The sequence below is a fragment of the Pinus tabuliformis genome, chromosome 1_1 (assembly GCF_031772625.1).
Source record: "Pinus tabuliformis cultivar Carrire ecotype Pingquan chromosome 1_1, CPIR1, whole genome shotgun sequence".
NCBI lineage: Eukaryota > Viridiplantae > Streptophyta > Pinopsida > Pinales > Pinaceae > Pinus > Pinus tabuliformis.
In genome coordinates this window covers 430,520,024-430,592,112 of record NC_142297.1, presented here as the reverse complement: position 1 = coordinate 430,592,112, position 72,089 = coordinate 430,520,024, and the positions used below count along the sequence as shown (strand labels likewise).

Here is a 72,089-nt window from a genome sequence, read left to right as displayed (position 1 = left end):
TTATGGTGAGGGTGTGGAATGAGTTGAGCAGGAAATTGTGTAGGGCATGGAGCATTTTGATGATGTAGTTGATTGGGTTGTGTAGATGATTTTGATAGGAAAGCAATATGTTGTTGAAAATCAGGAAAATAATATGGATGATGTGTTTATGCTACAAGATGTGGGAGGGTATCCATGTAATCATAACTTGTAGACAAGATTGGTGGGGTTATATTGATATTGACATGGCTACCCTGGACATGAGTATTCCATAATGGATTATGCAAATAAGAAAATGGAGAGGAAGTGTTTTGAACCATATATGTAGGCCATGATTTCCATGGTTGTGAAATTATAGCAGCTTCTCCATCTATTTGATATGATGCTTCCATCTTAGACGAGAAAGAACAACTATCTATGGGATGCTCCTTTTGGCAATGAAAGAAAAACACTTCTTCAATTTCTTGATTTTTTTTAACTTGCAAAACATCCAATTGTGAATTTAAAGAGCTAATAAAATCAATTTTAAAATGTTCAAATAAATCATTGTTTTCAACTCCTATATCTCTTGTTCTTGCAGTAGATTTGGAAAATAAAGAAGAAACTTCTCTAGAATTATTACCGACCTTGGAGATTCCTCTTGAATACCTTATGCATAATTTACAAACATCATCATATGAAAACTGAAAAACATCACCTTTTCCCATTAGATTTAATAGTTCTAAAAATTCATCTTTGATTCCTTTAAGGAGTATTTTTAAGATTTCTTTTTCCAAATACTTATGCTTTGATTTTTTAAGGTTGTAATGAAATTGCTCTACATAGTCCTCCAAGCTTTCATCTTCCCCTTATATCATATTGAAAATATCTTCACTAGCCTTGCAATAATCTTGGTACTTTTTTCAAGAATGCATTCTTCATGTCCTCCCATGTTTGGATGCAATTCCCACCAAGGTTCATGAACCATCGAAGAGCTGCTCCTTTTAGAGTAAGAGGAAACACTTTCAACCTTTGATCATTAGTACAATAATCATATCCTCTACAAAGTACTTCAAAATCAAATAAGAATGTATCTGTATCTTCATTTGCCAAACCATGAAAATTTGGTAGAGAAGATGGGGGAATGATGTGCATTTTTTTCACTCCTAGATCTATGATAGGGAATTCAAAAGTAGAAATGTGAGTCATTTCTTACCAAAACAGAAGATGTTTGTCATGTGCTACTTTGAGGCTCCTCCTTCAAATGTTCCTGTCAATTGGTTAGTGAAATGGGTGGTGCTTACATCACGACCTAGTGGAATCTGAGGTTTTCTTCTTTCAAAATTCTACCTCTAAAATTTCTACTTCTATCAGTGCATGCTATATGACTTAAGCCTCACTACTAAGGGTAGACCCATCATTGGTTCCCTATGATGCACACGTAGGTTCTTACCTTCTGTCTTCAATATCCAGCTATCATGAAGTCAGGTATGCATCTACAACCAGATATTAGTGTGGTAGTAAAACTTGACTGTCTCATGGACAACGACGCCAAAATTTTGGGTGAAATTAATTGCTTGATAAATAAATAAAACAACTAATTACCTAGACATTAATTACCTTTTTTTATCACGTCATTTATCATAATTTATCATATAATTCCATTTTATAATTATTTATGCTCTTATGGATAAATATTATTTCTTCTCCTTTATTTTTAATAAATTGATTATTATTATGCATGATCTTACCAATGATGGTTTATTAATGAATTTGTTATAACATCACTCACTATTTTAGCCTCCAAGGTCTTTTCCAGATTGCAAATTTGATCTCCAACTCATAATTAAATATTCCAACTCAGAAATTCGCTTGAATAAGAAGTAACATTTTTGCATTGGACATTTCGGACAAATGAAGGAGAATCTAGAAAATCTGAAACATAGGTTTTGTCCATAATGGAATGAATTAGTTTTGTATTGTAAATTTTTCCAAAATTCGATCTGCATTAAGAGAAACGGAAGGTTCTTCGAAGACAATTTTCTTAGATTTGTTTTTGTAACCGTTTTACAAATTCTTCCAATTGCAATATCAAATTCGACTTGTTCCAGCTAAATGTTGATGGAAAGATCTTTCATTATGATTTTGCTGATCAATTTTTTTGTACAATCCAAATTTGTAATGGAAATCAGTTTGTAATCAACTTTTTTGTAACTTCCCTTTGCTCTCTGTGTATTTGAATGAAAAACAGAGATCAAAGAATAAGAGGATAATAGGGTGATAATTAGAAGATAATTAGGAGATAGGGTGAGGTTCTTTTCTTTCAAAATTCTACCTCTAAAATTTCTACTTCTATCAGTGCATGCTATATGACTTAAGCCTCACTACTAAGGGTACTGGTTCCCTATGATGCACACGTAGGTTCTTACCTTCTGTCTTCAATATCCAGCTCTCATGAAGTCAGGTATGCATCTACAACCAGATATTAGTGTGGTAGTAAAACTTGACTATCTCTTGGACAACGATGCCAAAATGTTAGTTGAAATTAATTGCTTGATAAATAAATAAAACAACTAATTACCTAGACATTACGGACCTTATTGTTTGTGAATGCGGTGTGGGCAATATGCAATTGCGATAAATGTCGGACTTGAAAGAGCTATTAACTGAAACCCATAATCTTATCGCATCCAAGATCCACCACAAATTGCAATTAGTGCAGTTAGGGGGTAACACATATACGGGACTCTGCACTATACAGTCTGCGATTTTGATCATCGCATCGCAACCCGATATGTTGGGGATTTATTTCTGTAGTACTTCCCTTCTGCGATGTGCGATTACAGTTATCGCATCACACCCTGGCTTGTTTTGAGGTCGATTCTTTAACGCTGACCCACCTGCAATATGTGATTTGCAAAATGCGGGGCCAATGGAAACTTTCCACTTGGCACTTCCCCATTTTTTGAAGAGTCCTGCCACGTCATATTCTCCTGCCATTTTTCACTCGCATCGTTGGAATCAGGATGATGAGAACTTCTATGTGAAGCTAAGTTTATAGAGATGCTTCCACTTTGAGTTTTGAGCCTAATTTTGAGCACCTAATTAGATGATTAGGAGACAAAAGGTTGATCGAGCATCCATATCAGGTAGAAGAGGGTCAAGTTCATTTAGAAAGAAAATATCTTGGAATATCATACCTATCATATTAGGACCTTGGAAAGCAAAGGACCTTAAATCCAATATCTATTATGGTTAGCCCTCGGTCATCACTCTTGTCACATAGATCCAGCAAGGTTTTTCTAAGGGATAAGAACCTATCAAATCCTAGAGTACCGACATTGCTCACCGAATCAAATGTTTAATAAATCCCAACATTCGATATTTGTTAGATGACACAAAATCTTGCAATCAACATTGTCAATTAATGACTCATCATATTGAGCCTCAGGTTGTTAGGACTTGGCATATCGACCATTTCTCAATGCTAAAGCTCTGATATTTCTCCAATATCTAGTATCCTAAAATCACATGGCATGCTAGGGGGTAGTGTTGATGTGAGGTGTTGGGTGCTAGATATGATGATGTGGTAGCAATAGTGGACAACATGTGGCATGTATTTATAATTTTTTTTGAATGTTGACTGGACCAATGGTGAGTGGCACATGGAAAGTACACATAAGTGTTTAAACACGTGGTAAATCATGATTGGCTTCAATAGATGATTTGGAAAGCATAGTAGCAAGTAATATGGCAAGGTGGGGGCCATATTGGGCCATACACTATCAAATTATTTTAATAGGTTGCCTTCAGTCTACAGGTTCTACTGACATTCAATAGAGTCTAGCTTTAGGTCACAACCTCTGGTCATGAGGTGCTAAGTGGTAACACTTAATATATTTAAGTCTGAGTATATCACCAAATCAATAAATATCACTCGCTCAAAATCTATCGATATCTGATGAGATTTAGTTCCTGGTCATGGAACGAAGTCACAAGTCACTAATGGATAACACCTAAGGGCTTAATGGCCTCAATTTATTATTGTATTGGTGTTTTGGTAAGGAATGCGTAAACTCAATCCAATGATACCCAATGAAGAATATCTTGAGGTCAGGACAAGAGGTCACGTTAGAATAAGGTGTGGAACCAAAAAGGGTTAAAGGACCTTGATCTACCAGTATATTGGGAAAATAACTGAATTTTAAGCCTTTTGTTGTTCGACATGTTGAACTATTGGTTGTAACAAGTGGTCATAGAGATAATAAGATTATCCCTAAGAGATATTAGTCTATCGGATCACTGGTGTATTAGGAAAGAATTGTAAGTGAAATTATCCGATGTCCAATATGCTTAGCTAGTGGTCAAACATTGTGGTCATGGAAAGAAAGAGCTCATCCTCAAGAGCTAATGGCATATCACCATGACAATTCACTAGTGGATATGAGGTTCTGGTATGGTAAAACCATAGTCATGTACATGAGTGAATGTAAAGGCAACAATGATGGAAAAAGAGTAAACTCCAACAAAAGAGAAAGATGTTGTGTGCGAAAGGAGATTTCTCACTAGGCTAGCAAGCTATGAATGTTAAATCTTAGTCAAAGTAAAATTCCATGGGTAGGCACATGGAAGAGTTCATTCTATATAAAGACATGGTTAAACAATTGGTAAAGTTGTTTATACTCTCGAGAAGTAAAATAAGTGTAACCAAGATATCAAGAGAGTGAGAAATGAGTATGAGTACATTGAAATATCTGTCAATGTGTAAGAGAAATATTAAGGGTGAGAGGTAAAAAAAATAAATTTTCTGAGTGATAGTAGAAGATAGTGTGAGTATAGTGTTATAGACATTTTTGTGCCTTACAGCTCTAAGCATGAAATGTCCATAAACCAAGGGCTCCTAAGTCCCTAAAAGTGTTGTTCTAACTCCTAAAGGAACAAGGTCAACAAATTACAGCTTCTCCCAGAAGTTCTCCACCAGAAACTGCTCAGAACTAGTCAAATCAGGATCATTTCAGCTACTCCACTAGCTAGCTGCGTTGCAAAACACCCAAGTACACTAGCTAGGTGCGTTGCAACGCACCTAAATGCACTACTAGGGTGCGTTGAGCGGGAAATAACAAGTGGTAGAGTCATTCCATGAGGTGGACAGACAATGGAAGCTTCCAGAATCTTCTCCAATGACACTTGCCTCACTGAATTCGACCAGGGATGAGTAAGAGGCTCTCAGTCTCCAAGTGGAAGCAAGAACTGACAAAGAGAAGCCACTAATCAATTCATGAGCTGACTCATCCTCTTTTCATACATCTATATATGGATCCCTCACCAAGAGATCCAGAGGCTGGAATATTGTACATTGCAGAGAATTTCTGTTGGTTTTGAGATAGATATCATAGTATTGGGTGATTTATGCTTTGTTGGAGGTGAAGAAGGGGCTTCTCTGCTGGGAGGTTGATGTTGGATTAGGAATCATCGGTTGTAACTCCTCCTAGATCTTCTTGTTATATCAATAAAACTATTTGAGTTTCTCCTACATGCTTGTGTATCATTGATGTTTGTTACATTTGTATGTTTAGCTTAAATCTGATCCTAAGCTTTTTATGAGTATGAACCCATGTCTTTGTATAGTTTCCTTCTTCTGTGATCTTGCAGGTACTTGGTGAAGCTGGGCAAGTAAGGGAGCAGGTAGCTGGGAGCTGTCAAAGAGAAGAGAGATTGGATCAAAGGACTAGCGCAAGACACAGGTTGGTTCATCCTATTTCTCTTTGTTTATAGTTCATAAAGGAGAATACAAAAAGTAGTTTTCTCTATTTGTTTCTAAGGTCACTGTCACACCTTAGTGGGATAGGGTCGTTCTGAATAGACACTTTTCCCGTTAACAAAATGGCGACTCCATTGGGGACGATCATCTAGTTGGTTTGTTTGTGTTTCTCTTGTTGTTTGTTTCATAAACTTAGAAGTAGCGAATCGAATTGCAATTTCCATTAACAAATGCAAAGTAGACATCTGCTGCTTCAATCCATTCATTGGATCTATTTATGATTTGAACAGCTGATTCACAAATGATCTGATTGCCCTTTGTGATAGCTCTTAGACCTTCATTAAATCTACCCTCTGATTGTGCATTACTGATTGCTTTTACTCGGCCAAAAACCATAGATTAAACTGCAAACTGTGACCCAGAACCCGGATAGAACTCTCGTTTCTGCCCCAGTGCAGGCTCTGTGAAGAGGTTCTGCATTTCAGCGTAGTTCCTGAGAGGGCAACCTGCGTTGCAATCCAGTTTCTCTGTGTAACAGGTGCGTTGATCAGCCTAGCCCTGTGCTGCTGAGGTTCTTTGCTTCATTTTTTCAGTTTTTGTCTCTGATTTTTGCAGCCTGTGATCAGTGTATGTGTCTGATTAAAAACCCCTTTTCTTTGCTGTAATTCCGCCTTAGTTTTATAAAAGAAACTGTAGATGTTTTTTGTGTGTTTGTTACGTCATTTACAGTTTTCCATTGCAAAAGTATAATAGTCGTACTGTCGTCCTTTGATTTAGATCTGTCGCAAGTGTCGATTTTGATCATAGGAGAAAGTTTATTTTCTGTCGATAGTCGATTATGCTTTTACTTTTTCCTTTGGCTTGAATTTGTCACTTTCTAGTGTCGAAATGAGTATTTATTTCAAAAGCATAAAGTGTCGTAATCATCTCTACCTTTTGATTTCAAAAAGAAGCTTGTTTGTGTTTTCCACTTGAAAGCGAATTCAGATTTGTACAACAACTTTCTTTTTAGGCATCAATATTAAGAAAGTGAAAAACAAAACACATGCATGTGCATTTGCATATTGGCAGTCTGTTTGGATTGATTTAGGAAAAGTGCATTTACAGTGTGCTCTTTGCTCTTTGCGAAAAGATTGTGTCTTTCTTTTCCCTTAGTAGCTAGGATTTTCATTGCTGAAAAGAGATAAAAGCTTGTTTATCATCTTTAGATTTCATTTTAGGAATTAAATATACATCTCGTGGTGATCCCAAAAGGAAAACTTCATAAGAAATATCAACCTAAAATAAATTCAATGAACTTAACAACGCTTTGTAACTTAACGCACAACATTTAGAGGTCTAGGCTAGAGACGTATTCCGGCGTCGTAAAGCCTGGTAACTGTTGTCCTCACTGATGGTTGGGTGATTCCTCCACTTTGAGACGATAAGTGCCAGTACGGACTTGTGCTCCCACATACCATCGAGTATATATTGGGAGACCCCTATAGGCATAAAACCTTTATCCATAGGAAGCCGTGTCGGCCGCCCTACTGATCGCAATGCACCGAACACAGCATTCGGGAAGATTGACTACCGTACCGTAAAAAGTATTCTGCAGTTTTACGATTTGTTCGGTAATCCCTCTACCTAGACCTCCAGAGCAGTCCCTTTCGTTCCTTTTCAGACTCCTTAATGGAAAAGGTCCATCTGAGCACTTGTCACTTCAGGCTCATTAAAAATCGAAGGAGACTAGAGTCATCTTTTGTTTTTCTCGACTCTTTAAAACTGAAAAAAACAAGTTGTGTCAAAGCGTGTTAAAATTTATTTTAAATGGAATATTCATACCCTTTTCCTACGTTGATCTTTGGGTTGAGAAAATGGAGCCTACCAACCAAGGAATTCCCCTTGGTGGAAATCCTAGTCCCTTCTCCTCTTGGGGAGATGTTGGTGCGCCCCATATGGCCACATTGTCGCTTCCAGGACTGACAATTGGCTTGCCAGTATGGCTCTTCTCAACCAATGTCATTTAGAACACCACTATTCCTGAACAATCGAATCAGCAATTAGACGAGTCCAGAGTTACCCACCAGCCTTCTACTTCCTCTAATTCTTCCTCTCCTCCTTCCTCTTCGCTTGATGGAACTGGTAAAGCTAACAGCCAAGTTCCTAAGGAGAAGAAGGGAAAGAAGAAGAAAGAGAAAAAGAAGAAGGAGCCAAAGGTGAATGGGGGAAAACGAGTGTCGTCTAACGAAAACCCACACACAGCACCGACCAGGCCTAAATCGCCATGTGTCATTTGCAAAGGAGACCACTTTCACAGAGATTGTCCTTGCATCCCCCGGATACTAAGGGACTGGTCTCCTCGTTTGCACAATCCGGTGTCATCAACCTCTGGAGATCATGTTGAAAGCACACCGTCAACTAGTGAAAGTGAAGCCCCAGGACAAAAAGGGAAAGCTAGGTTTCCTTGTAAACTGTGCGAAGGCGACCATGCCCTCCACCGTTGTCCCTTCTTAGATGAAGCTAAAAGATTTTTGGATGATTGTCCGGTTTCACCGTTACGACTTCCTCCTGGATATAAAAAACTCTTGTCGAGTCCGACACTAGTTGAGAATCCAGCTGGCCCGCTCAAGTGGTCAGCTGAAGCATCTATCATTGAGGATAAACCAACTAAATCCATACCAGACGAAAGTCAAAAGGCAGAGGCGGCAGTTGACCCGGTCTTGCCTTCAGAGGTTTTATCTTCGGATGATACAGTCACTGAAGAGAACAAGGATGACACCATCCAAATTCCCTTCATCAACACAGACTCCGACGAACATGGGGGCAATCCACCCGTTCCTTTACCGCAGGAAGGAAGTTCGTCAGAGCCATACCTGGCCGTCTACTCGGTCCCACCTCCAAGCAACCTAGTTGTCTCCTTCGATTGGAATCAACTAGGCAGACCCTGCCTACCAGCAAGTGTACCATTCCGAATTATCGTTCAAATATATAGAATGGTCATGGCTGGTACCATCATTGATGAGGGGGCTTCTGTGAGTATCCTTTCCTCTATTGCTTGGAAAGCGCTTGGTTCGCCATCGCTTTTGCCTGAGATGAGAAATCTGACAGGCTTTGATAAAGGAACCAGTCGACCTTTAGCGATCCTTCCCGATGTGCCCATAACATTGAGAGGGAAGACAGTTCGCATGAACGTCATGGTAGTTCAAGGACCCTTGGATTATAACCTACTCCTTGGACGAGACTATATTTATTGCATGGGAGCCATCGTCTCCTCACTCTTTAGAGTAATGTGTTTTCCGCACGAAGGAAGAGTGGTCAAGCTCGTGGACCAGCTTTCATTTCCCGGATCACGCATAGCAAATAGTCATATACCGTCCCTAAATGGTCTCTTCACGCAAGAAATGTCTCAATTCCCAGTCCGTCCTCCCGATGAGCGCGAGTAATTCGGAGGGATATGACTGAAACTCAGGGGGCATGCGTCCTAGTCTGCTTCGGCAGGAAAACTTCGAGTATAGGGTAGGTTTCCGCAAGAGAATATGACTAGTCTGTACCCATCCGTCGGTGGAAGAGGGGTTAGTCTAGAATAAGATTCTCTTGTCAAAGTTATGTGAGTTGGCGGACGTCATCACTCACCTTTGTTTATCTCGGTAGACATCGCCGAAGAATTGTTTTGTTTGCACCGAAAATAGAGCAATCTTTGGGTAACCTGTAAGAGGTAGGCCTCTCCTGATAGAACAAATGTTTTGTCTGCAAATTGAGGGGTAACTTTGAAACTTTGTTTTATACCTGGGGGCATGCAAACCTTTTGGAGTGCAAGCGAAGGGCGACTATTTATTTTTTAAATTTTTAGGTCCTCCCTTTAAACCTGTAGGCTAACCCTTTAAACTTGTAGGATTAGTCGTCACCTAACTTGCATAAAGAAAGGATGTGGGGCAAAAATCTAAAAGTTGTCGTTTTTATATGAGACATTCTTATCATATAACTGGATTAATCGAGCAATTTTAGCACATAGTTCAAGCTCGTTAAAAAATAAACATAAGACATGAGCAAATGTTTCCACCCGCGTTTAAGCTCGTTAAAAAATGAACTATCCCCGGTAAATAACCACCGTGAATGAAACATTTCAGCCATTAAAGCCTTGGTCGTGTTTGCACCGTCACCTCCACTTTTCCATTGGCCGATCATTCACCTCCATTTGATTGTTTACCCATTTTGAGGAACAGCTGCGAAGAGTGATTTCAATAGCCATCCTTGTGACACTGCCATGATTGGAAAATTCCAAACCTTACCTGGAATCAGCTGCTACCCATTTTATCACTCGTTCCTCAAAAGACGAGTCTTCTTTAAGCTCTTTTCAACTGACTCGTAAAATATGAAAAGATTGCCGAGTTTTGGCCTTCTAGCTTGTTAAAGCGACCGGAAGTGCTATCCCTCCTCTAGATTTTAATCTTTTTGGACCTGAGGGATTATTGCACAAAAAGATCGAGCGCTTGTTTTGTTCGGCTCGTTAAAACGATTGAAAATCCATCCCTTCTGTATTGTTTTATACTTTTTCGGACTCAAGGGATTAGATGACGAAAAAGGAATTTAGGAGTTACCTTTACGTACCTTTTCAGACTCTCTAAAAATGAAAAGGACCGAGTTATCTTTGTCGTTAGACTCGTTAAAAAGATCAATAGCGACAAACTTGTCTTTAGACGAGAACGAGTTTCACTATCGCTAGGCTCGTTAAACATAGCGATGGGTTTTCCCGAAGGGAAAATTATAGAACAAGCATATGTTATCCTCCTCAAGCTTGACAAAAATAAAGAGGTACTGGTCAGAAATGACTGGGGAAAAATTGGGAAGAAAACTCAAAGAAACTTTATTGGTAGCAAGTCGCTCTTGAACATGACACTTCCACTCCGTGCCTGAGTCGGGTTGGGTTGTTTCATTCACCGGTCACATCACCATGGTCTCGCCGTACCATCCACATTTGGGGTAAATGCTACCAATCCATCACATAAGTGTCGCCGACATGTTCAAGAGAAGTCACCTGTGTCCCGTCCACTACCATACATCATACTTCATTCTTTCATGACCGCCACCCTGAACCATATATCATCAGATCGTTTTCACCTCCATCAAAATCATTTGCTCTGTTTCGTGTCATTGATGTGGGATTCATTAAGGCCCTCCTTTGATGGATCGCTTCTTGTCGACATCATCTCATTATCCAAGAAGTTGATCTAGGAACACCCCATTCAGTACTTTGAAGCTTGCATGCCTCAATGGCAAGTTTCTCACTTCCGATGACAGGTATACATCAATGACCTTCGACCGAAAGATTTTGCGTGGTGTTCGACGCCAAGTCCTTTATTTACACCACGTGAATTGTCATTACCTTGAGGGTCATTATCATTATCGGTGATTCCTCTCGCGCTTGTTAACAGTTTACATCATTGACTGGTAATCAAGCGATGCCTTTCCATGTTCGACTTCAAAACATTTCTCACATGGATCGACTTGTACTTCGAGTGAAGATCAGACGAGATTGAAGACCCTAGATCTAGTTTCATCCATCCGGGCTGCGATATATATTCAGGAAAATAAAGACATTGAAATGTACAACATTGCAGCACAGATAATCATCCTACCAAAAGGATGATGGCTCTATCAGAACCATCAGACGATTGTCTGTCCTATGTACATGAAAATGAATTTATAAAAGCTGAGCATTGGAATGCCCGCCTCAGCTAGATCATGAAAACAGTATGAAGATAATGTATTGTATTGTATCTTATTACAGGTCTCCTCCCAGCATTGAAAGAACTTCGAATCCTCCTAATAAATCATTTCACCCGATAAACGGCCTCATACTTTAGGGGGCAACTGTTATAGACATTTTTGTGCCTTACAGCTCTAAGCATGAAATGTCCATAAACCAAGGGCTCCTAAGTCCCTAAAAGTGTTGTTCTAACTCCTAAAGGAACAAGGTCAACAAATTACAGCTTCTCCCAGAAGTTCTCCACCAGAAACTGCTCAGAACTAGTCAAATCAGGATCATTTCAGCTACTCCACTAGCTAGCTGCGTTGCAAAGCACCCAAGTACACTAGCTAGGTGCATTGCAACGCACCTAAATGCACTACCAGGGTGCGTTGAGCGGGAAATGACAAGTGGCAGAGTCATTCCACGAGGTGGACAGACAATGGAAGCTTCCAGAATCTTTTCCAATGACACTTGCCTCACTGAATTCGACCAGGGATGAGTAAGAGGCTCTCAGTCTCCAAGTGGAAGCAAGAACTGACAGAGAGAAGCCACTAATCAATTCATGAGCTGACTCATCCTCTTTGCATACATCTATATATGGATCCCTCACCAAGAGATCCAGAGGTTGGAATATTGTACATTGCAGAGAATTGCTGTTGGTTTTGAGATAGATATCAGAGTATTGGGTGATTTATGCTTTGTTGGAGGTGAAGAAGGGACTTCTCTGTTGGGAGGTTGATGCTGGATCAGGAATCATCGGTTGTAACTCCTCCTGGATCTTCTTGTTATATCAATAGAACTATTTGAGTTTCTCCTACATGCTTGTGTATCATTGATGTTTGTTACATTTGTATGTTTAGCTTAAATCTGATCCTAAGCTTTTTATGAGTATGAACCCATGTCTTTGTATAGTTTCCTTCTTCTGTGATCTTGCAGGTACTTGGTGAAGCTGGGCAAGTAAGGGAGCAGGTAGCTGGGAGCTGTCAAAGAGAAGAGAGATTGGATCAAAGGACTAGCGCAAGACACAGGTTGGTTCATCCTATTTCTCTTTGTTTATAGTTCATAAAGGAGAATACAAAAGTAGTTTTCTCTGTTTGTTTCTAAGGTCACTGTCACACCTTAGTGGGATAGGGTCGTTCTGAATAGACACTTTTCCCGTTAACATATAGAATGAGTAAAGAAATAGTAGAGCAGAGAGAAGATTAGTTAGCAACACACAAAATATAAATCAAAGATTAAGAGGGGATTGGTGTACCTGTAGGTGGGTGCCTATAAAAAATTGGGGATCGATTTATCTAGTAGATTGGGGCCCACAAATTTGAAAGGGCATAAGTCTCTCCTGTAAGTGGGTGCTTGCAAATGTTGTAGCTGTAGCGTGTTTCTTACAATAATCATATAAAGAAGAAACTATTTTGTTTTTTTCTCATTTATGTCCAGTCAAGATTGTTCTTCTTCACTTAGACCCCCTTTGTTTAATGGGACACAATTTATGTTTTGGAAATTCATAAAAAGAGCCTATCTAATGTATCTTGGTATAGATATTTGGAAGATTTTGGTTGATGGTTACAACTCAAAGTCAACCTCTCCAACTAATGAGGTTGATAAGAAGGTGTTTCTAGTTAATGCTAAGGAAATGAATGTTATCTTATGTTGGCTTTCATAATTATAATTTGTTAAATTTATGCATTCTAACAAAGCAAAAGGAATGTGGGATAAGATTTTAAGTAGCTATGAATGTTAGGACATCATCAAGTGTGCAAAAATACAAACACATATGATGCAATTTGAAAGACTGAGAATGAATGAGGATGGGAATATAGCTATTTTCTTTCTCAGAGAAGATGAGATTGTTAACACCATTAAGGGGTTTGGATAAAAGGTTTATGAAGATAATGTGGTATAGAAGGTGTTGAGCTCTCTTACCTCTAGACTTGATGCAAATTTCTTTGCCATATAAGAATTGCATGACCTAGACAAATTAATTATGGATGGTTTTCATGGGATTCTAATTGCCTATGAAATGAGGACACAGAATGCATGACCAAAACTAAAAGAAAAAACGTTCAAAGCATTAAATCAATCAAAAGGAAATGGAGATTATGATTGCTCCAAACATTATTGAAATGAAGAGGAAATAAAATTTGTGGGAAAAGTGAAAAGAGGATCTAGGAAATATAAAGGTAAGTTACCATTTAAATGCTTCAAATGTGGTAGAATAGGTAATTTTGAAACTAAGTATCCATATAAAGATAACATTAAAGAATAAAAAGAAAAACAAGAAAATAATAAATATAGGAGGAATATTAAAGGGAAATATCTTAAAAAGAAGAGGTTATGTTCAAAAGAAGATAATAGTTCATCAAAGGATGGTGAAGACTATGAACTTGACCTTGAATAAAGTCAATACGAAAAGAATATCACGGTCCTTGATAATCTAAAGTCACATCAAGAAAGGACTAATCTAGAAGATGAAGAATGTGAGGTAGAGGTAAACGTGGAAGTAGAACTGCTAAGTTCTTTAGATGAGATAGATGAACTAAGAAGAAGAAAAAAACACAGAAAGAATGATTACAATCCAATGAGAACAAAGATAATTTTGTTGATGATGGAATAATTATCTTGACTCAATGAGCTAGAAGATGCCAAGAGAATAGAGGACATCATAAAATAAAAAGAAAAGGATTGTGAATGATTAGAAGTAGAGGTTTTTTCTCTAAGGAAATATATAAAGAAAACAAAGGCTCAAATGGATCTGAATCTAACTTTTTTAGGGATTTGAAACATTAGATGATATCCTTAATAATTATATATCACCAACCATTAAAATAGGATTGGGATATAAAGAAACTCATGAAGCAACCAAAGCTGAATTGAGCTCTAATAAAACTAAACTAGAGGAAACCTAAAGTTATTCCAATGTACTTAAATGTCCAAGGAATCAATATAATCAATCAAGGAATGAAGTCAAAGGGAAACCTAAACAGGCTTAGATTAACCACATGAAAAATTGCAGAGAAATTATGCAGCAAAAATCTGAACCTCCTCAAGTTCCCAAGCAAAGAAAGTCTCAAAGGTCAAACCCCCCAAGGAAATTATTCACATCAAGGTACCCATATATATTTTATGGCTATTTATTTTCATGTCATGATTTTGTTTATAAGGCTGTAAATTTTAGAGCATGTACATATATCAGGAATGTAAATGTTATATCTCATCAATTCTTAAAATCTTGATCTAGGATTCCCTATGTGAATAGTGATGATAAAAACAATTCATTTTCTCCTCTCTTGAATGAAATTGAGTGCTACATATGCAACAATTTTGGACATAAAGAAAATGATTGTAAAAGTAAATTGACTAGTCCTTATAAACATGACAAAGAATAATTCCCTAGACTATGGAGGGAGAAGCCTAAGTATGTAGAAGAATGTAGATTTTCCCTCTATGTTCAAAATCAAAGAAACTAGTGACACATTAACAGTGGTTATTCAAAGCACATGGAAGGTGAGAAAATAAATTTTATATATCTCAATGAAGATAAAGCTGGTAATATTACCTTTGGTTATAATGCACCAACCAGAATAATGGGTAAAGGGACAATAGTCTTGGAAAAGGGAAAGACCAAGGCTCAAAATGTGTTATATGTAGACAGTCTTAAGCATAGCATATAAGTGTCAGTCAAAGGTGTGATCAAGGACACAAATTTATATTAAGGTAATATTGTTGTGTAGTAAAGAAGGAAGACTCAGGGAAAAACTATAGAGAAACTAGTTAGGGATCCAAGCAATGGTTATGTGATGGAGGGGTAGCAAAGAAAACTGTCATACGACAAAGGAAAATGAAATTTGGTTATGGAATCAGTGGTTGAGACACATCAAATTTTATCATTTAGTAAAACTTAATAAAAGGGAGGAAATAAGAAATTTTCCCGGAATCTTAAAACCACATAACGACATTTTTAAGTCATGCAAATTTGGGAGGCAAATTCGGGTGTAGTTCAAAACAAAGGAGTATTCCACAACAAGGCCCCTGAAACTAATTCATACAGATATTTGTGGTTCCACTAGAAAATAATCCCCACAAGGTGAGACATACTTCATGCTATTAATTGATGATTTTAATAAGATGACTAGGGTTGGTTTACTTAAAGAAAAAAATGAAGCGCCAGTGAGAAATTTAAAATATTTAAGGCATAAGTAGAGAATGAGATGGATATGAAGCTCAAGTGCTTGAGATCAAACCAAGGAGGAGAATTTACCTCATATGAATTCTATGATTTCTATGAGAAGCATGGGTTAAATAGGAACTTCTTAGTTGCAAGGACCCCACAAGAAAATGGTGTTTTAGAGAGGATGAACATGACAGTCCAAGAAATGGCCAAGGAAATGCTTGACAAGGCAAAAGTGTCACATACCTTTTGAGCAGAAGATCTGAAAACAATAATCAATATTCTAAATAAGACACATTTAAGAGAAAATAGTAATAAAACCCCCTATGTGTTAATATATGGCTTAACAACTTCCATAAAGCATTTCAAAAATTTTGGGAGAAAATGTTATATTATGAAAAATGAAGATAATCTTAGAAAGTTTGATTCATGAGCAGATGAAGGAATAATACTTGGTTATTATTCTATAAGTAAAGGATAAAAATTCTACAATAAATGATTGAATAAGATAGTTGAATGCATTGATGTAAGGGTTGATGATGCTTCAATACACAGAGAACAACAACAACCCCGAAATGTTCCAATTAGCTATAAGCTTGTAGATGAAGAAGATGATGAACAAGGAGAGCATGAGTACCATGAAGAAGAAGATAGATATGATTCAAATCTTGCTAAAACTCCATCAATATATTTACAAGAACATCATCCTGAAAGTCAAATTTTAGGAAATAAAGAAGTAGGAGTTCAAACAAGAAGGGAGATTTTAGGCTCCCCTAGCCATGCCAATTTTGCTTTATTGTCCACAATAGAACCTAAAGAATTTGATCAAGATAGTCAAGATCAACAATGGATTAAGGCCATGGATGAGGAAATAGATCAAATTGAAAAGAACCAAACTTGGAAGTTGGTACCAAGACCTAAGGATAAGAATGTGATAAGTACCAACTGGATTTTTAAGAACAAACTAAATAGGGATGGTCAAGTCATTAGGAAAAAATAAAGACTTGTCTACAAATAATTTTGCTCCATTTTCCATACTTGAGGCAATGAAAATTTCCTTGGATATTGCATGCTATAAAAAATTCAAAGTATATCAAATGGATGTGAAATCAACTTTTCTTAACGAAGCGCTCAAAGAAAAAGTCTATGTTGAACAACCTAAAGGTTCATAATTAATTGATAAAGAAAATTTGATCCAAGTGGACATTGGTGGTCACCCACCTATTCCACTTGGACCCCCAGTATTATTTCCTATTTTCCAACATAATTTCCTATTTCAACAATTTCCTCTTTTTGGCAGTTTTTGGATCCTAAACTTCCAAAGTTGTTTTGAGGGCCTAAACGACGTTTTTTGGGGAAACGTGAGTTGAACAAAAATATTTGTTTCACAAGTTATTTTACTCAGATATACCTTTATAATGGGCTATTGTGCATGTGAAACAAATATCATATGCCAAAGTTATGACCCTGAGAAGTTGATGCTCCAACTAACCCCATTGGGGCCCATACGCTTTTAGCACTTCAACTCCTAGGGATATATTTTTGGATGTTTATGATTTATAATTGTTTATTCATGATAAAAAGGACTAAAAGCCTCTTTGTAAAAAATTTCATAAGGCATGCATCCATCACATCTCTTCTTAGATATAAGCTACCATCGCCCGAGCTAGTTTTCTTTCACTTTGCCTCTAAATAGTTTTCAACATTTGCTATTTATTAGTTGAAGTTTATTTTCTTTGCATATTTTTGTTTTTGTTTAAATATATATTTCATTTCATTCCTTCATAAATTCAAATTAGTGATATCAAATATGTCTACTATTTCTTTGTTTTTCTGTGCTTGTCTCCAATGAGCTTAAGGTATAAGAATTTGGGACTTAAACTACTTGAACCCTTGCAAGACTGTCCTCGCCTACCCCAAGGGCCTCCCAAGGTGGAAGATAAGAAATACAAGGGTGTATGAGATCGTATCAAATTATTGCTCTAAGAAGACCTCGAGTGATAGAGGAACAAAATGATGGAATTTCCCATATCCTTTGGTGGTTACCACTGGGTGACACATCTCCATCCATTAGTCACTTAGAAGGCACCAATCCCTTTAAGGTACAAGTTAAATTTGATATCCCTGTATTCAATGGCTAGATAGATGCATATTCTCTAGACAAATAGTTAAATATACTAAAAGGATGTTTTTCAGCCCATAGTTTTCTCAATAGAGAAAAGATTACGTGTGCCCTTCATAAATCTGCCCCCCACAATAGGGACTAGTGGGAAACATACTATGAGGAAAGGGCCATGGATGAGTCTTCACTATTTTCAGTTGCATACTCTTGGAACTCTTTAAAGTATGATGTTAAGGAATAATATTACCCAATTGGAAGCTATGAAGATAAATATATAAATTGGACCACATGATGATAGGAAAGGGACCAAGACATGCCAAACTTCATGAATATATTTCATACTTTGCATATGAAGTTGGGTGTCAAGGACTTTGAGTGACATTTGTTGCTCAAGTATCAGGGATGTATTGACAAATATATGCAAATGGAGCTAGAGTTACTAGACATATCCTTTCTTGGTGAAACATACTGATATGCTATCTGAATCAAGAAAAAAATTAAATAGATGAAGCGAGACTTTGGTTCTATGAATCCAAAGCAAGGAAAGGGAACCCCAAAACCATAGAACAAAGGAAAAGGGCAAGGTGGAATAATACAATACAACCAATCATATCCACAAGAATATAATAGTAATGAGAATATGAATAAGGACACATGAAAGTGGCGTGATTTCCATAAGAGCGCCACTCATAACACAAATGAGTGTCGCGCAAAGTAGTCACTAGTGGCTGAGATGAAAGATTTAGAGTCAAATGTAGGTTCCAACTCCGAAAAAAACCCCAACAAGGGAAACAAATCATTGATGTAGAACCTAGTGCCATTATTGCTACCATCAAGGTCCAACACAAGGAGCCCAAAGATCTAGAGGAAGGTGAGCATCCCTTCCACTCATAAATGTGGGTAAAGGGGGCTCTGTTGTGTTTCATTATCAATAATGAGAGTGAAAAGAAACTTATCTTAGTAGAGGTCATCAAGTGGTTAGGATTTCCTTCAACACCACACCCATAACCATCACCATTGTGTGGCTCCACCAAGGGTGATATCTCTGTGTCAGTCAATAGTGCTACTTTCCCTACAACATTAAGCCTTACATGGATGAGGCATTGTGTGATGTTTCTCCCCTTGAAGTTTGTGATTAATTTTTTTGGTCCAACCATACTTTTCGAAGCATCATGTTGTGTATGAGTCTAGAACTCATACTCTTATTATTACTTTGGGTAGAAAACTATATAGGATACCTGAGGTAACCTTGCATATTTCTATTTCTATGATCTATGCTAAGAAATGCAGTAATATCATCTCTCAGATTGGGAAAAATTTCTTCTTCATCAACCACTGTCAAAGTAAGGGGAAGGTCACGAACACATCCATGGGCTCCACACAAGGCTCCTCTGCGCCAAAAAGACAAATGGATAAGTCATGGAAAAGTATAGAGACATATTCTCATCACCCACAGGTGTAGCTTTGTACTTCCAGGTCAAACATTCCATCGATTTAACCCTCAACTAACCTCTACCCAGTGGGACAATATACCACTACTCTCTTTTTGAAAATGAGGAAATGAAGTGGTAGATCTAGGAACTGATACAAAAAGGGCACATCCAACCAAGTTACTCACCCTATGGCAGTTCATTTGTACTCATGCAGAAGAAGGATAGGACCTAGAAGCTCTGAATTGATTATTGAGCCCTACACAAAATAAATGTCAAGTAAACGTAGTTGATTCCAAAGATTAAAAACCTTCTTGATCAGCTCAAGGGGGTGAAATACTTCAACAAGATTGATTTGAAGTCCAACTATCACCAAGTTCCAATAGAACCCACGAATGTATGAAATATTTCTTTCAAATATAAGCAACGTCTTTTCAAGTGGTTGGTCATGCCCTTCGGTTTGATGAAATACCCTGCAACATTCATGAGGATGATGGATGACATTTTGTAGCCTTTTACCAACTCATTTGTGGTTTTATATCTCAATTGTATGTTCATATTCAACAAGAGTTGGAAGAACACTTACAACATATTCTATAGGTATTGGATACTCTGCGACAACAAAGGCTATGTGCGAAGTTGGAAAAATGCTCCTTTGGCATGGACAAGGTCTAATATTTGGGTTGAATTATTGAAGAGAAAGGTTTGCATGTGGATCCAACTAATATCTACATCATTCAGGATTGGATGACCTTGGAAAGTATCATAGAGCTTCACAGCTTCTTAAGCATTGCTAATTTCTACCACAAATTCATGTTGAGATTCTCACATATCACTTGGCCCTTAAGTCAATTTACCAAGGGTGGAGTGAAAGTTTTTTTTTTTTTTTTTGGTTCATTTCACAATGGAAGGCATTCGTTAAGCTAAAAACCCACCTTTTCTCTACATTGATTCTCACATTTCCATACTTATAATATCCTTTGATATTGAGACGAATGCCTTTGACTATGCTATTGGTGTAGTTCTCACTTACTAAGAGCTTCCAATGAATTATCACGGTGAGAAACTCTCTAATACTATTTATATATACCCACCTATTATAAGGAGATGTATTTCATTGTTCATGCTTTCCATTAGTGGAGACATTACATTCTGGGGAAGTAGATGGTCATCCACATAAATCACCAACCTATTCAATATATGCAAACACAAGGAAATATATAAAATATCACCATAAAAAATGATCGACATATCTAAAGCAATTCCACTTAAACATTAAATACAAGAAGGGTAGCACGAATCACATTGCATATTCCCTTAGTAGGCCCTTGGTTGTGACATTGACCAATGTTCTCAACTCTTGTGGGTATGGTACTTCTATTTGGCCATAAATATAAAAAAATGATCCATAATTTTCCATCACATAGCTAATTCTAGTGGAAAATAAGCAAGTTTCAAACTTCCACCTCTAGGATGCACTATTGCACTACCCATGACACCTTTTTGTTCCTTCAAGCGAGTGTGCCAAGCTAATTTGGGAGGTGTATTACAACTGGATAGTAGGGAAATTTGGCATGGAGAAGACATTTGTAGTACTGCATAAGTATTTTTATTGGACGAAACTTTGACATGATGCTTGAAAATATATTAGATCATGCACTGCTTGTGCTATCACCAAGATAACCATTAATAAACAAGGCCTATACACCCCTATACCTAATCCTTGGCTGGTCTTGGGAATCCATCTCCATGGACTATGTTATCACTTATTGCAAAATTGTTCGAATGGTGCCAAATGGTGTCAAAAGAGTGAAAAAGAGAAGAGAATGCTGTAGTCATATTCCAAGCCACATAAGGAATCAAAGCCTACAACAGACCCTTTCCATTAGAAAGTGCTCTAAACAATCTTTCCAAGGATAGGTGGAAGTCTGAAAATAGACTCTTGGATCAATAGATATGGTCTGCTGAAGTTTCAAGGATTTGAAGCCTTATGAGAGAAGGAATATTAGAGATCGCAATATCGAAGATCCAAAAAATGAGAGATTGCACATCAGAGCATCATTGCATATCAGTGTATCACATATTGGAGGTCCAGAGACATCAAAGACTAGCAGTCGCAACATCGGAGCTTGGTGGAGATTAGCACATTAGAGCATAGATACATCAGACATATCAGTAATCAGAGAATTGAAACTTCTTCAAGTGACAACCTTTAAAAAGTCGCAATATGGGTGAAGCGCCGATAATGTAAAAAATCGACAGGAATGCCAATAAGGAATTAACAAAGGATTCGTCACAAAACCAAAGATGGGCGTGCTCTTTTCTCTCTCCTCTAGCAGGACGTGTGGCAGCATAAGTGTTGGGATGGGTCCCGAGGGGTAGAATTGGATTAAGTTAGTCATTTTTTGTAAAGAATGTGAAGTCTCCACGGAATGTGGATGCAGAGCGCACAAATAGATAGGAGTCAAAGGGGTGTTAGCCCCATGTTTTGGTCAGTTTTTAGATTCTCTCATGGTCTGTAGACCATGGTATTGTATGAAGGAAAGCTATAAATAGTCGAGTCATAGAAAGTCTTAAAATAGTTGAAGATAATAATAAAAGAATGAATGAATGAATGAATGATGTGGTAAGGGTTTGATAGACAAGAAGGTCTGTTCCTGTCAATAAGCAAAGGAAAGGCTCCACAACTGAGTGAGCAGAAGCCTGGAAGAGTACACAACTGAGTGCGTGGACCCTTGCAGCTAAGTGCGCAGGGTAGTTGAAGTATGTACCAGAAAGATTCTAATTAATAAAGATTGATTTTGGGTTGGAAATACTTGCATCTATCTATTTAATTATTATGTCATTTTCACTGTTGTTTCTGTAATTCAATGTGTTTTCTCCATGTGAATTAGGTTAATTGAACACATTTATGCTTAACAAGATGATTGAATGATATTTGCGAAGTTCTAAATCTATGTTGGGTTAGTTTCAGATAAGGAAGATAGCTCTACGCAACGGCATATCTAGATCTCAGAAGCCCGAGCAGACCTGTTAAGTTGTGTGAGAGTAGTAGACACATCTTTTTAGGGCTTGATTAACGCAATTGGCTGGTCCCACTAAGAATTGAAGGTATCTAGGACCGAATTAGGAGTTCTAACTCTATCAGATGAATAGATCAATGCGGAAGTATATCTAAGGCACTAAAATACATCATACTAGTCTCTGGATGCAGAAAATTGGTTCTTGCATCCCCCAATACTGCTTCGGGTGACACTGCAATCTACGTTATGCAGGTTGTTGCTGAAAGGGTCAGCAGTTGAGGATTTTGTTGGTTGGCATGAAAAACTGTGAACTTGGGTCAGCCCCCCTTAAGCCAACAATAATATTGTCTTCGATAATGACACATGGTAGCATATGATTGGTTCAGATAAGCTTCAATGGAATTTGACATCAACATGACATGGTGGTCTCGAAGGAGACATGCAAGTAAGTTCTGGCGTTTTAAGGGGGCCTAAGGGGAAAAATATGGGTGACATGATTCACCACTCATAGGGTGCCACGTGGAATGATACTTGAAAAAGATCCAATAAGGGGGCTCCAATATTGGGTTGGCACCATGGTCATAAGGACTCAAAGAACCAAAGGCCCGAAGCTGGGGCCGAGAACCAAGAGATATCCATTCGAAACCTACAATGAGAGGGGCTCCAATATTTGGCTAGTGCATGTTCAAGAGGAACTTAAAGAACCTCAGGCGTTAAGCACTTAACAAAGGAAGAATGGACCCTGACAAGTTTCTAAACGCTCTAGCACCTTAAGGCTAAGAGGCAAGTCAAGAACCTTGGTCCGATGGTGAGAAATGTGGAAAGGGCTAAGCAGAAGGAGCCAAGAAAAAATCAGAACATTGTGTTAAGTTAGAAAAAATCAGAACATTGTGTTAAGTTACAATATAGAAGAGGCTCTGATGTGGTATTAAGCTATTAGTCATCGACCTGGTCATATAATAAAACGAATGCCAAGGGAGAAAAGCACAAGGGACTTAGGAGTATCGGTGAAGCATGAGGTGGAATATCTCTGATAAACATGGTATAAAGAGTTAAAGGCGTATGGGCTGACAATTGCAAGATTGAATGTGGTAATAGATAACTTGGTCTCACAAGTATTGACGACGACAAAAAATTGTTGGGTTAAGGCAACAAGGACCACGATCTGCATGAAAGAGTGTTGGTTCTGCCTTCAAGTGATAGAATCCATCTATGTGCTCTAATGCACATATTCAGTGAGATAAATGTAGGTATGGGGCTCAGGAAGCAATGTGCAACTCACCTGAGAATTAATTTCTCAGCGTCGAGCTTTAAGTAGTCAGGCGATGAAAGACTGCCAAGTCAATCACTGTGACAAGAAATCAATAGTTGATTGGCCTCAACTCCAGAAAGTGAGGAATTCAATCAATTAAGGTAAAAATGGCAGGTGAAATTTCTAAGTAATAGAGGAGGAAAATCATGGCAAAGGTGTGGCCTGATTAGAGGCGATAATCAACATGGAGAAAATTTTCCATGGTCATCATTTAGTTTTCTCGTATTTTTTTATTTTGCACTTTGTTGCATTTTAAAGAAGTAATCAAATTAGTTGTAATCATTGTGGGTAGAAGAGCCATCACATGCAGAGACAACTAGTCGATTAGATAGCTGGAGCTCGAGTGAGATATTTTGTAACAGTTGTTCAAAGCTCCCATCTCATTATAAATAGATGGAAGAAACACTTAAAATAGGTTCATAATTTTTGGAAAAAACTCTTGGAAAGGGCCTTTTCCTGTTTTCATGAAGGCAATGTTATGAATCTTGATGTATGTACATTTCTCAGAAGATTAATATGAGATTTCTGGTGATTCCAACTTATTGGATTGCAGTATGTTCATCTCCCTTTGTGTTTTCATATATGTTAAATATTCTTCTCAGATTTCATGTCATGTAGCTACTAGACATATTTCTCATTAGATGCAGATTCATTTCGATCAAGTTATTGATGGAAAATGTCTGTATAAGATTCATTTCGATCAAGTTATTGATGGATAATGCCTGTATTGATGTGGAAATTAAGTCTTTAAAAATCACTCCATGTATCTTAGCATTCCATAAACATTCCCTTTCTCTCGTTTCTCTCTAAATCTAGATATATAGAATTCTTAAAGTTTAAGCTCTATATGATGGATTTCTCCTCTACTGTCTTCTACCATTACATCTGTCTTAACAACTGATTTGCTGCAAGATCTCAATCTGATTTGGCCACCACTAACCGAGGATTATTTCCTGTGTATTCCTGTGTGTACACTAGTTCATACATTGTATCTTTATGAATGGTTCTAAATCAATCCTATTTCAATTAGATGTGACAAACTATGGTGCTACAAGTCCTTGAGACAAATTTGATAGAATTAATTAAGATGTCCTAGGAATTGGTCTCCTATCAACCCAAAGGCTCTCTCTAGGAGGCTTCTATATCTTCTAAAATCAATTTTGTGACAGGAGATAGAAAAAGTGACAACATACTATTGTCTGTCCTTCCTTCTACCAAGCATGCGAATGAATATGTGTTTGTGGTCATTGATAGATTTTTTAAGATGGCCATATTTGCTTTCTACAAGAAGAGTATCACAACATAAGGCATTGCTAAGATCTTATTTTAATGAGCGTGGGTACATTTCAGGATCCGATAGACCATTATATTAGATTGGGATAGTACGATATTAAGTGAATTTTGGTCAAGCCTCTGGTCATTGTTGAACACCAAGCTCACCAAGTCAACTACCTTCCACCCCCAGACTGATGGCCATACCAAGGTTGTCCACAAGATGATAGTGCACATACTAGACATGTACAACTATAAGCATCCATGAAAATGGGATGGGCATCTCCCATATGTTCAACACATATACAATAGAATTATCAATAGCTCAATTGGCCACAACCCTTTTAGATGGGTCTAGGATTTCAACCATTGTGTCCCATTGATGTTGTAATGCCTCTTGTAACTACACAGGTAGAATCTGCACATGTTCTATCCAAATATGATAAATCCATCAAGTTTATTGAAAGCATTCTGCATATCTTCCAGTAGGTTTATGATATATTGGATGAAGATAATACTAAGTACAAACAACATCATGATCAAAATTGGGTTCCACAAAAGTTTCAAGTGGGTGACAAGGTTTGGTTGCATTTATAGAAGGAATTCCTTGCAGGAGCGCATCGAAAGCTTAAACCATGCTTATTCCTCAGACACCGTCATTTTTTCTTCTCCGAGAAAAGAAGTTCATGACCCGTGGGCCTTCTGCCTTCACGCGGCATTGCTCCATCAGGCTTTCGTCGGACCTTAAACCATCACCAAGTCTATGGGTGACAATGCTTTCAAGTTAAGTATCCCTCCATTGCTTGGCTCGCACCTAGTATTCAATGTGGACTGCCTTTAACCATACTTTCCACCATTATTAGACACATGCCATTGGAGTTGTGCTGATGGTGCTGAACCCACCAACATATTAGGGGATCTCCCCGGTAAGAAGTTCCAACTAGACCTTAGACTGTTTGGAGTAGGAGTCCTAGTAGTGGGTAGTAAAGCAATGCCTTGATTGTGATAACACATGGAGGTAAGTGTGATATCTTTTTAAGAAGAAAGTGCGTGACCTTACAGTGAATCAAGTGAGATGCATAGGGGGTTCTAATACATAGAGGGAAAAGGAAGTGTATTCCTTAGAAGCCTGTAATAGTATGCAACCTAAAAGGAACACACGAGCATAATGACATCACAAGCTAGAAAGCAAAATACTCCACAAACCAAAGTGATGGTTAAACCAACAACACGTCTGCAATAAGATTAATACGATCATATACAAAATAGTTCATACATGAATGCGTAAGTTAAATAACATACATTTCTAAAGAAACCAGAATAGTCCAATTACAATAACAACATATGCATGAAAACGTGTTGGCTCTGTTATATATAAAAGTGAAAGTTCCATCCATACATATAGGGGTCATACAGATTGTAACTCTTGGTACCAAACTCAAACTTCTTCAACTCCCCGGCCACAACATATGCATCCTTCAAGCTCTGGATCTCATACAACCCAACTTGCAAAGGAAGAATAGACCATGGTGCCTTCTTCTTCCTATGCAGTCCTACTGACACTATGTGGAGATGTGATATGCAACCTCTTGTATGACCAACTTTTCCGTGGAAAACCTTGGTAGCTCATGCGGAGGCTTCTCCGTGCCAAACATCCTGATAAAGGTGCCACTGGGTGAGGCATACTAATCTACAATGTTGAGCAATGATTGCATCGCTTCTTGGGACATGCAAGGTGGATCCTATTTGAATATATTTATGTATACCGGGGTGATGAAGTGGCCAGATTTCCTTGACATAACTCCTCGATATCTGCACTAAGAGAGAAACTTGCAATATACGTTCACAACATCATCTGATGGTGTCCATGTCCAACCCATGCTAGGGAATTGTTGTTGGGCACATATTGCATCAAGTAGGTACGCAGACGTAAAAAATCTTGCTGGTCCATCCTTAGGCAAATTCCGGGCATTAGACATATGCACTTTCATTTGAAGATCAACCATGTCTGACCAGTTGAAAGGCCTTCCTTCCTTTTCCAACTGATCTAACATAACAACCCAACTTTGTGGGAAGGTCTCCGTGCTCTCCTGACCATATAAGTGACATGCAAGGATGACCAGGAGTTGGTAGGCCTTCTTGAGTCATTTTTTCTTGTAGAACTAGTTGGATTTCGTCATGAACTTTGATGTCTCTTTTACCCAATGCTTCAAGATATCCCTTGAGTTCATATTGTTGTTAGGAGTAAAGAAAAATGAATCCATGTAGTTCACCAACTGCGGCAAGTGATACATCTGATGGTATTTTTCCATCCTAAAGGTGGAAAGTTGTGTTCCACTAGTGCTGCTCAATGTCATCGTCTTGAGATTAGTATGTGAAACAACCCAGTGAATGATATCTGCACATGGGAAGGTGGTGTACCTGCATGCAACCTTGTACAAGACCGTCTTATCAATGTTGACATAGACTTGTCGATCTTTCATATCTTCCTTGAAACTATCTGTGAATATGTCTTTGACATCTTGCCAGACGATCTTGATGTCTTTCTCTATAAACAAAAGTGTGTCTGCATACACAAGTAAGATCATAGACACTTGTTCAACCGCATCTCCAGTACTGCTCTCTATAGTGTCCCTTGATCCAGTTCTCTTGGAAACCATGATAACTGTACTGTCGAGAGACTGTTTAACAACTAATGTACCTAGAGACAAAGCAGACACTCATGACAAGAAAATGTCAACTTAAAAACACAAAGCACTTCAACGATTGATCATGGAACAAAATGGGTGAATTTGTTATATGGGGCTTATCTATAGTTGAGTTGATGGCAACCATGAACACAAATTAAGTTTTTATTATCAAAGTTATGATTACGGCCTCATGAGAATTAATATGAAGTGGCCATAGGCATGATGATGAAGTAATTTAATATTTCTCATTTAAAATTCTACGATGAATCATCACAAAAACATTTGATATGTAATGTCAAGACGGGAAAACCACTAGGAGGCTCAAAAAAGTTGACCAGCCTTATCCTCTGATAGATTCTCAATAAAATGTTTTCATGAAGAAAGTTTTTCTTTCAAAAATTTATCACTCTCTAGACTTATCTCCAATGTTGGATTCCTCTTGGTTATTTAATATATATCACTTATAAATCAATATGTCACTATTCAAATCAATTATAATTGAATTTATTTCTTCTCTAATCCATTCTAGATCCATCCGTGATATCTCTGGAAACTTTCTTTTTATCAATTTCACTAGTAAGAACAGTAGAGCGTATGAATAACCAACTTATGGATTTTGTTTCTTTGGTTTATGTTCTTTTGATTGGTGTTAGCAAGGTTTTTTGAGACAAAATTGCTTTGGGCTCTATCTATTACGTTTATGTAAGAGAATTTGTTGCAGACTGCAAGTTGATTGTTGCATTCTGCACCTGCAACTTCAATCTGAACTCACATTCAATGTAAATATGAATCTGGCTTCAATTAAAAAAAGAGGAACATTTTTTCGAATGAAGAAAGGCTTCATGTTGCAACTATACCAACATTATATTTTCCACCAAGAACACACCTAGATAGTATACCCTGAATAATTGAGGGGGAAATGAAAAATACTAAAATAGTTTGTTGCTACTGGCAATGCAATTCAAAATGTTTCTTTACAATTTCAAAGATGATGATCTCAGAGGAAACATTAGAAATATTGAATATCATCAATCGCACTACACTAGAGTTTCCCATCAAAGTTGCAGATTTTACACCAAAAGACATGAACAATTGGGAGATGATGTCTAGCTCATTTTCATCTAATACATGGCGACGTCTGAAATTTGTGAGTTTTTGATGCAAATTTAGATTTAGAAATATAGCCACCATATTGTTAACTATCATATTTTTCATGAATTAACATTATTTTATTTAGCTTATCTAATGTCATCTACTAGTGTTTTTTCAAAATCTATCAAATATTTTCTATTGGAACTTGAAACACCATATTTGAAGATTAAGAGGAAATCTATGTTTGAAAGGTAAGTAATTTCTCTTTATGTTCGAGCTCTGAATGACATTTTGTTTAATAATTTTTAATTTCAATGATGTTTTATATGGTAGGTTTCTTCTCGAATTTATGCCTTACGACGTTTCCGTTGCAGCATTTAGTGCAATTGCTAGCTTACAAAACAAATGACATCAATTGACTTTTGTTTGTTGTCTGTATTCTAAAATAACTAATGCATCTACGAATGCTTATAAGTTTTTACCTTGCATTATTTGACAAGTTGATATTTCAAGGCCCTTACACAAGTTGCCCATAAAATCAAGTTCACTATTAAAGGTAGGTAAAAATATTTGCAAGAAAAATATTTAATATCATAAAATCAAGCTAGCTAGTAAAGGGAGGTAAAAATGTTTGAAATAAAAACATTATATAATATTAAATGAACACATAATTATTATGAAAAAGCATGTTGACTTTGAGGCATATCAAAGACCTATAAAGATTTATAATGGATGGGACATTGTTTTTCCTTATCAATACATTATATTATTTTGAAATATGTTGTTAGTAAAGGAATAGTTAAGCTTTAGTCATTTTATATTTTTATGAAAAAAACAATAGGCAAATATTTATAGCTATTAGGAGATTTTAAGTTATTAATATATTAGATAGGCAAAAAATATAAAATTGAGACTATAATCAATTCGAATTAAATATCAATTTATGAAGGTAAAAAATTATATATATATATCTATATATATCTATATATATATATATATATATATATATATATATATAAGTTCTTCCTCTAAACTCTTGTTGCATTTGAGTCTCTTCCTACATTAATACAAATTCTTTGGATAGATGATCAACATTTGTGTTGATCATCTATTCAAAGAAGTTGTATTAATGTAGGCAGAGACTCAAATGCAACAAGAATTTAGAGGGAGAACTTAAATTGCATTTTAAAAAATATATTTATATTGATATAGGAAGTGATGGAAAATCACAAATGTGTTTACTGAATTTGATTGTAGTTGAACATAGTTACTTATCAAACGAGAAAATTGCCCAGTACATGTTTTTTTAAGGTAGCAAAAAAAACACCCGATTTTAAAAAGTGGTTATTCAGAATACACCGTATTCTTTTTGGAGTATATTTTTGACACTTTAAATTTTTTTATGTAACATTTTTTTTTTTAATCTTAGTGATTTTCATACTGATTTTGAAAAAGTGCTGATGCAACATCAACACATTTTTTTAGAGGGTTTATTTTTGACACTCTAATTTTTTTATGTATCAAGTATGAATATTTTTTTTTAAATGTTAGTGATTTTCATATTAATTTTGAAAGTGTTGATGCAAAATCAACCCTTTTTGTTTAGAAAGCTTATTTTTTACACTTTAATTTTTTTAATGTATTAAATATGGATATTTTTTTTAAATGTTATTGATTTTAAAGTCAGTAATAAACCAAAAAAATAAAATAAAAAACATGACAAAAAAACGAACTTAATTTGTAAAAACAAAAAACAAAATAATAAATATAATAAAATAACAAGTAAGTTAAAATAAATAAATAAATAAATAATTCATAACAAACAAATCAAATATAAAAAATATTAAAATGACAAAAAAAACTATAAAAATGTAAAAGAAAACAATTTTTTTGGTAGGTAAGACCCATGGGGGAATTGAACCAATGACCTATCTCACGGAGTACCTTAACAATGCACCCATTCACCGTCAATCCAAAGCCCCATGGGCTAAAAGAAAACAAAATTAAAAATTTAAACAAAAAAATAAAAAATAAAAAATAAAATATGAAAAAAAGGGAATAATATTAATAAAAAAAGAAAAGAAAAGAAATTAAAAACAGCGACATGTTTGATTTTTTTAATAAATAAAATTGAAAAAAAAAAATTAAAACAAAAATAAAACATAAAATAAAAATTTAAAAAAAAAAGGTCAAAAAGAAAAACAATTAAATTAAATAATTTAAAAAATAAAAGCAAAATTTAAAAAACAAATTTAAAAGATTAAAAAATTGAAAATAAATAAATAATTTTAATTAAAAATAAAAAGAAAAAAATTTAGCCTGTAGTGGCCTGGGTTGATTCCAAGAATCAACTTAGGTCGCCTTTGGCAATGGTTGCCCGGCCTACAGGCCTCCGGCCTACAGGCCTCCGGCCTGCCTGAGGTGGCGATGTGTAGCGTGGAACCGGCCAAGCTCGAGGCCCCGCAGCTGGGAAACCTAGGTCGATTCCTGGAATCAACTTGCCCGACCAGGGCTGCCTAGGCCAATTTTTTTTTAATTTTCCTGTTTTGATGCTCGAATAGCAACCCGATCCTATTAGGTGAAATTTGATAGTTGATTTTAAAATTTTCGTTATAATGAATAGACTCTACCCCACAATGTGTCAATTTCATGGTTGGTTTTCAAATTTTCATTACAATGGGTCAAGTTCACCTACACTCCGTATCAATTTGATAGTTGATTTTTAAATTTTTGTTGCAATGTATCAAGTTGTCTTAGGCTAAGATTTTAAAATCGCTATACATTTAACATTAAAAAATAAATTATTCTCGGTATAATAAATCTTTCATTCAAGTGTTCAGTTTTAAATTTTTTAGTCATAATTTTTTTACATAATGTCATGTCTGAAATATTTTGAAAGCTCAAGGTTTTTTTATATTCATAATCTTTGGTTTTAATTCCATGGTTGAAAAGTTATCAAGATTTTAATGTTTTTCTAAGTCATGATATTTTATCTTTAATGCTAGGGTTGAAAACAATGATAAGTATTTTTACTTTAGCACCATGACTAAAAATTGCTGGAATTTTAAGGTTTTTCAAAGGCGTGATATTTTATCTTTAATGTAATGATTGAAAACATTGGAAATTTAAATCTTTTCAGAGTCATGATATTTTTTCTTTAACGTCATTATTAAAAAATGTTGAAAATTTACCCTTAAAAAAAGTTATTCTAGCATCAACCCTCTTCATTTTCAGGGTGGCTTTTGCACACAAAAAAAAATTGGCTTTTCCTGCCATTTTTAAAAAATGTTGATAATTTATTAAAAAAAAAATGTTATTCTAACATCAACACTTATTGTTTTCAACCTTTTTTCATGTATTTTTGGGTTTTTTTTGCTAGAGTTCTCATTTGAGGTAATAGTTCTTATTTCATCGGTAACCTTGTTGTTGTTGTAATAGTATTAGAGTGCTAATAGTAAAACTTAAAAGATATTTTGTTAAATATTTTTCATTATAACTTATGAATATTTTATTCAAGTAATGACATAATAATTTTAGATGTTTTTCTTATATTAAGTCAATTATATATAAAAGTAATTTCAAATTTAATATATATATATGAAACCACCAAAAAATAATATCATAAAATAATTTTTAAAATGTGATTGTTAAAAGTTTTCAAAATTTTGAGCAAACTTTGTAAATTATTTTCAAAAATTGCACATTAATTAAAGCCCAAACATGAGTTTGACACACTTAGAAATGAAATTTTCATGAATATTGAGATTTGATGTACATATTATTATGACACTTAGTAGCATATAATAATTTTATTTTTATTTTTTAATAAATAATGAAATTTTGATAAATATTGACATTTGATCTGTGTATTCTTTTCCATAAATAGAATATCGAGATTTGATGTTTGTATTATTTTCCATAAATAAAATATTGACATTTGATGTGTGTATTATTATAACATATATAATTTTTTAGTTTTCAATTTTTAAAATAACTTTTATCAATCAAAATTTCTATTTTTAACTCCATAAAATTATTCATTTCATTTATATAAGCTAATAAAAAAATTCAAAATTCAAAATTTATTTTTTATTTTCAAAATATTAATAATTATTTTTATCAAAACTTTTATATATATATATATATTAAATTTTCAAAATTAATTAAAAAGTAAAAACATTTTAATTATACAATATACGTGTCATAGGCCGGTATAATAAATTAATGTGTGAAAATACTAGGATGATGCACATAACACCTATAGTTGATTGTATTCTTCATTTTATTTAAAAGAAAATTAAAACAATAATTTATTATACTTCGTTGTAATTACTTGCACTTTACATTTACATAAATTGATTTATTTTTTTAATGTGTTAAAAAACGAAATAGTCTATAACGCGATTTTTTGAAAGTCTTTCCGGCGGGTTTTTCCGATCGAAATCCGGCAGGAATTTATTGGAATCGTAAGTTATATATCTAGTTTATGCACAATGAAAGCGTCCCAGGGGTTTTCGAGGGTGCTGAATCCAAATATGCAGTTAAAAAACCATTTTAACTGCAACAAATCAAGATTTAACCTCAATTTCTTCCGCCGGATTCCGTCACCGGAATCTCCAAAAAGTCACATTATAAACAACTCCTTAAAAAACTAAAAAAAATTGTAGAAGATTGATTCTATATGCACTATTTAGTATCTTGACAATACAAGGAGAAATCCCTTTGTGTGTTTTGTGTTTTTTAAGGTTTTTGCTTGTGTTTTTAATCATAATATCTTCATGTAGGAAGTTTTTCCATTGGTGGAGAGGGTTTGTTTGATCATGTGATATTTAACTATGATCTCATATAAAAGAAAATTAATGAAACTTAATTTTAATTTTAATTTTAATTTTTGTAATAACGTTTTTGCTTGTTCTAATTATCGAAGTGTTTTTGCTTGTTTTAATTATCCAAGTGCATTTCTTATGAGTTTGAGAAACTTTTAAAGAATGGAATTTGTTATTTGGTCTTGATTATTCTCTTTCAAGATAAACCCACTATGCATAAGTTATAAAATTTGATATTTCAAAATAGTAATGAATTGTTTGAAATTTGATTAGGTTTTGCGAAACTATTTTTTATTAATATAAAAAATATTTTCATTAATAAAGAGATAAAGGTTTAATTAGATATAAGTTATAAAATTTAATATTTCAAAATAGTAATGAATTGTTTGAAGTTTGATTAGGTTTTGCGAAACTATTTTTTATTAATATAAAAAATATTTTCATTAATAAAGAGATTAAAGGTTTAATTAGATATATAATTTAACTTATATTTATTTATAAATCAACTCTTTTATTATAAATATAAATCAACTCTTTTATTACTAATAAAATGTATAGCCATCAGCAAGATTTGCTTTTCTGAAATTGCTTTGATATTTTTACCAAGAGGAGGTTTGATAATTTTTATATGACATGCTAGATTTATATTTAATAGAAAAATCATCAAAAAAAAAGATTTTTGTAAATAATTGGTTTAAATTTCTTCTAAAATTATAGAAAATAGATAATATAAAGGAAGAATTTTAGAGAGATTGAGTGATTTAGAATTTAGAAAAATATGATTTATGGAGTGATTTTAGGATTTAGGAAAATCTGATTTAGAAAAATATATAATATTTCTAAATTCTATTTATTGTAGACTTATGGGCAATAAAAAAGAAAGTGTGAGGAAAAGAGAGAATGACCAATTGAAATTGGGCCAAGAGAGGAAGAGATTTTCCGAGTATTTGTGTATGTACAAATTTAAATTAATGAAATAGAGTTTCAAGCTTTCTTTGTATCAATTATGTACATGCGTGATCGCTTGAAGAATTCTAGTTTATGCGTGAGACCCGGAATTAATATGAAATTGAGTCTTTGAATGAGTGTGTTGTTTAAATACAATTGAATAACAGAGTTGGGTAGAATTCTACCTACATTGATCTTGAATTTGGGTAGAATACATATAGATTCCAAATTTTGTAAAAGTATTTATGACATAGAAGTGGAGCTTGCAAGAAAAGTCATATTTTTCCTACATCATCAACTTAGATTTGGTTTTGACGACATTTTTTTTGTAAGTTTGGTGGTACCTTTCTATTGATTTTTTGAAATAAAGCAGGCTACATCCATATGTCCAAGAGTTACATGGCCTCAACCTGCCGAGTGGGAAACTAGGTTTGTTGGCCACCTAACTGCAAAAGATGCCATCCATAGGAAAAAAATAATAAGTTTGTCCAACCATGCTATATATACCTGAGAGCCTTTATACAGTCTAATAATCAGATAGCAGTCACCCAAGATTGTGATGCATTTAACTCCGCTCTTCTTGGCTAAAAGGAGTCCCATATACAGGCTATAAATTTCTCCTTGATTGCTTGTTTTGATACCAAGTCCCCATGCATACTTATCCATTATTATTCCTTCGGGATTAAAGAGAATCTCTCCCCCTCCTGCCACTCCTCTTGATTATAAACTTATTATTTGAGATAATATTGTTATTTAAAAAAAATCAATATAGAGCATGTTAACCTCAAATTTATGTTTAGAGGGTTAGTTTTCTTAAGGTGCAAACATTTTTTAAAAACTCTTTCATTTCATATGTTTTTTGGGAATTGACTAATTGTAAATACACTACTCCCATTTGGATTTGAATATGTGATCTTGTAGGAGAAAGTACATGTTTTCAACCATTAGACCCACTCAAACTATATATGTCCCTTCATATAAAGTATTGAAGGAATTACAAATCTCCTTGGTACCTTAAACTACAAACCACCTATCAATAGAATACGTTCCCCCAATTTTGTGTATGTGTGATTATATATATATATATATATATATATATAATGCCACATATCAATCTCATAATAAGGATTGAGTAAATCAAGCATCTCCTTGGCAATAAAAATTGAAAATATAAGAATTTATTTATTTATTTATTTTAATTTAAATTGTTTTATCTTTATTTATTAAATTGATATAAAATTATGTTATTAATATAGAAATAGAAATATCTATATCTATATCTATATATATCAACTAAAGACAAAATGAACAACATATTTCCTTAAAACTAGACAAATATTATTTTCAGATGCCAAATATCAACTCCATGCTGAGTAGTGGAGGAATTACATCTCTCTCATATTTGATTGAGCCTAATGATTAAGAGTATGTGTTCCCTAATAAGAGGTCACATGTTCAAATCTAGAAAGAAAGGTCACATATTCAAATATAGAATAGTCTAGAGTATCTACATCTCCATAAACTTTAATAGTCAAAAAATTAAAAATAGAATATTATTATTGTCACTAAAAAGTAAAAGAAATAATAAATAAATTTACTTTTTAAACTTTTAATTTACTTTAACCCTATATAAAATTGATGTAAAATTAAAATAGAAATTAAAATATTTTATAAATAACTAACCTTAAAATTTTCATTTTATTATTTAATTTGTTAATGTAAACGTTATTATTTTTTTTAAATATAATTTTACAAAACAACATATCCTTAATATTTCTATTATTTTTTATTATTACTTTTTTAAGTTAATAAACATTATATTTTTATTTCTTTAATATTTCTAATAATTTTTATTATTATATTTTAATAAAATCAATATTATATTTTTTTATTATTATTTTTTTAATATAACACTTTATTTCCATATTTAACATTTAATTAATATATCTTCTCTATATCACACTTTAAAACATCTTTCTCCAAACAACTTATAAAAAAGGTACAAGTATATAATGGTACAAGTATATAATGTTTTTGAGTCGTTTTGTTATATAATGGGGTGGATTTAATGATAGCAAATCGGTAATTTAGAAATTATTCATTAATTATTATAAAAGTTAATATGGTTCTATATGTATTTTTTTAAATAGATTGGAGTTGTTTTTAAGTTTTTTAATTTGATTTGTGTTATTTAAACATATTTTTTATTATATATATAGATTTAATATGAATTTTTTTTCTTTGAATATTTTGATTGTGCAGAGTTTATCTATCAAACTTGTGATTTCAATGAATTTTTGGGCTATTTTGTTATATAATGTGATAGATTTAATGATAAAAAAAACTACAAGTATATAATGTTTTGGTTGAGTCATTTTGTTATATAATGTGGTGGATTTAATGATAATAAATCGACAATTTAGAAATCATTCATTAATTATTATAAAAGTAATATTGTTCAATATGTATTTTTTTAACCCCGGATGCGGGTGTCGAAGCCAGACGTACAGGCATGCCACATGCAGTGCATGGGCTGCCCCGTGTAAACCCATAAGCTCCCCAATGAAGGCCGTCATATGGCCATTAAGCCACCCCAAGTGGAGAAGGCATTCAATGCAGAAGAGACGGGGTAGATGGAGGAGCAGGGCAGATTTATTGTGCACCTGCAACGAGAATTTAGGGGAGAATATTACAAGTTTCATGGCTCGATCAAGGCATTCTGGCCTGAGGAAAGTTGGCGGTCGTGGAAGCATAGCAAGCTCCGGCCAAGTTCGGGTTCATTCCCCTGCAGCCTGGAGAATTGTCCTTGCGGCCATTCTGGTTGCTGGGTGGGGAAGAGAGAGCAATTTGGTGCCTTGCAGCATCGAGACTGGCAGCGGAATTGTTGGCCAACGAGCGAAGGAAGACAAGGGGAAAGCCGGGCATTTGAGAGTGAATTGGGAGGAAACTGTTGCGGCTACCAATTCCAGATTCAACATCGAAGACATAGAGGCAGCTTTAGACTTACAATGGCAAAACTTCGCGAACGGCAGCCATGTAGACGAGGTCCATCCAGAGGATCATCCTCAAGACCACCTGCAGCAAATGAGCACCATCATTGTTGCTGCTGCTACTGCCACCGGAGAGCTAGAGCAACCCCGCTTCCCATTCGACAATATGTGGAGGTTGGGGGATCTTGTGAAGGGAAGACGAAGCTCCCAGCTTTTGGTTCTGTGGTTTTCACCTTGCCGAGAACAGAGGATTATGAAGGCGTTAACGCCCATATCTCCATCATGTTCACAAAACTTCCAGATGAGGAGCATCTCCAGAACCCGCAGGAAAAACTACTGGAAGACATGGGCAGGGAGATCAGTCTTGGAAAGGAACAATCGTCCGTGGAAAAGAATGCTGCTGAAGCGCAACCAACGTCTGTTGTTGGAAGCTTGGAGGAGACGAGTCGGCAAGACCGCTTCCCTCCGGTGGGGCCACCTCCTCCAGATGTTGACGAAGACACTTGGCGGAAAATGTGGGAAGGGCGCGAGGAAGGCGACGGGTGGGCTTATGTCGTGGAGGATCCGAGCCTGGCTGAAGCGGCAGATGCACACTTCGCCTCCATCCAGCAATCTTCAGCTCGTTGAAGCCATGGCGGGTAACGTCTGGATTTTGTCTTTTGATCCTCTGGTTAATGCTTCCTCTGTTTCGGTCTTTAGGCATTTGCCTCCTGTCTCTTGGTCCTGCTTAACTCTGAGTTTGTGGTCATGTCTTTGGTTTTGCCTCATCACTGGTAATTTGAATTGCATAGCTGACATCTGTAACTCAGTCACGTTGACACCTGTCAGTTATACAAGTCAAAATATTTCTGCTGATAGCCCCTGCGTGGGCATTCATATATCTAGTTCACTGTCATGAAAGTTTAGCTCTTTGTCGCCCCTGTGTGGTTTTTTGTTTTCTTGGACATCTCAATTTGGTTTTGGAAGAAGCTGCCCCTGCGAGGGAGCTATAAGGTTTACAGTCTGCAGGCCCAGGGCTATTCTTTTGGCTCTGGAAGGAATGACATGATGCTTGTAATCTTTTTGTACATATAATATATTACTTAGATAGCTTTTACAGAGAAAAAAAAATATGTATTTTTTTAAAATAGATTGGAGTTGTTTTTAAGTTTTTTAATTTGATTTGTGTTACTTAAACATATTTTTTTGATTATATATACAGATTTAGTACTTTGAATTCTTTTTCTTTTTTAGTATTTTGATTGTGCAGAGTTTATCTATCAAACTTGTGATTTCAATGAATCTTTGGGTCGTTTTGTTATATAATGCGATGGATGATAAAAAAGCTACAAGTATATAATGTTGTTGTTGGGTCGTTTTGTTATATAATGTGGTGGATTTAATGATAGCAAATTGGTAATTTAGAAATCATTCATTAATTATTATAAAAGTCAATATTTTTCAATATGTATTTTATGTATTTTTTGTAAATAGATTGGAGTTGTTTTTAAGTTTTTTAATTTGATTTGTGTTACTTAAACATATTTTTTTATTATATATATATATATATAGATTTAGTACTTTGAATTTTTTTTTGGGTATTTTGATGGTGCAGAGTTTATCTATCAAACTTGTGATTTCAATGAATCCCAAAGGGATTTTAGACAAATTAGATTTGAAAATAAACCAAAAAACTTTCAGAAAATTATACTTAAAAACAACTAAAAATAAATTAATTATATCCACTTTATTTTATAAATATATATTTTTTAATTTATAAAATAATTACACATTAAATAATTTAATTATAAAATAATTACAAATTAAATAATTTAATTAATATTTCCATGAAATTTAAAATGTTAGGATGATCACAAACCATATAACCTAAGCTACCATGTAAAAGTTTTCTCTCACACACACGATGTGTAAGTATACCATAATAATAAACATTCCAAGATTATTAAGGGATTATTTTATAATTTGTGTTGTTAATTTTTTTTTTTTGTTAATTTAACTAAAATTTAAAGTGTATTTTAGTGAGATTGTGATTTTAGTGGTCTAAAATGTATTCATAAATGTATTAATGAATTAACATTTTAAAATATTTTGGGATACTCAAATTATGTAATTTTTTAGCTTAAATTTATCATTCTAAAAAATTTCTACTAAATATGTGACAAAATCAAATGAAAAATACTTTTTAAAAAAAATAAAATGATTAACACATTGTAATATTATCCCTTCCACTCAATTTCAAATTTTACAAATAAAATCTTTAACCCCTTTAATAAAACTTTTATATCTAATATATATTGTCAAAAAAATCTAATAAATAAACTATATTATTAAATATTCATATTAAATTATAATAAATATTTAAATAATAATAATCATCCATATCATTATAATGTAATTATTAATTTAATATTTATTGATATTATATCCCGCATTTTTTAAGTAATCATTTATACGAATTTATTCTAATAATAATTTTAATATTTATTTATATTGATCATTCATTTGGTTGTGAAGTTGTTACAGGCATGCCTGTGTGGTTATTAATTATTCCCAGCAAATTAAATGAATGATATTTTTTATTTCTAATTTTTATACATCGTATGTTTTATTGTGGATTAATTACAGGTGAGATAAGAAAAAGTTTTTATTTATTTGCTCGCGGGTATGATATATTATAAAGGAGAAAAGGGAAGCATTGACATGATTTATGGTTATGATTTATAGGGATAAATCATAAATTTCAAAGTTAAATTGTTTTCCACGGAAAATGAAGATTTTGGTATTTAAATATGTTTAAAGATTTATATAATTTATGAAAATTTTAAATATAATTAATTTTATATTTTAATACTTTATTTTTAGTTAATATAATTAATTTCAAATTCTAATTTTAGTTACGAGAATGAGATTGATCAACCATCTTTCCTCTGTTCACTCCAACTTATTTATTCTCTTTGGTCGAGCCACTTCCTCATCCCATGCCTCCTTCCTTTTCCATTGGTGGAGACTTGTTCCTTACCTCTCATCCTTCCTTTCCCCTTAGTGGAAACTAGTTCTTTACATCTCTTGATTAGGTTGAGCAACTTCAAAAATTAAATACCATATATAATATCTCATTCAAATATATATTGTTTTTTCAATAATTTATAAGAAAGAAGAGAAAATTGGTATCTTTGTATTCTAATAATAATAATTAGAAGATAGAGAGTTAGTTTAATGTTTTGGAAATTTTTAAAGAGTGGGTTCCGGATACAAATATGAAGTTATGAAATTATAATGTTTTGGAAATTTTTAAAAAGTGGGTGATAGAGATAAACGTGAAATTATAAAATTACAATGTTTGAGTGTTCAATGATAAAGATATTAGTTTCTAAATCAAATCCAGGTTTTTATTAAAAAATGTTGTAAAGACGTCTCGATCGAGTTGCAAGCCGATCCTAGTGGGCTTGTACGGGACCAAGGATTACTGTGGCTCATTAAGAGCGTCACGGCCAACCTCCGCATGCAGCCAACACTTAGAGTGGTAGTGGTAAGCATGCGAGGGTTAATGCATGAGAGAGGCAACATGTTAAGGATAGTTAGAGAGGGTAAAACTTTGTTTGGATTGTTGAGGAGAGCAGTGTGAGTTCTTTCGATCTTGTGGAGAGGGTGTGTGAGGGGAATTTGCGACAAGCAGAGGAAACCAAAATCCTTAGAATTTGGTAGTGAATCCTAGTATGTTATCGACCTTCAACCTGCAATTTTAGTTAGAATGGAGCAGTGTATTCATCCTTAGGTCAGGGAATTGAATGCGTCTCGACTATGGGGGGACGGGTTCTAGAAGGGTCGAAGGCATGGAATCAATGGGCTCCAGGTCGGGTCAGTGTCCATAGTTCTGCTTGTCCCTGTGTTAGTGGAATTTGGGATTTGTTTGTCTCTCATGGGTGCATGCATGATCGAGATGGTCAAGTGTAGGGATGGTGGAAATTCACCACCCATGGGGCTGGAAGAGTGGACATAGGGTTGGTTCTGCGGAGAATGGGGTGGTGATTCAAATTTTTGTGGTGTAGGGAGAGTCAAGGGCTCAAGAATCCCAGACATACCATCTGGTGGTAGAGGGGCGAAGGTAAAGAAGCCTAGTCAGTCAATTTATGGGTCAGTCTGGTCTGTGGTCTCGAATTTCCTGAGTTGGGAACCTCTGTTTGGATGGAATTCATCTTGGATATCGGTGGTGGGTTTGGATTGACGCCGAGAAATTGAAGTCGGCTATGGAAAATGGGGTCTTGGTTCCCACTGCTTGGGCATTCTATATGGGGTCGCTAAGCAAGGGGTTCAACGAGCTATGGGCTTACTTCACGGCTGATTCGAAACCCATTTCAATTCATGTAAATGTGTCTCGTTGATGAAATCAATTATTGTTGGAAAATGCTGCAATACTACTGATGGAATGATAATAGTTTGCATGGTTAATTCATTTAAACTCTGCCCTGGGCAAAGGAAGGCACGTGAAAAAGGTGACATTAGAATCCTGTGTTGGCATACAATTACTTGTAAACAATCGAGTGGGTTCCTTACTCGGATGGTGTCTTTAAAATTTGAAGCAAGTGTGCAATTGGGGCACGATCTATAGTAGCGTCGAGCACCCAGCCTACGGCCCTGAGCTGGTGGAAAGCTGAGACTGAAGGAAAAAGAAGAGAATTTGACAGGGAACGAAAACAAAATGGCCCAAGCGAAGGGAACAAAGAACAACGAAGGTGGAAGACAAATACAGGGGAGGAAGAGAAAGGCAACCCTGTCACCGGGGAGCCAACCTAGCTCCTCTAATGGGTCGGCTGGGATGGGACGAGGATATAAGCCAGCCTCACATATAATTGATGAAGCAAACCAAGTTTAGCATGCCAACAACTCCAACCCGATTAGGAAACTAATCACAAAGTGGGAAGAAGAAGTCCGACATAGAGTGGAAGACTTTGATTTGGACATGGATGAGTGGCAAGCAGTGGCCCCAGTTCCAGTCCATACTCGTGGAAGAGTAATGTAGTACAAGCAGTTTGTGCACCTATTCTAGATGACGAAGAGCATTTTGGCGAAATCTCTTGAACAATTCCCTTCTGACATGTATGCAGCCCCTCGTGGGAAATCGTTGAATTCAAATGTCACCAAAGAACTGCAAAAAATTCAGTTCCAAAACCAGCAACAGAGTGGCTGACTAAGCCAAATCAAGCAGCACATCCCGCACATACCTCACTCAGAGCTGCCTGGTTCTACTGTGAAGGACCCCGCTCTGATGGATTCTGCTGATGATGAATAGTGACAATGCATCCATGGTCTTCATTTTGAATGCTTTGTTCCTATAGTTTTAGAATTATTATCAGTTATTTTTATAGTTATTTAGAGAATAGGAAAATTACCTAAGAAGCTCTTCCCCTACTCAAAACAACCATCGAAACCAAACCCTTCTTCGTTCTCAAAGTATTCTCCCTTCCTTTGAAATCTTTCAATCTTGGCACATCCTCTGAAACCTTAACAAAGGAGTTGATCTTATGGAAAAAAAACCTTGTTTTTATCTAAGGGAAAATTGGAAATTAATGGGGTTCATAGTCTTAGCCCTTTACCCTAACCCTTCTTTATGACTAGCCCCTCAATGTACCCCCCATATCCACTCCCTTATCCTTGGATAAGAAAGAATGTTTTATGCACCCTTGTCATCCCTTGTCACCCCTCAAATGTCGACAACACGAGCTCTCATTGTCCTCCTTCATTTGATGGTATGATAACACCTCTCCCTACTCCCCTGTTGTGTGGCTCGAAATATCCCATCCATGTGATCACAAATGAACCGAGTCTGTAGTTAAGCATGAGAGTCTTCATGTCGGCTTCAAGATCCATGGTTCATTGCAGGTTAGCAATGTTGGTTTCCATGTGAGCCCTCTCTCCCTCCGTGCAACATTTACTCCTCATGGCTCCGACTAGACAACCCAATTTCTTGAGCCTCCTTCTGCAAATTATGGTTTCTCTCTCTCTCCACCCAAGGAAATAAGTATCCCATATTGGGGTCCTAGAGGCTCAGGCTTGATTTTGGAAGGACATAGTTATATATTCCAGAAGAGTTCACTGTCTCTTACCGTTTGATGTTGAATTTCATCCTGAGTTAGATTGGATTATGTTTGCCTAGTGTAAAGACCCTGGATTCCTATCTAGGGTGCAAGACTTCGGTCTTTCTCTGGGACTAGGTTTGTGTTTTTCCTTATTTCCAGTACTTCAGCTTGCTTGAGTAGGCTCAGGGGTGGCTCTCATAAGAAAATATATATTGGTGCACTACTTTACTGAGGTATTTTGGGAGGGTGGCTTCAATTTCATGGGGAAGCTAACACCCTCACATTGGTTAGGTGTCAGAGAAGGAGGCATCACACCAAACTTTGGTTTGTCAACAACATTTTCCTCCCTCCTTGACTCTCATTGTGTGCATGCAATGTGCAAAGGAGCTGGCAAAAATCAAGGTGGAGCTCTTAGATATAAAGGACCTGGTGTATTGTCAAAGGGTGTTGGCCTACGAAAACTCAGAGACTATTGATGCCAAAGGTAGACATGTTGTGAAGCTTGAAAATGAGGTTGGTGCATTGCACTCCATGATCGAAGTCCTTTAACTTTAGATGGCAAAGTTGGGACCTCCTCTGGAAGAACAGAGTAACCCTTTTGAAGTTCAGAATTTGTGCATTGATCTCAACCGCTCGACTTATCCTCGTGCTTAGCTTCATCTTGCTATGTCTCATTTTTATAGTGTAATCCTGTTATCTCAATTTTTCCAAATATATACTAGTAAGATAAATAAGTGTATTGCATCAATTGTATCAGAGTATATACTAGCAAGATAAATAAGAGTATTGCATCAGTTGTATCATTTTGCATTGATCATAAACAAATAAACTTTGCCTACGAAAAATAACAAAATATAAACCCACTATCAAATTACAATATAACTCACCTGTATATTTTGCTGCAACCAAGAATATAATTAATATAACAAATACGTAGTATTGTTAAAAATAAATAGTAGTTTTTATTATTATTTTACAATCAACAATTATATATATTAATTTGATTTATTTTTTAAATAAATACTATTTTTTTAATTTATCTATAATTAAAATTAAATATAATTTATATAAAAAATATTGTTTTAATTTATATATAATTAATATTAAATATTATTTATATATATAATTAAGATGAAATATTATATATATATATATATATATATATATATATATATATATATATATATATATATATATATATATTATAGTCTTAAAATATAAAATAATATTATATGTAATAACTAAACTTTATCTTTCTATCAACGAAATACATATTATAGGAAAGATAAAAGATTACAGTTGCTCACACAGATTGTATCAACTAAACTTTAGCAAAATAACTCAAAACATTATAAACTTTTACTTTAGCAAAATAACTCAAAACATTATAAACTTTTCCTTGCATACAACGTCATCAATGACGATAGCCTGCCATTTTTTAATTTCCGCTGTTCAACTTTTGGCGTTGAGTTCACGTTGAATGAATCACTTACACTTCAAGACAAAACTGAAAAAAGAATATATCAATATAAAACCTAGTATAATCGGAGACTGTCAGATGAGTTAGAATTCATCGATCAGAAGCCATGGCCATGGAAGGCTGCAGCAAAAGAACAAGAGGATTGTACGCAATATTGCTGCCTTTCTTAGGCCACGGTCACTTCAATGCATTCCTTCACCTCTCGAGAATGTTGGTGACGAGAGGCGTAACAGTTATCTACGTTACCCTCCCTTCAAATATCCAATTTCTGAGCCCCCGCGCCGAGGGATGGGGTGATCTACCCTTCTATTTTCAGGATTTATCGGTCCCCGATTCTCCTCTGCCACCGGGCCGCCAGAATCTCAACAAAGTCTCCCGCGATATGGTGCCCATCATATTTGATCTTGTAATCAAAATGGAGAAACCCTTGGAGGCTCTCATGGCGGAGCTGACCGGCCGCGAGTACTACGAATCCAGGGGCCTGCAGCCTCCCGAACGCCTGGTTCTCATCTACGATCTGTTCATGGGCTGGTCTGCCCGCGTGGCGGCGGAGTTCGGCGTCCGGTCGTTTACTTTTAATCCCATGAGCGCGCACATGTGGCTCTGCTTCGAGGCCATGTTCTGGGATGCAGAGTCCACGCGGTCGCTGCCGGAGATCGGCGATGGCGTCGGCAGCATGGCGTTACCAGACTTTGTGACGGCGGCACTCAGTCGGCATATGGATTTCACGCGGATGGCGGATGGAGTTCTGGTTAATACTTTCTTCGAAATGGAGCCCAAATTCCTCGGACATCTCAAGAGCGTCGGCGTCGGAGGCGATGGGTCTAAGCCGGTGTGGGCTGTCGGTCCGGTGATTGATCTCCCGCGTCGAGATAAAATTCGGGCACGGCGGGACGCCGAGATCCTGGAATGGTTAGATCGGCAAAGTCCAGGCTCTGTCGTGTACTTGTCTTTCGGAACGGAGTCATATATTTCTCCAGGGCAGGTAACAGAACTAGCTTTGGGTCTGGAGGCGAGCGGGCAGCCCTTCCTGTGGGTACTGCGGCCGCCGGACTCGAGACTCGCCGACGAAAGGACGGCTGCGTCAGTGGAGGACTGGAAAGCGGAGCTACTGCCGGAAGGCTCCGAGAAACGGGTGGAGGGGCGGTACCTGATAGAAACAGGGTGGGCACCGCAGGCGGCGATTTTGGCACACGAAGCGACAGGGGCTTTATTACCCACTGCGGATGGAATTCGGCTGTGGAGAGCGTGGTCGCGGGCGTTCCGATGATGGCGTTGCCGCTGCAATCGGACCAACCTGGCAACGCTCTGCTTCTGGCAAGGGAAGCGAAAGTGGCGGTGGAGATGAAGACGAGCAACGGTGTCGCTGAAAAGGAGGTAGAGAGGGCTGTGCGATATTTAATGAAGTCGGAAGAAATGAAGCGGAGGGTGAAGGCGTTGAGTGAAGCTGCGGTTGCGGCAGTTTCGGAAGCGGGAGGGGCAGCTTGGCAAAATCTGGATTCTTTTGTGGAATATTTTTCTGAACATAAATAAGAAATAATATTTAGTCTCTATGAATCTCTCAGTCGCCATCAGGATCTCCAACTCTATGAATCTCTCAGTCGCCATCAGGACCTCCAACTTAATTGATGTTTCACATCCGGTCCTGTATTTCTGTTAAATGTGTATTCTGAAATTTAGAATATTGTAGGAATGAGTAGCAGAGTATTGGAATAAATTATGATCACTTCTAAATGTTTGATTCAAAACTGAGATAAGAGAATGACTATCGTCAAATCATTTCATTTAAGGATGATACTGAGTGTTGCATAACAGAGTTACGACAACTGATTTGCAGAATATCTTTCATGATAGCTTGGACCCAAATATAAATATGATTTTTTTATAATTTAAGTTTACGTATTCTATACTTTTATTATGATTTAGGTTTACGTCTAACCTGCTTTATTGTGATTTAAGTTTTGAGTTTGTGTTTTTATTAGAATTTAAGTTTGGGTGGAGCAAAATAAGGGTTTTAAAGTTGATTAATTATAGTTAAAAATTTAGGTGTTTTACTTGAGGGTTTTTTTCAATAGAAAAAGTCATAATTTTATTTTTTTGAAAAATTATATTTTGTAGATGCTTGAAGCATATGTATATGGCTGTCACTGTAATGACAGGAATCAAAAGAAAAAAAACAGAAAAAGAAAAAAGAAAAAAGAAAAAAAAAATCCAGCTAGTTTATACTTTCTTGTCCTTTTTTTTCTCCACTTGTCCCCAACCTCCGGGGTCGGGAGTGGGTGCAATAATAGCTAGCTGGTTTTCCATTATGATCAATGCAAGTTCTTTGTCCGATTTCGAACCCTCAGATCCATGAGCTCGTTTGATGCCGCTCACTTCCAATTGTGGTTCTTTTTGCAGTTCTGAATTGAATGGCCCCAAGGCATTCTCTTCCTTAATAAAAACTATGAAACTTACATTTTATAATTTACCTAATATTGTACATTAATTAATTAATTAAATTAATTTATATTTTGCATAATAATTTATATCACTAATATTACCAATTAACACTTACCAATAAATATTACCAATTTTTTTTTTTTTTTTAATCTAGGACAATCGGTAACGGGTGAGAGTTATCATGAACAGTCCTAGAATCAAATCTAACTCGCTGCCACTATAAACGTAGGCTACGTGCAACCGCCTGCAAACCGCACAATAGCAGTAAATTAAATCTAACTCGGTGCCACTATAAACCTAGGCTACGTGCAATCTCCTGCAAACCGCACAATAGCAATAAACTTATGCCTCAACAAAAACAGATAGAATCACCTACTCTTCTAACTAAAACACAACTAATCATATATATACTCAATAAAATTTAAAATCTCATCTAACAAATTACACCCGAAAAACTTACCCATAAACCTCATATCATTATATCAAATATTACCAATTTTATTCCTACTTTCTTCCCCATATGTTAGAGCCACATCTGTTTCGAAAAGATGCCTCTATGCGATCTTTTCGATGTGCCCGTGACACTGACAACTGACGAGTACCCTCCAAACATTCAAACATGGGATCCCCTCAAAGTGTTAATTGGTAATATTAGTGATGTAAATTATTGTAAATTATTAAGACCCCACCACGGACCCCCTCTCCCTTCCGTATATTTGGACCCACTAGTGTTTCCATTAACTGATTCTCGTGTTAAATCACAACTCCTTTCCTTTCTTTTAGTTCACTCAATGCGGATGGGGGAATGATGTTATTTTCAATATGAGTTGTTTATAAGAAGACGACACTGCGATTGTTTCCTTCGTTAATTTTATTTATTTATTTATTTATGTTTTAAATAATAAGTATAAGTAAAATCTATGCGTGGTATTTGATTTAAATATATAAATTGTGTGTATATAGTTTTTTAGTTTATTTTGTAGAAATTATATATATATATAAAACTATTTGAAATTATTTTTTTATTGAAATTTTATATGTTTAAAATTTCAATTATATTTTTATTTTAAAATTTTAATTATATTTTTATATTAAAATGAATGGGTATATCTAAAAAAAATTCAGCTGTAATTAAATTAGAAATAAAATTATTTGAAAACAATTTTAAATGATTTACTAATTAAACTTATATAATTTGACATCAAATTTCAACCATGTATAAAATGACCTTGTTTAAGAATTTTAATTTTGTATTCTAGGCATATATTAAAGCTTTAAGAAGCATAAAATGACCTTGTTTAGGAATTTGAATTTTGTATTTGAGGCATATACTAAAGCTTTAAGAAGCTTGATAAAATTGTTGTATACACTAAAAGATTATTGAAGAATTTAAAAAGAAACAATTGCCTACTTTAAGAGATCAACTAAAGAATTAAAATTTGAACATTAAATGAAAGGAGTGTTTAAATTTAAACCTCTCATTAAAAACTTGTGAGAGTTACATATTATCAAATTTCAAGTCTTTCAAGTCTGCATAGAATGATCTTGTTAACAATGAGATGCCATTTTAGTTTTTTAATGGTGTTGCAGAGAAATCTATAGAAGTGATCAATTTACTTGGTTAACCAAGGGCTCCATGGAGCCTTTGTAAAAAAAAAAAAAAATCAGGATAGTATTATTATGTGAATCCCATAAATTTAGAATCAAGAAAGATCTAAAATTTAATCCATTTATAATTTAACCAAATTGATATGATATTATTTTACTAAAAATGGGTTCAAACACTATGTCAACGCGCGATCTTGCAGTGCACTCGCTAATCTAGTATTTTTAATGTTATCATCCATAACCCCTTATGCTTCCCACACTGCTCTTACCACGATCCAGAATTGATCCGGGTCCTCATTTCCTACTCTGAATACAGGTATCTTAATCGTGCTTGCCATGTTGAACTGTGGGGATGGTGGATGTGGGATGGGTGACGATGGGGGTGCAGAAGGTGAAGCGGGTGATGGCGTGAGTGGAGGTGATAACTGCGGAATGCGCTGTCTTATTAAACTGACCACACTCCTTGGAGAAACTCGAGCTCTTTCTTCCTCGCTCGCTCGCGGAGGTGAAATTAACTGATTGTTTCCTAACCCTTCGATACCTTTGTAGAACTCTCCGCTCTGCGTCATTCCAATCATTAATGTATTCGCATCACCTGTTTTTCACATAACAACATCTTAATCCAGGTATTCAAAGATTTAATGTAATTACCTCGCAGTCCCTTGAGAAAACGTCTTTTTGCTTCGCTGTAGCTTACAGTCATGTCTATCACAAATTCAGCGATAAACCCCTTATTATCCGATCGAGCTAATGGTATATGAACCACGTGATCTTATCTTCTGATGCCTCTAGTATGCGCACTAACTTCGGAGTCCACACTATTGGTTGATCAAGCTTACATCGTCCCTGGCTGTCGGCTAACCTCGCGATCCAATCATATAGCTATGAAGAGAAGGACGCGAAGAAGATCTTATGGATTTCTGTATATACATAGCAATCCAACCACCTCTTCTCGGATATCTGTGGAGTTCTGTTTTCCTGTCACGAACTCGTGAAGCTTCTGATCCAACCAATCTTCAATTTCCTTCTTCGTAGGATTCCAGTGTTCCAACATCAGAAATCCCTTAGGCAGATCCCGATCCCGGCAACGAAACCATTTGTTGGCTTGTTGGGGCCTGACCCAGGTTTAGAAGTGTTTTAGCCGAACAAATCCTGAAACTACCGGCCCTTTCTGTAACAGTAAAAAATATAAATTATTTTCTTAATAGAAAAATATGCTGACAAATAATTTTATATCTATGTTACCTGTGATCAAGGTTTGCCAGATGACAACAAGGTTGTGGGGACGACTCTCCACCCAACCGTAGGCTCAATTGTGCAAGGATTCTGCTGCAACTGGCCACCCCCGAGCCTCAATCAACGTACTACTACCAGTGCTCCTAGGTCTTAGTATACCATTCTCCCAAGAGAATGAAAGATAGAATCTCGGAATGATAGAATACCTCCCATCCTCCTCACCATCTATTAAATAGAACAAAACATTGGAAGGGGAACCACATGCACACACTCCATGTGTTTGCATGCAACTTTTTTTTCTTGTTTTATTTCTTTACTTTTCTTTTGATTTTTAGCTTTCTTGTTTTATTTCCTTCTTTTTGATAGTTTTCTTGTTTTATTTCTATTTATTCTTATTTAGAGCTTTAATATGGTTATTACTATTTTTATTTTTATTATTTATATAATTTTTAATATCATTTATTATTTAACAGTTATGATTTATTATTTATTATTTATTATTAAGGGGAGGGATATTACACTTTCGGCAACAGTTCGCGGAGCACGGATTGAGGTCTCACCCAAGGTAGTATGGGAGGGTGTTGGAACCAGGTTTTCGCACCCTAGGGATGTCTTGATGAAGCTTGGGAAGTTTGCGAACCGATCCTGCACGCTCGCACTGCTCCGCGCAGCTGTCTAACATTCCTATAGCTCTATAAAGAGAGCGAAGAAGCGCGGTCTAAATCCTATAACCTTACTGCGTTATTATTATAAATATTAACTTAATTTTGTGGGCCCAATATTCTTATCAATTATTCAACATTCATAACAAGTGCGCGCAATCATAAACTGTAAGAAGATGCATAAACATATACCAGAAGCATAAACATACAGATCTACGAATGGATGCACAATATTTCCAAATCAACTTAGCTTTTATTAAACTTTTGTTCTGTCACAATCCCAACTCCTCCCTGCGCACTCAGCTGCAGGGGTCCGCGCACACAGCTGCGGACTCTACCAGGCCTCTGCGCACACAGCTGTAGAGCCTCTTCCTACTCCTACAACCCAAGATTCAGACTTACAGACTCAGAGCAAATATCGCATTCAAAAACCCATATCACTTAAACTCAAGGCTAACTAAAGGCTGACTTCTACACTTAGAGCCTAGCTCTATTTATACATTCCCATGTTTCACGGACCATGGGTAGGCCAACCCAATCTATATTAAATTACAATATTTTAGGGCGAACAACCCTACACTCTCGCGCTCTGCGCTTGCATTTTGCAGGGTCTTTATAATACCCTTACCCAAAATTGTGGGCTTTAAGCCCCAAAATCGTTACGCGGGGGATTTATTGCCCAACACCCATCCTAGCCGACCCACTAAAGGAGCCAAGTTGGCTCCCCGGTGACGGGGTTGCCTTTCTCTTCCTCCCCTGTCTTCGTCTTCCACCTTCGTTGTTCTTTGTTCCCTTTGCTCGAGCCATTTTGTTGTCGCTCCCTGTCAAATTCTCTTTTTTTTCTACACTCTTAGCTTTCCACCAGCCCAGGGCCGCAGGTTGGGTGCTTGATGCTGCTAGAGGTCGCGCCCCAACTGCACACTTGCTTCAAAATTTAAAGACACCATCCGAGTAAGGAACCCACTCCAATGTTTACAAGTAATTGTATGCCAACACAAGATTCTAATGCCACCTTTTTTGTGTGCCTTTCTCTGCCCAGGGCAGAATTTAAATGAATTGACCATGCAAACTATTACCATTCCATCAGTGGTATCGCAACATTTTCCAACAATAATTGATTTCATCAACGAGACACGTATACAGGAATTGAAATGGGTTTCGAGTCGGCCGCAGGACTGAGCCCATAACTTGTCGAACCCCTTGCTTAGTGACCCCATATAGAATGTCGAGGTAGTGGGAATCAAGACCCCATTTTCCATAGTCGGCTTCAATTGCTCGACGTCAATCAAAACCAACCACCAATATTTGAGATGAATTCCATCCAAATAGATGTTCCCAACTCAAGAGATTCGAGACCACAGACCAGACTTACCCATAAATTGACTGACTAGGCTTCTCTACCTTCTCCCCTCTACCACCAAATGGTATATTTGGGATTTCTTGAGCCCCTAACTCTCCCTACACCACAAAAATTTGAATCACCACCCCATTCTCCGCAGACCCAACCCTCTGTCCACTCTTCCAGCCCCATGGGTGGTGAATTTCCAACATCCCTTTGCTTGACCATCTCGACCATGCATGCACCCATGAGAGACAAACAAATCCCAAATTCCAATAACACAAGAATGAGAAAAACTATGGACACTGACCTGACCTAAAGCCCATCGATTCCATGCCTCCGACCCTTGTAGAACCCGTCCCTCCATAGCTCAGACACATTCAATTCCCTGACCCAAGGATGAATACACTGCTCCATTCTAACTAAAATTGCAGGTTGAAGGCTGATAACATACCAGGATTTGCTACCAAATTCTGAGGATTCCGGTTGCCTCCGTCTGTCCCGAATTCCCCTCGCACACCCTCTCCACAGGATCGAAAGCACCCACACTGCTCTCCTCAACAATCCAAACAAAGTTTTACCCTCTCCAACTACCCTTAACACGCTGCCTCGAGCTCTGCCGACTCAATGTTGCATGCACTGCTACCTTACTATGGCTACCTTTTCTTGCTTTGGTGCACAACTTTAAGTTCAAGATAATCTGCACAACTTAAAGTTGGCTACCTTACTATGGCTGCCTTTCCTGGCTAGGGTGCACAACTTTTATTTCAAGAGCATCAGGACAACTTAAAGTTCAAGAGAATCGATTCGTTTAAGCTCAAGAGAATCATCACAATTTGAAGTTCAAGAGAATGGATTCTTTAAATAGAATGGTGGAAGTTGAATTTAAAAACCATAGCTTGAGAAAACTGGCGACAAAAATGAAGATGCAAGAAAACTTATCTCAAAACCCAGTTGAAACACCTCCATATTACAAATTTGCAAGATGGCAGTATACTTGCTATAATAACAACTAGATTTGTGATGCTTGACCCCTACAATGCAGAAGACACTTGTGATTCTTGCAGACACCGAATATACTAAACTTCTTAATCATCGTTTATAATTGATTTAATTTAAGAACCAGTTCTCTCTCTTCTTGAACTGACCTGCCCAAGTGGATAAGATTAAATATATCGATTTTATTAATTATTTAATAGGCCCGCCGTTTTCCTTTGGTTGTAGGTTAGGTTCGGATTGAGCCAAATTCCTATTCTCTGTAGTCTCACTCCTCTTGACAGCTCACTACGAATATTTTCTATTGTCATTGACCCTGTATTCAATGTTTACCATATCAGATTCGGCAACCTCCTCCTGCAATTGAACAAATCAAGCATATATGGTATTGTGATTATAGTTTAACCATGGAATTACTATTAGTTAAATCACCCATGTTCGAGTAATATGATGACGTTTACCATACGAGTTAGCAGTTAGCACGCGTTAGGTGCAATCTTAGCGATCTTCTATTTGAGTAATTATGCAAACTGTACCCTCCTAACAAGCATACAAAGAAAACACAAAATCAAGCCAGCAAGGAAGTGAAACAAGACCAATTTACTTCTCAGTTTCCCCACCTCTTACTTGACTTCCCCTTCTCTGTTCTTTTGTTCATACGAGTGGGTCAGAAGTGAGAGAAAAATCAAAGAAGCGGGCAGTAGGCTTTGGGAGAAAAAATAGTCTACGACTTTGATTGTTGAGCACCTTAAAACATCTTACTACTCTAAGCACCTTTAAACAACTTATTATTACTGATAATGTCAGGCCAGGTGGTAACTCCACAAAGCAAAAACTGATTCGTGTATCCTATTCCATCAGATAGGTTTATTATATACATGAGGGAGAGACTGTTCAGTTCATCTCCCGATGACTGTTCACATTTCTCATTTATTTATTTACATATATTTACCCAATCACAAGGATTAGGTGTCAACATTCCCCCCCTTAATCTGAAGGGATGTTTGTGAGTCCAAGCATCATTCTGAATCGTTCAAGCTTTTCTCTTCCAAGCGCTTTGGTGAAGATGTCTGCAATTTGCTCATTTGTGGAACAATGACGGAGATGGATTGTTTTGGCCTCAACATGATGTCAAATAAGATGATATTTAGTATTGATGTGCTTCGTTCGATCATGGAACTTTGGGTTCTTGGCCAACTTTATTGCAAAGTTATTGTCAATCATGAGTGGAGTTGATTGTACTTGTTTTACCTGCAAATCTTCAAGAATTTTCCTGAGCCACACAATTTCTTTTGTTGCTTCAGCTGCTGCCACGTATTATGCTTCTGTTGTGGAATCTGCTGGAACTGATTGTTTGCGTGATCTCTAGGAGACAGCTCCTAATCCAAGACTCATAGCATATCCTGAAGTTGATACTCCAGTTTTCTTCTCTCCATCGAAGTCTGAATCAGAGTATCCAATCAAGCGGAAGTCGTCTACATGTGTATACTTGATTCCAAAGTCTTGAGTTCCCTTCAAGTACCTTAGAACATTTTTTGCAGCAGACCAATGTCCCTCACAAGGCTTTTGCATAAACCTGGAGAGGATTCCAACATCGAACGAAATGTCTGGTCTGGTAGTAGTTAGGTAGTTGAGACTTCCTACAAGCTGTCTATACTTTGTTGCATCCTCAAATTCCTTTCCTTCAATAGATGTGAGCTTTAAGTTTTGTTCCATTGGATTAGTAAGAGGATTGCACTCTGTCATGCCAAACCTATTCAAAAGATCTCCAATGTATTTCTTTTGAGAAAGAAGTATGGACTTTGGATGTTGGGTTACTTCAATGCCAAGATAGTAATGAACATAGCCCAAGTCAATCATTTCAAAACTTTTCCCCAATTCCTTCTTTATGGATGCAGTGTAGCTTTCATTGTTCCTTGTCATTAAAAGATAATCTACATATACCACAAGATATACAACTATTTTTCCAACTTTCTTGACAAATAAAGTTGCATCATCAAGATCAAAATGTTTGAAATTGAGTTTCAGAATATGCTTAGTTAGTTTTTCATACCAGGCTCGTGGTGCTTGTTTGAGGCCATACAAGGACTTCACAAGTTTGCACACTTTATGTTCATGTCCTTTCACAGCAAATCCTTCAGGCTGGGATATAAAAACATTCTCTTTTAGATCTCCATTCAAGAAAGCAGTTTTTACATCCATTTGATGGACTTTCCAACCGTTCTGAGCTGCTAGTGCAAAGAGTGTCCGGATGGTAGCCCGTTTTGCTGTGGGGGAAAAAGTCTCCTCATAATCGACCCCTTCTTTCTGTGAAAAACCTTTTGCCACAAGCCTAGCTTTGTGCTTGTCAAGTGAGCCATCAACTTTATACTTGTTCTTGTAGACCCTCTTGTAGCCAATTGGTTTGGTTCCTAATGGAGGATCAACCAGCTTCCAAGTGTCATTCTTTATGAGGGCATCATACTCCTTTTGCATCACTTCTTTCCATTCATCATGAGAAGCAGCCTCTTTGAAGGAAGTTGGTTCAAAATCTGTAGACAAGTTCAATTCACAATCATAAAAAACATCCATATCAACAAGTGAATTAGAGTCATCTACATCACCTCCATTTTTCCAGTTTGAATTTCTGGTTCCTGTCTTTCCAACTTCATCAGGATGAACACTTTCAAGTGCATTTGTCAGCCACTTTGGGGGACCTTTCTCAGATGGTCTAGGCTGCTCCGTTGATTGAGTTGGGACTGAATCAAGATTGAGTCTCCCAATTCTATCAATTACATCACTTAAAGCATCATCCGTTGTTGGAGTTTCATGTGGGGGACAATGTTCTTCAGAAGAAGATTCCACTTGTTGATCTAGTATAGGAATCCCCCCTTCAAGATGTGGAATCTGATTATCAAATTCTTGAAATGATTTTGCTTTTGCGAATCTATCCAAGCGATCAAGTTTCCGCTCAACAACATTGTCAGTTTTGGATAATTCAAGAAAAATTACATCTCTAGATACAACAAACTTCTTATTTACTTCATCATAGAGGTGGTATGCTTTGGAGGTGTTTGAGTACCCCAGGAAGATACACTTACGACTTCTAGCACCAAGTTTGTTTCTATGTACCTTTGGTATCAAGGCATAACAGGTGGAACCAAAGACCTTGAGATGCTTTACCGAAGGAACATGTCCATACCACATTTCATATGGAGTCGTGTTTCTTATAGCATTAGATGGACATCTATTCTTTATATATGCAGCACATAGAACAGCATCAACCCAAAACATTATCTTTACATTTTTGAAGAAGAGCATGGATCGTACCATATTTAATATTGTCCTATCCATTCTTTCAGCTACACCATTCTGTTGGGGATTATAAGGTACAGTTGTTTGATGTTTGATCCCATGTTGGCGAAGATAGTTTTCAAATTCATTTGATGTGTATTCTTTTCCATTATCAGTGTGAATAGACCCAATATGAGATTGTGCATCATTTTCAATCCATTTATGAAAATTCTTGAATGTTTGAAAAGCATCAGATTTGTTCTTCAATAAGTAAACCCAACACATCCTGGTGTAGTCATCAATAAATGTCATGATATATTTATTTCCATTTGCAGAAGGAATAGGCATTGGACCACATAAATCTGAATGAATGAGTTCAAGTTTTCTATGTGCTCTTGAATGTGAATCATGAAAAGACTGTTTGCTATGCTTTCCTAGAATGCAAGCATCACATTGCTTAAGTTTCCTAGGAATTGTAGGCAAACTAGCAACACCATTTTTCTTCAATAAGCAGACACTGTCATAGTTAAAATTTCCAAATATAGCATGCAATAATAAAATTGATGGAAGTGTACCTTCTTCATGATGAGAACTGTATGAGAAATGTTGTGCATGAGCAGAGGTTCCTTGCAGCTTGATAAGCCTTTCTTCTTCTATTCCCTTCATGACAAGTGAGTGGTCAGATGCTTTTCTTACCTCAAGCTTGCCATCAAACATATGAATGGAGTGACCTTGCTGGCAGATGTGGACCAAGGACAACAAGTTTCTCTTGAGCTGTGGGAGATATAGAACATGATGCAGAAGAAAGTCTGGAAGACCAGGCAGTTTAAGCCTGATTGTGCCAAGCCCTGATGGCTTGATTTTTGATTGATCTGCAAAGTATACTACTCCATCAACATTGTCAGTGAAATCTTCAAAAAAATCTTTTCTATGAGTCATGTGGCAGGTTGCTCCTGAATCAAGCAACCAATCATTTTTCCATGAAGCAAGTGAAGCATTAAACAAATCTTCATTTACTCCAATGTTACATTGTGCCTCAACATAGTGAGCGGATTCAGGTACTTTACCTTTGTTTGTATCATCAATTTTACCTTTCTGTTGGTTTCGTTTTTGCTCAATTTTGTCCCATGGTAGCTTGCATGTAGAGGCATCATGTGATCCATTTATTTTGCACCGAATGCAGTGCAAATCTGCCTTTTCTCCTTGAGAATGTCTGCCCCCCCTGCCTCTGAAATATCTTCCTCTTCCTCTTCGTCCACCTCTTCCTCTTGTAGAATCTTGAGCAGGATGCTTTTCTTTATGAGCAAGGCACACAATCTCTTCAGAAGATTCAGGGGTTGCCTTCTTTCCAAAAGCTTTCTCTCTTTCAACAAACTTTTTCACAAGAGAGTTAAAGGTTATATCTTTGATATTTCCATTTGCTTGCAATGACTCAAGATAATTGGAGTAAGTAGGATAAATTGCCTTGAGAAAAGCGGTAAGAGGAATATCCAATTCAACCTTAGTAGATTTGATATCATGCATTATAGACTTTACTTCAGATGCAAGAGCAAGAGGATCATTATTTTGCAGTTCAAGGGTGAAGAGTTTAATCATGAATTGAACAACTTCAAGTGCAGAATGTGAGTCATAGAGTTCTTTCAGCTTTTGTAAGGCTTCAAAGGTGGTTGAATATGACGAAATATGGCGACTCACCTCTTCATTTACAGATGCTGCGATTAATGCATAATCTTTGATGTTCTTGTTTTCCCAAATGACGAGCTCTTTGTCTGAGGTAGGTTATACAGGGTATTGTCTCTGTCTCTGACACACACTCCTTTCCACAACTCATTGAAAATGAGGGTGTGTTTTATCATCTGGGACCATTCAGGATAGTTCTCCTTGCCAGTGAGAACTATTCCCACCATAGATATGATTGAATGCATACTGTAGCAAATAAAATTTCGTTACAAAAATTTTACTCTTAATGGAAAAAAAATATAGTTCTGATATAATGGGACAGCAGATTCAAATATCAATTTGCATGCTTCTACACAATGTTAAAGCATAAAATACACTCAACAGCACTGCCTTCACCAAAGAAAAACTGAAGAATGTAGTCCAGATGTATTTGGACTCTCAGATATTGTGTCATATAGAGAAATATTTAGGTTATTTTCAAGAATAATTTGAGACAGATGTATCTCTGATTTTATGCCACATGAAATACGCCACAAAACTGCAAAAAACTTAAGTGCTTCTCCAAATTTAATTCAATTTCCCGAAAACTAAGAGATCCTCCAGAATGGCATTCAGAGGGATTGCAAACCAAGATACAAAGATCCTTTTTTTTTTATGGCGCGCATGTAACATTACCCACAACTCCTCTCCAATTCCTAGCAATCGGCAGTCATACAATCTATCAATCTATAGTTAATAGTCTTTCAATCTATCAAACCAACCTTAAAAAGGACATGCTATGACCATCAAAATGCAAAGAGATACGCTATACCCAAAATGCAAAGAGATACGCTATACCCGCAAACGAGCTCAAGAAATATGGCAATCGTTGCTTAAAAGGAGGCGCAAACGAGCTCAGAAGTAAGCAATCGAAAACATTGTTTTCTTGCTCGGATCCCCACGCTTCAACAGTGATGTCGTGAATCGTTTCATACACAACTCAACAGCCTCCAAGCAACTTTACGTCCCGTCTCGAGAATCATTCATACTGTAAAATGCCAGACTCCACGACAAAGGTGAATCTCTCCATATATCGGGTTATAAATTCATTTAAAAAATAGAGGCTCCCTTTCTAATTGACTCCAGAGAATGCAAACGACAGTGACCCTGACTGCCAAACCGCGCTGCGAGACCCGGTTTCTGCAGCTCGAACCGCAACGGCACTCTCGACCACCACTTTTCTTTCAGGCGACGGTTTAATGGCCTTACTGTAATGGGATACAAACAAGAAGTTCAGTAGCAAAGGCGGTTGATGATGATATAGGATGGGCGTCGCCTGATTGGAAAATTCATGGCATTCGATAGCCACATGAATTTGGTGTTGGGAGACTGTCAACGCATCCAGATGAACAGGCTACCAATGTTTAGCAGAGAATATGGCAGAGGTGAATATGGCTTTCGTATTTCATTGTCAGAGGTGAATGTCAGGCCAGGTCTGATAAATGGAATATGGCAGAACAACAAACGTTCCCATGTCAGGTGAATGTCAGGCGCAGGTCTGATAAATGGAATATGGCAGAACAATAAACATTCATGGACAATTCCTTCAGGCAGATAGAGAGCGCAGGTAAGGAATATGGCAGACAGACAGAGGTGTTACAAGGAGCATGAGAGCTAAAAAAGGAGCTGGCTCTGATACCATGTCAGGCCAGGCAGTAACTCCACAAAACAAAAACTGATTCGTGTATCCTATTCCATCAGATAGGTTTATTATATACATGAGGGAGACACTGTTCAGTTCATCTCCCGATGACTGTTCATATTTCTCATTTATTTATTTACATATATTTACCCAATCACAAGGAATAGGTGTCAACAGATAATAATATGATTCCTCTTTCGCTTTTCCTTTTAACTACCATTTACTATATAAATTTATATAGAATGGTTAACGCGTCACATTTTCATGTAACATTGTATTAAAACTGCGGGCCTAAATTGTGCCGAAAATACCTAAAGTATTCCAATTTTAAATTAACCCCATCGATTCACAAGATTGGAGCCGCGGTAACTATATGCATGGTCTTTTGAAAGACATAACAACATTACTTGAGCATCAGACATGTAAGTACAATCTAGTTATAAATGTAGTAGTTGTTTGACTATTTCCTTCAGCTCTCTTACTCGCCTTAGTGTCCCTTATGAGCCATCACAACAGATTGACTCATATTCTATATTCTATCTTCCCATATGTAGCCAAAACGAGTTTTCATTATTTTCAACATATATGAGTTAAGTTGGAGAAAGTAGAAATACATTATTTTATTGAAAATTTATATATTTAAAATTTCAATTATATTTTTATTTTATAATGAATTGATAAATTTGAATTTTTTTTTAACTATAATTAAATTAAGAATAAAGTTATTTAAAAATAATTTAAAATGATTTATTAATCAAATTTATGTAATTTGATATAAAATTTCAACCATACATAAAATGACTTTGTTTAAGAATTTGAATTTTGTATTTTAAGAATATACTAAAATTTTAAGAAGCTTGATAAAATTGTTGTATACACGAAAAGATTATTGAAGAATTTAAAAAGAAAAAGAAACAATTGTGTACTTTAAGGAATCAACTAAATAATAGACTAAATTCGATGATTGGCTACGTCTCTAATTTCCGCTGGCTAAATTCTCTGTTCAGCGCATTCTGGATCTCCGCTATTCCTGCATTTGGGTGATCATTTGAGTGTTTGATATACCATGTCAACACGCGATCTTGCAGTGCACTCACTAATGTAGTCTTTTTAATGTTATCGTCCATAACCCTTGTGCTTCCTACACTGCTCTTACCACGATCTAGAACTGATCCAGGTCCTCATTTCCTACTCCTCTAAATACTGGTAGCTTAATCATGCTCACCATGCTGAATCGTGGGGGTGGTGGAGGTGGGATGAGTGACGATGGGGGTGAAGAAGGTGAAGTGGGTGATGGCGTGAGTGGAGGTGATAACTGCGTAATGCGCTATCTTATTAAACTGACCGCACTCCTTATAGAAACCCGAGAGCGTACTTCCTCGTTTGCTCGCAGTAGTGAAATTAACTGATTGTTTCCTAACCCTTTGATACCTTTGTAGACCTTTTCTCTCCACATCATTCCAATCATTAATTTATTCACATCACCCGTTTTTCACATAACAACATCTTAATCCAAGTATTCAAAGATTTGATGTACTTACCTCGCAGTCCCTTGACAAAACATCTTTCTGCTTCGCTGTAGCTTACAGTCATGTCTATCACAAATTCAGTGATAAACCCCCTATTATCTAGTCAAGCTAATGGTCTACAGCCCGCGCGATCTTATCTTCTGATGCCTCTAGTATGCGCACTAACTCCGGAGCCCACACTATCGGTTGATCGAGCTTATATCGTCCCTTGCTGTCGGCTAACCTCGTGATCCAATCATACAACTCTGAAGAGAAGGACACGAAGAAGATCTCGTGGATTTTCGTATATACTAGCGATCCAACCACCTCTTCTCAGATATCTGTGGAGTTCTATTTTCTTGTGTCACGAACTTGTGAAGCTTCTGATCCAACCAATCTTCAGTTTCCTTCTTCGTAGGATTCCAGTGTTCGGACATCAGACATCCCTTAGGCAGATCCCGGTCCCGGCAACGGAACCATTTGTTAGCTTGTTGGGGCATGACCCAGGTTCAAAAGTGTTTTAGCCGAACAAATCCCAAAACTACTAGCCCTTTCTGCAACAGTCTGTGGAGCGCGGATTGAGGTCTCACTCGAGGTAGTATAGGAGGGTGCTAGAACCAGGTTTTCACACCTTAGGGATGTCTTAATGAAGTCTGGGAATTTCGTGAACTGATCCTGTGCGCTCGCACTACTTCGCGCAGCTGTCTGACCTTCGCATAGCTCTGTAAAGAGTGCAAAGAAGAACGATCTAAATCCTTTAACCTTACTGCATTATTATTATAGATATTAACTTAATTTTGTGAGCCCAATATTCTTATCAATTATTCAACATTCATAACAAGTGCGCACAATCATAAACTGTAAGAAGATGCATAAACATATACCAGAAGCATAAACATACAGATCTATAAATGGATGCAAAATATTTCCAAATCAACTTAGCTTTTATTAAACTTGTGTTCCGTCACAATCCCAACTCCTCCCTGCGCACTTAGCTGCAGGGGTCCGCGCACACAACTTCAGACTCTACCAGGCCTCTGCGCACACAGCTGCAGAGCCTCTTCCTACTCCTACAACCCAAGATTCAAACTTACAGACTCAGAGCGAATATCACATTCAAAAACCCATATCACTTAATCTCAAGAATAACTAAAGGCTGACTTCCACACTTAGAGCCTAACTCTATTTATACATTCGCATGGTCCGCGGACCATGGGTAGGCCGACACACTCTATATTAAATTACAATATTTTAGGGCGGACAACCCTAGACTCTCGTGCTCTGTGCTCGCTTTTTGCGGGGTATTTACAATACACATACCCAAAATTGTGGGCTTTAAGCCCCAAAACCATTACGCGGAGGATCCGCTGCCCAACACCCATCCTAGCCGACCCACTAGAGGAGCTAGGTTGGCTCCGCGGTGGCGGGGTTGCCTTTCTCTTCATCCCCTGTCTTCGTCTTCCACCTTCGTTTTTCTTTGTTCCCTTCGCTCGAGCCATTTTGTTGTTGCTCCCTATCAAATTCTCTTTTTTTTCCTGCACTCTTAGGTTTCCACCGGCACAAGGCTACAGGTTGGGTGCTCGACGCTGCTACAAGTCATGCCCAAACTGCACACTTGCTTCAAAATTTAAAGACACCATCTGAGTAAGGAACCCACTCTAATGTTTACAAGTAATTATATGCCAACACAGGATTCTAATGCCACCTTTTTTGTGTGCCTTCCTCTATCTAGGGCAGATTTTGAATGAATTGACCATGAAAACTATTACCATTCCATCAGTAGTATCACAACATTTCCCAACAATAATTGATTTAATCAACGAGACACATATACAGGAATTGAAATGGGTTTTGAGTCGACCGCGGGACTGAGCCCATAACTGTCGAGCCCCTTTCTTAGCGACCCCATATAGAATGCCCAGGCAGTGGGAATCAAGACCCCATTTTCCATAGTCGGCTTCAATTTCTCAGCATCAATCAAAAACAACCACCAATATCCGAGATGAATTCCATCCAAACATAGGTTCCCAACTTAGGAAATTCGAGACCACAGACCAGACTGACCCATAAATTGACTGACTAGGCTTCTCTACCTTCGCCTCTCTACCACCAAATGGCATATAGGGGATTTCTTGAGCCCCTGACTCTCCCTACACCACAAAAATTTGAATCACCACCCTATTCTCCACAGACCAAACCCTTTGTCCACTCTTCCAGCCCCATGGGTGGTGAATGTCCACCATCCCTTTGCTTGACCATCTCGACCATGCCTGCACCCATGAGAGAAACAAATCCCAAATTCCACTAACATAGGAATGAGCAGAACTATGGGCACTGACCTGACCTAAAGCCCATTGATTCCATGCCTCCGACCCTTCTAGAACCCGTTCCCCCATAGCTCAAACACATTAAATTCCTTGACCCAAGGATGAATACACTGCTCCATTCTAACTAAAATTGCAGGTTGAAGGTTGATAACATACCAGGATTCGCTACCAAATTCTGAGGATTCTGGTTGCCTCTGTCTGTCCTGAATTCCCCTTGCACACCCTCTCCATAGGATCGAAAGCACATGCATTGCTCTCCTCAACAATCCAAACAAAGTTTTACCCTCTCCAACTATCCTTAACAAGATGCCTCTCTCATGCATTAACCCTCGCATGCTTGCCGCTACCGCTCCAAGTTTTGGCTGCATGCAGAGGTTGGCCGCGATGCTCTTAATGAGACACATTAATCCTTGGGCTTGTACAAGCCCACTAGGATCGGCTCACACCTCGATCAAGACGTCTTTACAACATTTTTTAATAAAAGCCTAGATTTGATTTGGAAACCAATATCTTTATCATTAAACACTCAAACATTATAATTTTATAATTTCTTGTTTATCTCTATCACCCACTTTGAAAAAATTTCCAAAACATTATAATTTCATAACTTCATATTTGTCTCAGCCACCCACTCTGTAAAATTTTCCAAAACATTAAACTAACTCTCTATCTTCTAATTATTATTAGAATGAAAGATACCAATTTTCTCTTCTTTCTCATAAATTATTGGAAAGACCAATATATATTTGAATGAGATATTATATATAGTATTTAATTTTTGAAGTTGCTCAACCTAATCAAGAGACGTAAAGAACTAGTTTCCACTAAGGGGAAAGGAAGTATGAGAGATAAGGAACTAGTCTCCACCAATGGGAAAGGAAGGACACATGGTGTAACGCCCCTACACCTGCGGTAGTCTTTCAACTGCTTATAGCGAGGTGTGGCACCACCGAACACTTTCTTTTCACTAATACTTACGTTCATGGACTACGCCTTAACATTCGATACTTAGTTTATTTTTCTTCACCAAGTATACACATTCATTATCCACAACAATTATACACAAACAACACAATTGCAATAGTATAAAGGGAGGGGAAACTCCCTGAATAAGAGTCTGCCCGATTTCAATATATTTTCAACTTTCATAAAATTACAAGTATACCTTGGCAACCCCAAGTTTTATACTTAGACAAAATTCTAACTCTGTGTCTTGCCAACGAGCTTCCCACCTCGTGCACTTGCACGGTGGTCACTCTTACATTCCACACTTAGCCAAATTTTCACTTCGGCAACACCTTCGTGCAACCTCACATGGAACTCCAACCATGGGTGGGCACCTTCGTTTCACCTCTCACCCGAGTTCATTTCACCGTCGGGTGGGCGCCTTCGTGCAGCCCTCCACCCGAGTTCACCGTTGGGCGAGTGCCTTCGTGCACCCTCCACCCGAGTTTCAATCGATGGGAGAGTGCCTTCATGCAGCCCTCCACCCGAGTTCTAACCGACGGGCGGGCGCCTTCATGCAACCCTTCACCTGCATGTTTAACCGACGGGCAGATGCCTCATGCAGCCCTCCACCCGTATCACCAATCGTGAGTGGGCGTACCTTTGTATGACCCTCCACCCGTGTTAAAACCGACGGGTGGGCGTGCCTTCGTGCGGCCCTTCATCCGAATTTCCAACCATGAGCGAGCACACCTTCATGTGACCCTCCACCCGAGTCACCAACCGAACCCGTTCACCAAGACTTCGTGCAGCCCATGCGAGTCTGCCCGGTGGGCGAGCACATCGACTTGCAGTTCGACTGCGCCTTTACACCTACTCCTCCATGCTAAACCTGCACCTCGCACTCCTTAGAAGCTCGTCCCTTAGTCGAATGACTTGATCATCCGTTGTTCAATGTTTCATCCTCCCAACCACACTATCTATTCATACGGTGGGTGGGCGAGTCGTGCCACCCGGCCGACTCGTCCAACTCGCCCAGCCGACTTCACCTTTGTTTCAAAATTCGTTGAACTTTGTAGGTTGGCTCACCCATCACATGGGACAGCCCCACCTTATCTCACCCGTTTGCAACTCTTCCTTGGTCAGCTCGTGGGTAGCTTGTTCAACTCACCCATGCATATAAACTCGCCCAAAAAACTAGCGCGCTCGTCGTGTTTGTCTCAGCTCACCTATCTTCGCACCGGATGTACGTCCTGCACATCGCACGGACCGCAGATCCTTACATCCTCCTCCACCTGAAGTCATTTTCGTCCTCGACAATATGTCGCCCCAGTAATCGTATTGCCACCAAGAGCATCATCTCATAAAGATACTCATCTCATCCCTGGTCCATGATATCAACCAATCCATACACTGCAAACATCCCTACAACATATGTAAAACAAATGTCTCCACCATGTGTCATCCCATCCTGTGAACTGTCACCAGATACTTCAACATAATGCCAACATCTCTCTAGTACACTTCTCGCCCTCATGACTCGAACTGGTCGGGTGATTAGTCCAACTGTCATGCTCAAATCATAAGAATGCCCATCCTTATGTCTACACCAACCTTTTCTCAGACTCTGGCACATCTTGGAATTACCAAGAATCTCCACCATGCTCAGGTCCATCGAAACTCCATCCCATCTGGAGCATGTCATGATGCTAATGCCAAGCAATTCCTGCATCATTAGTCATACCTGCTTAACCTGTGTTAAGGACTCACTGCTATGAGCAGCTAACAATGAGCCCCATCTTCTATGTCATCTAAGAAGATGTAGAGGGAGTAGAGCCTGAAGGCTCACCCTCACTAATAAGCTCAATCCATTTGTTAGGATCCTCTATCTCCATCCTCTATAGGTATGCAACCCAATCCTCCTCATGGACATTCAGCCTCACATAAGCCTCCTCGTCATCATCATCCTGAACCTCCTCTAGCCTTCTTGACAAATCCAAGATACTATCAGATAGTGTCTTGATAACCAATGACTACTCGGTAAGCTTTGCCTCAACAATAGACAAACGCTTACACATACCATCCATGCGCTTCTCGTCCTCCATCTGCATCACTGCTGGTTTACAATAAGGCCTTGTCACACCAATGGTTGGAATACCAATGGGTACATCTTCCCTTCCATCATAAATGTACAGCTTCTTCAAATGTGGAACACTCATAGCATCATATTGTTTCAATAATTCCATCCCTAGCACAAATTCATAGTCATCAATTCACACTATAGTGAAGTCGAATTCCCCGGACCACTCACCTAGTGTTGTGTCCACCTTTTCAGCTACACCAAGTACAGAATTAGGAGGAGAATTCACTGTCTTCATTTGTGCCTTCACTGGTATAAATTTCAGCCCAATCCTTCTCGCAACATCCTCACTCATGTAGTTGTGAGTAGCCCCACTATATACCATAGTGAGTACATCAGCACCCCCAGTATTCATTTGAACATACTCCAAGCTATTCCTCTCAGGATCTCTCTGAGAGACCACTTCTGTAGCAGCAACAGCTCCAAGAATCTGCATCATCCCCACAGAAGCTTCTTCTTTCTTCGTATTAGATTGTGCAATAGCAGCCACTTTCGGTCTTGAAGGAAAATTCTTCACTGTATGTGGTTCAACACATATCCAACACTTCAAGGCTTTCTTCATCTTCATCTTCTCATTCGATTTCGAAGCATCATCCTTCTTCTTCTCTTTCGGCTTATCAAACTTCTTCTTTTTCTCATTAGAAGTTTCATCATAATGCTCCACCAATCGATCCACAGTAGCAAAAGCTTTCTCAAGTGTCTTAATCTTCTGCCTCTTCACTTCATTGCGATCCCAAGGTTTCAATCCAATAATGAATATGAACACATTGTCCCTCTCTGCCATGTCAGGAAGTTCCAAAATAGCACTTGCAAACTCCCGCTGATATGTTTGTAATTTCCCTGTCTGCTTGATAAACTTAATTTTCATCCTTGCTTCCCATGTTTCACCTTGAGGACTGAAGTGGGTCTGCAAAGCTTCTTCATGTCATCCCATGAAGTTATGTCATCAGCATTGCCAATGGCAATCTGATCCATCCTCCTTCGCCACCACATCTTAGCATCCTTCGTCAAGAATTGAGTAGCCACTTTCACCCTTGCCTCATCATCGGATAGACCCAAGCATTCCAATTATTGCTCCATATTCCAGAGAAAATTACCAAGAGTCTTCACACTTCTTGTACCATCATAAGATTTCGGTTCCTTGATCTTCACATGAGACACTCCTCCACCTGAGTTATGTCTCACGACCTTCTTCAACACCACAATCTCATCATTTGCTTCATCAAGAGATTTCTGCAAGTTCAAGATTTCTGCCAAACCTCGGTCCCTTGCTTCTCCAATCTCCTTGACTTCATCTTCAAGTTGTGTACACTTAAGATTAGTGTACTTATGCTGAGTTTGGAGTTCATCGAGTTCTTCCCTCATCTTTGCATTAGCTTCTTGATCTTTCATGACCACGGCCATCTTCGCAGTTCAGTAAGACTCCAATTCCTCCATTCTTTCCAATATCCTTTCTATGAAAGCCTCGGTCGCATTGTGGCTATATTCACCCGATACAACATGAGTTTCACCTACCATTTCTGCTAACAACTTCCTTCTTTATGAGCTAGTGTAGACCATCCACTAGCTTCACCAAGTTCCCTGCAAACCAAACCAACTCTTGTCTCACTTATGTGTGAAACCAACTTCCTTCACTTGCAAATACCCTGATTTCCATTGTCACTTCTTTTCGCTTCCTGAATCAGCTTCAACACGAGCAACCTTACTCTCATAGCTTCCACCGAGCTCTGATACCAACTGTCATACCCCTACACCTGTGGTAGTCTTTCAACTGCTTATAGTGAGGTGCGGCACCACCGAACACTTTCTTTTCACCAATACTTATGTTCATGGACTACGCCTTAACATTCGATACTTAGTTTATTTTTCTTCACCAAGTATTATTATTAGCCTTTATACTAATGAACACCCATACACATTCATTATCCACAACAATTATACATAAACAACACAATTGCAACAGTATAAAGGGAGGGGCAACTCCCTGAATAAGAGTCTGCCCGATTTCAATATATTTTCAACTTTCATAAAATTACAAGTATACCTTGGCAACCCCAAGTTTTATACTTAGACAAAATTCTGATTTCGTGTCTTGCCAACGAGCTGCCCACCTCGTGCACGCCTTTCACGGTGGTCACTCTTACATTCCACACTTAGCCAAATTTTCACTTCGGCAACACCTTCGTGCAACCTCACATGGAACTCCAACTACAGGCGGGCACCTTCGTTTCACCTCTCACCCGAGTTTGTTTCACCGTTGGGCGGGCGCCTTCGTGTAACCCTCCACCCAAGTTCACCGTCGGGCGGGCGCCTTTGTGCACCCTCCACCCGAGTTCACCAACCGATGGGCGGGCTCCTTTGTGCAGCCCTCCACCTGTGCACACAACTGACTGGCGGGCGAGCGCCTTCGTGCAGCCCTCCATACACACGTTTAACCGACGGGTGGGCGCACCTTTGTGCGACCCTCCACCCGTGTTACAACCAACGGGCGGGCGCCCCTTCATGCGGCCCTCCACTCGTATTGCCAACTGCAGGCAGGCACGCGTTTGTGTGGCCCTCCACCCGAGTCGCCAACCAAACCCGTTCACCAAGACTTCGTGCAGCCCGTGCGAGTCTGCCTGGTGGGCGGGCGCATCGACTTGCGGTTCAACCGTGCCTTTACACCTGCTCCTCCACGCTAAACCTGCACCTCGCACTCCTTAGAAGCTCGTCCCTTGGTCGAATGACTTGATAATCCATTGTTCGATGTTTCATCCTCCAAACCGCACCATCTATTCATACGGTGGGTGGGCACGCCGTGGCACTCGGCCGACTCGTCCAACTCGCCTAGTCGACTTCGCCTTTGTTGCAAAACTCGTTCAAATTTGTAGGTTGGGCCGCCCATTACACGGGACCGCCCCACCTTATCTCGCCTGTTTGGAACTCTTCCTTGGCGGCTCGTGGGTAGCTCGTTCAGCTCGCCCATGCATATAAACTCGCCCAACAAACCAACTCTTACATGCACTTTGCACACTCGTCGTGTTTGTCTTAGCTCGCCTATCTTCGCACCGGATGTGCATCCTACCCGTCGCACGAACCGCAGGTCCTTACACATGGGATGAGGAAGTGGCTCGACCAAAGAGAATAAATAGTCCGAAGTGAAGAGAGAAAACATATAGTTGATCAATCTCATTCTCATAACAAAAATTAGAATTTGAAATTAATTATATTCACTAGAAAATAAAGTATTAAAATATAAAATTAATTATATTTATAATTTTCATAAATTATATAAATTTTTAAATATATTTAAATACCAAAATCTTCATCTTCCGTGGAAAACAATTTAACTTTGAAATTTATTCCTATAAATCATAACCATACATCATGTCAATGCTTCACTTTTCTCCTTTATAATATATTCTACCCACGAGCAAATAAATAAAAAACTTTTTCGTAGCTCGCCTATAATTGATTCACAATAAAACATACGATGTATAAAAATTAGAAATAAAAAATATCATTCATTTAAGTTGCTGGGAATAATTAATAACCACACAGGCATACCTCTAACAAATTCACAACCAAATGAATGATAAATATAAATAAATATTAAAACTATTATTAGAATAAATTCGTATAAATGATTACCTAAAAAATGCGGGATACGGGATATAATATTAATAGATATCAAATTAATAATTACAGTATAATGATATATAATATTAATAGATATTAAATTAATAATTACAGTATAATGATATAGATGATTATTATTATTAAAATATGTATTATAATTTAATATGAATACTTAATTATATAGTCTATTTATTAGATATTTTTTTGATAATATATATTAGATATAAAAGATTTATTATAAGGCGTTAAAGATTTTACTTATAAAATTTGAAATTGAGTAAAAAAAGGGATAATATTACAATGTGTTAACCATCTTATCCTTTTACAAAAAGATATTTTTTATTTGATTTTGTCACATGTTTAGTAGAAATTTTTTTGAATGATAAATTTAAGGTAAAAAATTTACATAATTTGAGTATTCCAAAATATTTTAAAATGTTAATTATTAATACATTTATGAATACATCTTAGATAACTAAAATCACAATTTCACCAAAATACACTTCAAATTTTAATTAAATTAACAAAAACATTTAACAACACAAATTATAAAATAATCCCTTAATAATCTTTGAATGTTTATTATTAGGGTAGACATACACATCCTATATATATATATATAATATTAGGTTATATGGTTTGTGATCATCTTAACATCTTGAATTTCATGCAAATATTAATTAAATTATTTTATAAATTAAAAAAATATATTTATAAAATAAAGTGGATATAATTAATTTCTAGTTATTTTAAGTATATTTTTTTGAAAGTTTTTTGGTTTATTTTCTAATTTAATTTTTCTAGACAAAGATTTATTGAAATCACAAATTTAATAGATAAACTTTGCACACTCAAAATATTTAAAAAAAAATTCAAAATAAAAAATCTATATATATAATAAAAAATATGTTTAAATAACACAAATCAAATTTAAAAAACTTAAAAACAACTCCAATCTATTTTAAAAAATACATAAAATACATATTAAACAATATTAACTTTTATAATTAATTAATGATTTCTAAATTACGGATTTGCTATCATTAAATCCACCCCACTATATAACAAAACGACCCAACAACAACATTATATACTGGTATCTTTCTTATCATTAAATCCATCACATTATATAACAAAACGGCCCAAAAACATTATATACTTTTACCTTTTTATAAATTTTGTGTGGAAAGATGTTTTAAAGTGTGATAGGGAGAAGAGTTTACCTTTTTATAAGTTTTGTGTGGAAAGATGTTTTAAAGTGTGATAGGGAGAAGATATATTAATTAAATGTTAAGTCTCAAAATAAAGTGTCATATCAAAAAATAATAATAAAATATAATATTGATTTTATTAAAATATAATAATAAAAGTAATTAGAAATATTAAAGAAATAAAAATATAAAGTTTATTAAATTAAAAAAAATAATAAAAAAAATATTAAGGATATGTTGTTTTGTAAAATTATATTTTAAAAAATAATAACATTTACATTAACAAATTAAATAATAATAATAAATAAATAAAATAATAATAATGAAAATTTTTAAGGTTAGTTATCTATAAAATATTTTAATTTTACATTAATTTTATATAGGGTTAAAGTAAATTAAAAATTTAAAAAGGAAAATTTATTTATTATTTCTTTTACTTTTTAGTGAATAATAATATTAGATATCATTTTGGGATTCAACTGCGTTAAGTCAATAGTCAATTATTTATGACCATTTCCATGAGAGGTTAAATAAGTTAATAGT

At 36.7% G+C, this 72,089-nt stretch overlaps 1 pseudogene; it reads left to right on the top strand.

Annotated features, from left to right (window-relative positions):
• The first annotated feature begins 44,913 nt into the window (after window positions 1-44,913).
• LOC149213557 (zeatin O-glucosyltransferase-like) lies at window positions 44,914-46,675 on the top strand (annotated as a pseudogene).
• The last annotated feature ends 25,414 nt before the right edge of the window (window positions 46,676-72,089 follow it).